Source organism: Salvelinus alpinus, chromosome 4 (assembly GCF_045679555.1).
Source record: "Salvelinus alpinus chromosome 4, SLU_Salpinus.1, whole genome shotgun sequence".
In the NCBI taxonomy this organism is placed as follows: domain Eukaryota; kingdom Metazoa; phylum Chordata; class Actinopteri; order Salmoniformes; family Salmonidae; genus Salvelinus; species Salvelinus alpinus.
The window spans coordinates 33,163,904-33,227,414 of record NC_092089.1 but is presented as its reverse complement, the minus strand read 5'-3'; the positions used below and the strand labels follow the sequence as shown (position 1 = coordinate 33,227,414).

Sequence of the window (63,511 nt, the reverse complement as noted above, 5' to 3'; positions counted from 1 at the left end):
AACAATAGCGAGGTTATATACGGGGGCATTTGTACAGTGTCAATGTGCGGGGTCACCGGTTAGTCGAGGTAATATGTACATGTAGAGTTAAAGTGACTATGCATAGATAAACAGAATAGCAGAAGCTTAAACGTGTGTGTGTGGGGGTGTATAGGATGATATAGGTTATAAAATACAATCATTTTGTCCGTCTTTATTTACTTAAGTCATTAGGCATTTTATAAATAACATGTTTAAGGCCTGAATGGACCAGTCATGTGCATCATCACACAGATCAGAGGTCTGATAGCATACACACAGTTTAAAACAGGAGAGATGTTTGATGTAGGGGGAAGTCACAAGGATGTCTATCATGGCTGAATGTGTCACTAAATTCAAGATGATGACCATTCTTTCCACTCTTCAGAGGAACCTCAACTCAGCTGACAGTGAAATAACTACATCAAGCTCACAATGATATAGACAAAAGTATGTTCCAGGATCAACAATGTTTCTTCACTGATCACTGTGTGGAGTGGTGATGGTGATATAGCCCAAACCTGTTTTCTCTGATTGTCACTGTAACCTAATTAGCATCATCCTTCATGCATTTACATGAAAGGATTAGAGGTAGCCCACCACTTCATTTATTGGTTTAAACAGAGTGCATGCACTCTAGGTATGTTTGATCTTGGGATGAGGGTACAATAGGATTATCTAGAGGTGGAAGAGGCAGATGTGAAAATACAGTTTCTTCTCCACAAATATTTTGCAACAGACTTGATGAATATTTTCATCATTCAATTGCCATTGATTGCTGTCTCCCATCCTGAGGGGGTGTAGCTTCCCTCCACTCTGACACCCCACCCTCATCGAACCCCAGCCCAGAAAATACCAGCGGAAAGGAGCATTACAATACATCTATCTGACACGTTATCTTATGGGTTTACATTATTTAGTGATCTTATAGATTCCAGTAATTCCTCATGAATAATAAAAAGACTGTTTACATACTTAAATCATTGGTATTTGTAATGACTTGGGCCCCAAGGTTTCCTAATCATGTCACGTGGTCTGGGTAAACTCAGCTGCACTGACAGTACAGCTGACATATATATACACTGCTCAAAAAAATAAAGGGAACACTTAAACAACACAATGTAACTCCAAGTCAATCACACTTCTGGGAAATCAAACTGTCCACTTAGGAAGCAACACTGATTGACAATACATTTCACATGCTGTTGTGCAAATGGAATAGACAACAGGTGGAAATTATAGGCAATTAGCAAGACACCCCCAATAAAGGAGTGGTTCTGCAGGTGGTGACCACAGACCACTTCTCAGTTCCTATGCTTCCTGGCTGATGTTTTGGTCACTTTTGAATGCTGGCGGTGCTTTCACTCTAGTGGTAGCATGAGACGGAGTCTACAACCCACACAAGTGGCTCAGGTAGTGCAGCTCATCCAGGATGGCACATCAATGCGAGCTGTGGCAAGAAGGTTTGCTGTGTCTGTCAGCGTAGTGTCCAGAGCATGGAGGCGCTACCAGGAGACAGGCCAGTACATCAGGAGACGTGGAGGAGACCGTAGGAGGGCAACAACCCAGCAGCAGGATCGCTACCTCTGCCTTTGTGCAAGAAGGAGCAGGAGGAGCACTGCCAGAGCCCTGTAAAATGACATCCAGCAGGCCACAAATGTGCATGTGTCTGCTCAAATGGTCAGAAACAGACTCCATGAGGGTGGTATGAGGGCCCGACGTCCACAGGTGGGGGTTGTGCTTACAGCCCAACACCGTGCAGGACGTTTGGCATTTGCCAGAGAACACCAAGATTGGCAAATTCGCCACTGGCACCCTGTGCTCTTCACAGATGAAAGCAGGTTCACACTGAGCACATGTGACAGACGTGACAGTCTGGAGACGCCGTGGAGAACGTTCTGCTGCCTGCAACATCCTCCAGCATGACTGGTTTGGCGGTGGGTCAGTCATGGTGTGGGGTGGCATTTCTTTGGGGGGCCGCACAGCCCTCCATGGGCTCGCCAGAGGTAGCCTGACTGCCATTAGGTACCGAGATGAGATCCTCAGACCCCTTGTGAGACCATATGCTGGTGCGGTTGGCCCTGGGTTCCTCCTAATGCAAGACAATGCTAGACCTCATGTGGCTGGAGTGTGTCAGCAGTTCCTGCAAGAGGAAGGCATTGATGCTATGGACTGGCCCGCCCGTTCCCCAGACCTGAATCCAATTGAGCACATCTGGGACATCATGTCTCGCTCGATCCACCAACGCCACATTGCACCACAGACTGTCCAGGAGTTGGCGGATGCTTTAGTCCAGGTCTGGGAGAAGACCCCTCAGGAGACCATCCGCCACCTCATCAGGAACATGCCCAGGCGTTGTAGGGAGGTCATACAGGCACGTGGAGGCCACACACGCTACTGAGCCTCATTTTGACTTGTTTTAAGGACATTACATCAAAGTTGGATCAGCCTGTAGTGTGGTTTTCCACTTAAATTTTGAGTGTGACTCCAAATCCAGACCTCCATGGGTTGATAAATTTGATTTCCATTGATCATTTTTGTGTGATTTTGTTGTCAGCACATTCAACTATGTAAAGAAAAAAGTATTTCATAAGAATAGTTCATTCATTCAGATCTAGGATGTGTTATTTTAGTGTTCCCTTAATTTTTTTGAGCAGTGTATATAAGTCCCTCTTCCTTTTCTGTCATTGCCCAATCCTGTTACTGTGATCTGAAGAACTAGCTTTCCTTTTCTGTGGAACTTGGAGTTCTTTCCCACTTACCTACTTCTCCAGGGAATGTTAGGGACGTTTTTATAAGCCTGCTGTGGGCTGTGTTGGTGGTTTGTTTGCTGAGTCGCAGTGTGAGTGTGTTCTCACTCCTCTTTGCCTCCCCTCCCCCTTCCTTGATTCTAGAATCTACAACCCTTACCTACCTTAAGTGTGCTATGCAGACACACCCGGCTATCCTGCATCAACCAATCACAGACAAGGGAGAGTCACCCAGGAGGTGTACTTCCTGTATTTGGTGAGAGAGGAATGGAGCAGGAGAGAGAGAGATAGTGAGTCAGCGAGCTTCATCTCGGGATCAACAGTAACTGATCACGTCAGTGTTGGAGGAAGGAGAACAGATTGATTTGTGGGATAAAGTCTGTGGGCTTTTGTTTAGTTTGTCCAGATTCTTCTGTTCATTAACAGCGGCTGTGAAGACAAGACAGAGAGAAAAAGAGGAGGGGAAGATAAGTGTCAATCTGTTCAGACTTGTTTGGGAATTTGAGCAAGGAAGGAGGGAAGAGGAGGGGTGAAACAGCAAGAGAGAAGGAGAGAGAGAGAGAGAGAAGAGCAGAGGGGAGAGGCTGACAGACAGATTGAGAAGAAAACTGATGCTGAGAGAGACAGAGGGTCAGGATTGGATTAAAGTTGAAATAGAACTCACCCCCCCCCCCCAGCAGATCTGGAGAGGAAGGATTGCTTGTGTTGTGCAATCCTTGTTGGTTCACACTACTGAACTAACTGAGAGCTGCAGAGAGGAGGGAGACTGGACATCTCTAGCGTACTAAACTCAGGTGAGTCCCTCAGATCTCTTTACTGTGTTTCTCTACTGATTTACCAGTCATTCTACAGTTCTAAAATTGATTCGTGGCTAATTTGTCTAGTGGTTTATGTGTTACATTTGTTTTCATTGTGTGTAAGTGAGTCCTGTTTTAGGGTTAGTTGGTGTGTTGAGCGATGTTATGTGGACTGTGCTGCGTTCAATAAATCAGTGTTCCCAGGTGTCACATAATCTGCGGGGCTGTAACTGTCCTTATCTACAACACTTTGCTGTTGGCTCTGTTGTTGTATAGATACTTGGCGCTCCAAGCTTAAGGGAAAATATAGTTTTTGAGTAGATTTTCCCTTTAAATTAACTCAAGCAGTTAGCAGTAGAACCCATTGAGTTCAAGTGTATTGAATTACAGGGTTGGCTATTGTGAGTTGGCTATTAAGTGTTGTCTGACTAAAGGTTGTGATGCTGTGGTCTCAAACTGATCGCATAAACACATTGTTGCCTGTGATTCTTATCATCATAACACCCACAGTTATAACACATTGGACTTGTGTTGTATTATAGTTACAGTATTTTCACCTTTTTGTAATGACATTTTTTTTTAAACTTCCAATTTGAATTAATGAATAGTGAAGCATTGGTCAGGGCTGGTAAAGACACTAGGCCACTATTCAGCTTCAGTGTTCAGGGGCCACAATAGGCCTAACACGGAACCCAAACCGGCAGCGCGCGTGCGCCATCGTGCATACATTTATTTTGTCCCCCTACACCAAACGCAATCACGACACGTAGGTAAAAATATCAAAACAAACTCTGAACCAATGACATTAATTTGGGGACAGGTCGAAAAGCATTAAACATGTATGGCAATTTAGCTAATTAGCTTACACTTGCTAGCTAATTTGTCCTATTTAGCTAGCTTGCGGTTGCTAGCTAATTTGTCCTGGGATATAAACATTGAGTTGTTATTTTACCTGAAATGCACAAGGTCCTCTAATCCGACAATTAATCCACACATAAAATGGCCAACCGAATCGTTTCTAGTCATCTCTCCTCCTTCCAGGCTTTTTTCATCTTTGAACTTATATGGTGATCCATCTACACTTTCATAGTATTACCACGACAACCGGCAAAACAGTTAGTCTTTCAATCACCCACGTGGGTATAACCAATGAGGAGATGGCACGTGGGTACCTGCTTCTATAAACCAATGAGGAGATGGGAGAGGCAGGACTTTCAGCCCGATCTGCATCAGAAATAGAAAGGAGTTGTATTTTAGCCCTTGGCATCGCAGACGCTCGTTTGCGAGCGCGAGCAGTGTGGGTGCAATAATTGAATAACATGGATTTCTAAATGTATTTTGCGCCGCTCGCGCACGCGACGTGTCCGGTCTGGTCAGCATGTAATGCTGTTGTTAACCTTCCATTTTCATTGATCTCAATATTATTTTATCTCCATTTCGTGATTGAAAGTGTTGCTACTTCAAGTGATTCTATTGGTTGTGGCAGTATCCTTGCAGAATGTCCAGATTGTGATGAATTATAAGTTAATGAGAGAATATTACCATCTTTCAGGTTCTGAAAAAAGTATGTTACCATGGGGACCAAACGCCCCAGTCTGACTCCCTTTGACACATTTGATCCATCCAATCAAAGCGCTTCCTACTTGAACCCTCAGCCAATCAGCCAGATCTGCCGTGAAACAAGTCCCAGACCTGGAACTATGGCCCGGACAAACAGAGAGAGGGAGAGGATCCGAGAGGAGGAATGGAGGAGAGAAAGAGAAATGGAGAGATTTAAGGAGAAGACAAGAAATAGAAGAAAAGAGATGGAACCCGGACCAAGAGAGAGGAACAGAGAGAAGGACTGTTCCCCCATATCCAGAAGGAGGGAGGAGGAAAGGGAATGGAGAGAGAGAGAAAGGGGGAGAGCGGGAGAGAAACATGCCAATGGAAGACCTACTTCAAATCTGGAGATCAGGAACGACAGAGACAGAGAAAATGAGAGAAAGAAAGGAGACACGTTTCCTACAATTATAAAACATAGCAAAGAGAGAGACAGAAGAATGAGTGCATTTGTGGAGGAAGATGTGGGGAAAGAAGGAACGAGACAATTGGAGAGACAGAAGGGAACAGAGATGAACGACTGGGAGAGAGAACGAGAGACAGCAGCAAAGATACAGCGGTATCGAGATGCAGAGAGGGACTTCCAAAGGTACAGAGAGAGGGAGAGGGAGAGAATCAGGGCACAGGAGGACGGGGAGAAAAATGGAGGGAGGCCCATGGAGGATAAGACATTGAGACGGAGGGAGAGAGCGAGGGAAGCGGAGCCAGATTTCAGAGAGAGGAGAAGAGAGAGGGACTCAAAGGGCAATGACCTATGGAGCAAAAGAGAAAGGTATATGGATGGAGAGCGAGAGAGGCCAAAACTCTGGCAGGGAGAAAGGGAAGTTAGAGGAAAAGAAGGAGATTCACAGAACTATTCGGATAGAGAGGGCAGGGATGGAAGGAGGGAAGGAAATACAGAGGGACAGAGGGACACCAGGAGTGAGGGAGACAGTGGTGGAGAGAAGTGGAAAGAGAGAGTGAGAGATGACAACAGAAGAGAACTGAAACATCTGCACAGTAAAAGTGAGGGGGACACTGAGGGGAACGCATCATGGGATAGAGTGAGAGAGAAAGAGAAAGATAGACAGAAATGGAGAGGGGGGGAGATGTACAGAGAGAGGGATGGAAGGAAAGATGCTTATAGACAGAGAGTGAGGGACGGGGGCAGGGACATTGATGGAGAGAGGGACATGGACAGATACAGAGAGAGGAACAGGAGAAAAGCGAGGGAAGTGGAGAGAGAGAGGGATGGGGTGAGAGAAGGGGGCAGGCAAGAGAACGGACCAAGGGAAAGGAGGGATCCGGAGAAAGATGGGGAGAAAACACAGCCCAATGTAACAGGAGAGAGAGGGAAGCGGATGGACGGAGAGAGATTCAGAGAGAGGGAGAGATATTCCAAGGGGAAGGATGAAGAGAGGAGGTGCAGGGAGAAGAGGGACAGAGAGACAGATCCCAAAAGGGAGGGAGGAGCAGACGGAGCTAGCCGATCGCCGAGTGAGACAGCCCCAAGGGTGCCACCACGAGCCCAGAGCAGCGGAGAATGGAGCAGTGACACAGAGAGGGAAAGAAAATGGAGAAGAGGAAGAGAAAGTAATGAAGAGAAGGAGTCAGAGGGAGAGAAGGATGTGGACAGGGGGCAGAGAGAGTGTAGTGAAAGAGAGAGACCAGATAGAGTGAGGGGGAGAGAAGGAGAGGAGGAGACGATACCAAAGCGCCCTGAGCAGCGGAGGATGTGGTTAGAACCACAGAAGGTCAGATATAACAAAGAATCCTCTTTAGAGGATGAGGTTAGAGAGCGAGAAAGAGATAGGCACACTAACAGATGGAGAGATAGAAGTGAAGAAGAGGACAGACCCGTGGAACAAAGGACAGGCAGAGAAAAAGAGAGGAAGACAGAGGGAGAAGGACAAGAGGATAGGTCGGTGGAACAAAGAATGTCCATAGACGAAGAGAGAGAAACTGAGAGGGAGGGAGGGAGGGAGAGGTATTTGGAGAGAGGGTTAAATGTAGATGAAGATGATGAGACAGAAGCCTGGAGGAGTTATAGCAGAGGAGAGGAACACCAGACTTACAGCGATGGAGAGAGAGAGGAACTCTGGCAGAGGGACAGGGAGACGGAGATAGAGAATGTGACAGATAACACAGAGGTTGACAGAGAGGAGGAAGAAGAAAGTGATAGATATGTAGAGTGGGAAGGACAGAGAGATATAATCCCTTCCTCTGAGGACGGCTTTATCACTGTGTGCAGTGGTGGAGAAGAGGAGTTTGAGGACTGCAAAGAATTCTTGGAGGTTGGGTTCACTAATCATGTTACCAGGCAACCTGTTAGCTTTCAGGGGAGCGAGGGAGAGATGGAGAGAGGTGGAAGGAGAAGACATGAAAGAGAGAGAGAAAGAACAGAAGAGCAGACAGAGCAAAAAGATGATGCATTGGAGGGAGAGGTGAATGACGGAAAGGGGAAGAAGCAACCCACCTATGTATTCTGTGTGATTGGACAAACACTGTCCAGGTCAAAACCCAATCAGACAGCAGTCCTGGGTGACATGGAATCAGAGCGGACCAATCAAAATCCTGGATATGGTCATAGGGACAGTGGTGACATCACACACCTCCCTCATGAGAACCCTTCCAGAGATGGAGACCAAGGGGCAGAGGATGAGAGAAAAATAGTGAGGGATGAAACCCACGTGCCAAAGGGGGAGAGAACAGACACAGAAGAGAGCTCCATAGTGGACGTCAGTCACACCACCCTAGAACGAGAGAGCGGAGAACGACTGAAGGTCATGGAGGAGAACCCATACGCTGAGATAGAGCGGAGAAACTCTGAGACCGAAAATCTCCTCAAAGAGTGGAGAGAAAGACATAAAGAGTACACAGAAACAAGAGAGAGGGACCCAACAGACAGTAGGAGGACAGAACCAGAGATAGGTCCATCTTCACATACCAGTGGAGAGTACCACCACCATGGGATCCCTGTAGTTGACCAAGCCACCTCTGACCAGAATAACCCTGGAGTGATGAGCCCAGAGGAAGCTGTGGCCATCCAAATCTGTATAAGGGGAGCCTGGAGCACAGAAGAGGAGGTCAAGCGCCACTCCCAGGCCTCACACATGAAGTGGGCCAAGAACCTATTGAGCGAGATCCTTGGCAGTTCGGAGGAACACGCCCGTGGCAACCCCCAGCCAGAGTCACAGGGAGGTCAAGAGGTCAGCCAGACTGCGAGAGGGACCGAGAGGGTAGAAGAGGAGCTAGAGGAAGAAAAGGATGAGACGCTAGAGGGGGGAGGAGCCTCAACCGTCTACGCCACGGTTCAGAAGAGGACGAAGCGTGGGAGGAAGTCGGTGGAGGCGAGGCTGGCTGAACGGGAGGCAGAGCCAGGGAAAGTGGAGGATGAGAGAGGTACAGGGGAGAAACTAACAGACATGCATGCTGAGGCTTTCACAGCTATGCTTGGTGATGGCAAACCCATAGACATGCATGCTGCCCTGACCCTATACAATACTCATGGTGACACACCTACAGACAGACAGGGAGAGGAGGTGGAGGGTAACAATGTGTGTACGGTCAGACAAACAGACAGTCATATACATATCCAGGTAGAGATGGTGACAGAGGTTGAGGGTGAGATAGAGAAAGGGGTTGAAGTTGGGGACGAGGTTCATATACTGGATGCAGAGAAAGAAGTGAATGCCCAGAAAGAGGAAGATCTGTTTCTCTCTGTGAGCAACACCCTGTACAAACCAACCAGCTGCCCCAGCCTTATATACAACCCTGATTCAGAACAACCTATCACCCCCATAGAGGAAAAGACGGAGGAAGAAGGGGAGAAAGAGAGGACTGTGGGAGAGGGGGAAGAGAATAGTGTGGTAGAGGGGAAGCAGGAAAGGAGGATAGAAGATGGGACCGAGGACAGGGGGAAAGTGGGAGAGGCGACTGAGGAGAGGAAAGTGGAAAGGGAGGAGGAGAAGAGGGTAGGAGGGGAAGAAGAGAGGATGAGGGAGGGCAAGGAAGAGAGTAAAAAAACAGGAGGAGGGGGGGTGAAGAGCACTTGTAGTTTCCAAGATTTGGGCACCGATGTTCGGTTTTGGAGGCGGGGGTTCCACAAGACAACAGAAAGAAGAAACGAGGAAGAAGAAGGAAGAGAAGATGCGAGGGATCGCAGAACAAGAATATTCCAGGCGTCAGGTGAGACAGACAGAAAGAGAAGGAGGAATACATCAAGAGAAAAGCAGCTCAACACCTAACACAGATTAACATTAGAATATCCTAATTATGATCTTAATACTCAACTCCTAACACAGATTAACATTAGAATATCCTAATTATGATCTTAATACTCAACTCATTTCATGATCATCTCAATCATGTCAACCTAACCAAACCTTTTAGAACGCCAGACAGAAGAGTTCAACCTTTTTAATTTGAAGACAGTTATACAAATGTTCATTCTTAGTTATTGATACTCACATGAAAAAATACTGTAGTATACTATGGTATAAATACTATATTATAAACCAGGTAGTTCGAGCTCTGAATGCGGATTGTCTGAAAGACGTGGTATACCAGACTATCTAACACTGGTATGACAAAAAATTACTTTTTACTGTTCTATTTACGTTGGTAACCAGTTTATAATAGCAATAAGGTACCTCAGGGGTTTGTGGTATATGGCCAATATACCACGGCTAAGGGCTGTATCCAGGCACTCCTCGATGCGTCCTGCATAAGAACAGCCCTTAGCTATGGTATATTAGCCATATACCACACCCCATTGGGCCTTTTTGCTTAAGTATTCACTGTAGGGTTTTTGCAGACTTTACTGTAGTGTTTTTGCAGAATACTGGAATATTTACTGTAGTATACTGTAGTATTTACAATTAACTATAGTATAAATACTGTAGTAAAAGAACTGTAGTATATACAAAAGTAATTAATGTAGGGTTTTTGCGAATTGTAATATGCTGTAGTATTTACTGGAGTGTTTTTGCTGACTAGTGTTTTTGTGGACATTACTGTAGTATTTACCATAGTATTCTACAGTATACTACAACATTCTATAGTAAGTATTGTAATATTCTATAGTAAACTAGTATTTTTTCATGTGGGATCTCACAAAAATCTTAATGAGATCCAACCTCTGATGCTAACTAACCCAACCTTACAACTGTGGACTTTTGTTCTGCTGTTTAAATTTCCTTATAATCTTGGTGTGAATTTCATCATCAGTTCATTGAAGTGATTTTATGCGGAGACTTACAAGAAACTGCCATCAGCTGAGTCACTGAAATGGGGGAAGGGGGCGGGGGAAAGGGAGGAGGACAGTGTAGGTGGGGACAGTGTGGCAATCCCAGAATCTCGCAATAAATAGGCAGGGTTAGACTGTCTGGAACCAGAACTCATTCCTCCTCCATGACTCTTCTATCCATTCTATCCCAGCTCTGTCTTCAGTTCAGTTTAGAGCACAGCCAGGGGAGTTTTGCAAACAACCCAACCCAAAAAAGTTCTGCCTGTTCTGTAGGCCATATTGGGCTGAGCTGTTCTCAGCCACAGCATATTACATTATTGGGTTATGTTGCTCTATCTCTCTGGACTACACTGGAACCAATATGTTCTGCTTCCAGATGAGGAGGTGAGCGTCAACTGGGGAGACGTGGACCTGAGGTGAGTAGAAGATAGCAGGGGGAGGGAGGGGGCATATGTCATGTTAGTGCACTGGGCTACCACAGTGACAGTTTCATTACATGGTCATATTTTATTTTATGTATAGAGTACAGTTAGATTTGTTGCCTGCCATTTAACCCTAACACTAGGCTGTGTTAGGTAGTGCCCGAGTTAAAATTGTCACGAACTGGCTCAAAGTCTGTAACAAAAAGGGAGACAACGTGAAGATTAGAGATAACAAAAATATATTTATTAACTGAGGTAACGTAAATACAATTAACAATGGTATGTGTAATCAGTAGTGTAAGTGAGTGGTTGCGTGCATAAATGTGATAATGAGTGGTGTTGAAAGGTGCCAAAGCAAAAAAACAAAACGGCCACAAAAATGCCACAACCAAAATGTAACAGTGTGTCTGCATGGAGAGAGTCTCCTCAATGAACGGGGAAGAGGTGTATTTATCCCGGGACCACTCCCGGGCCCAGGTGTGTCGCTGAAAACCCTCCCAGCTCCGCCCGCCGACATCCTAATAAGGAAAACAAGAGCAAAGAGAAAGAATACGTCAGAGTGGGAGGGTCGTCACCCCCCCGGGGACCAACAAGGACCCCGGAACACCATACCAGTCACACATACAAATTGACCCAGCCTGCATCCCAAATTGACCCAGGCTGCGTCCCAAATACATGGGGGTACTTGTTCACACTTCCATCTGCCCCAGCCAACCTCATCCTCCCCAGACCTCAACAACCTTTGTGCACAGGAAGCAACCTTTAAGAGGTAAGAAGAAAACGAGACCAGAAGAGAACAGACAGGAGCGACAGAACAGGACAATACCAAACAAAATAAACAATGGTCGGTCACGCAGACATTCAGGAACAAGGAGCACGAGAGAGCGCGTCAGCAACAAGCTCCAAGGAAAAGACCGTCTCAGGCTCCTTCTCATTCAATTTTGGCTACAACCGTAAGTTTCTAACAAGACCAAATGTGTCCGGGGCACGACCGAAAGAGGAGCGACCCCTGGGTAAATATGGGTCACCTTCCCAGAGCAAACTCCCCTGAGAGCTTTCCTTCCCTAACCAACTCTAGCCGCTCTTGTTGCAGCTTGATTTTAGCACTCTCCAAATCCTTTTAAAATTCCAATTCCTTTTCATACTTTACCCGATCATACTAGCTGTAACAGAAGCAATTCTTTCTGCTGTTCAAAAAGAAGACTACTAGGGCTAGCAGATGGAGCGGCCATTGAAACGAACCGGGGAGACGGTGAGTCCTCAGCAGAGGAGCCTCAGTGTTAACTTCAAGAATACCACTCTCCATCAGATTGGCCTTCAATATCAACCTAACAGATTTTTAGACGTTTATCACTAATTTCAACCTTGTAGTGTTCACCAATCTTCAATAGCTGTTCTTTAGTACATAATTATAACAGTTCCTCTGATGGAAAGCGAATGAACTCGTCTACATTAGACGCCATAGTCACAAGTAAATAAAAAATCTCGCTCTTCCCCTCTGCTGAGCACACCAGACCGGACCACAAGAAGAGAAATGACAATCACACTGGGCACCACAGAAGAGAGATGAGATATATATGGTGCTTCCCCAAAACCTACAATAACTCAACCCTAGTATTCATGCGGGTAACTATGCACTCTAGCCCGCTGGCAAGGACAAAATAACAATAACATTTATTTTTATAATTAAACACCCAGCACACTGGCAGATTCCCCCAAGCCACGAGTGTGCCCCCGAGACAAGTGCTCAGTCCACAGACTGACACAAATAACAAACAAAATAACCATGCCCAACGTATTCCAAAGTGAAACACGTCACTAAGCCTAACAGGTGGAGAAAAAAGGCTATAGCTCCGGGTAGTAAGTGTCACTACCCTACCCAAATCTCCCACTGAGGTACACAGCCGACTGTACTCACCTCCTCGGACCGATGTCCCAACAGCAAGTAGAGCAAGAGTCTCCAGCCTGGGCAGGGGCCTGGAAACTAACCAAAGTACTCTCTCCAATGCAGCACACAACCAACTATCCACCGCAGTGGCAAGTTTACCAAACAAACAAAGGCAACCAATACTGGGCACCAAACATTACAACTCAAAAGCTGTAATCAAAAGATGCAAACAAAGCCCCTACAGAGTTTTCAAACATGAACTCCACGTTTTCTCCCAAACACAATACCTTCCAGATCCCGGACGAGCACCCACTTGTCACAAACCAGCTCAAAGTCCGTAACAAAAAGGAGACAACGTGGAAATTAGGAATAACAAAAATATATTTATTAACTGAGGTAACATAATTACAATTAACAATGGTGTGTGTAGTCAGTAATCAGTAGTGTAAGTGAGTGGTTGCGTGCATAAATGTGATAATGAGGGGTGTTGAAAGGTGCCAAAACAAACCGTCCACAACCAAAATCTAACCGTGTGTCTGCATGGAGAGAGTCTCCTCAATGAATGGGGAAGAGGTGTATTTATCCCGGGACACACCCGGGCCCAGTTCTGTCCCACGTCGCTGACGACCCTCTCAGCTCCGCCCGCCGACATCCTAATAAGGAAAACAAGAGCAAAGAGAAAGAATACGGCAGACAGAGTGGGAGGGTCGTCACAAAATATACCACACTACTTCTGTAGATGAAGTGTGAACGATTCCCTCTCCTGACTCCTGTCTCTCCCTCTGTCCAGGAATGTCACGGATACCATCAGAATGGATAGGAGGAACTCCAAATTTTACAGTGAGTATCTCTGCTCTACCTCTACTGCTCTACCTCTACCTCTACTGCTCTACCTCTACTGCTCTGCCTCTACCTCTACTGCGCTACGTCTACTGCTCTACCTCTACTGCTCTGCCTCTACCTCTACTGCGCTACGTCTACTGCTCTACCTCTACTGCTCTACCTCTACTGCTCTGCCTCTACTGCTCTGCCTCTACCTCTACTGCGCTACGTCTACTGCTCTACCTCTACTGCTCCTCCTCTACCTCTACTGCGCTACGTCTACTGCTCTGCCTCTACTGCTCTACCTCTACTGCTCTACCTCTACTGCTCTACCTCTACTGCTTTACCTCTATTGCTCTACCTCTACTGCTCTACCTCTATTGCTCTACTGCTCTACCGCTATTGCTCTAACTCTACTGCTCTACCTCTACTGCTCTACCTCTACTGCTCTACCTCTATTGCTCTACCTCTATTGCTCTACCTCTACTGCTCTACCTCTATTGCTCTACCTCTACTGCTCTACCTATACTGCTCTACCTCTACTGCTCTACCGCTATTGCTCTAACTCTACTGCTCTACCTCTACTGCTCTACCTCTATTGCTCTACCTCTATTGCTCTACCGCTATTGCTCTACCTCTATTGCTCTACCTCTACTGCTCTACCTCTACTGCTCTACCTCTACTGCTCTACCTCTACTGCTCTACCTCTACTGCTCTACCTCTACCTCTACTGCGCTACGTCTACTGCTCTACCTCTACTGCTCTACCGCTATTGCTCTAACTCTACTGCTCTACCTCTACTGCTCTACCTCTATTGCTCTACCGCTATTGCTCTACCTCTATTGCTCTACCTCTACTGCTCTACCTCTACTGCACTACCTCTACTGATCTACCTCTACTGATCTACCTCTACTGCTCTACCTCTACTGCTCTACCTCTACCTCTACTGCGCTACGTCTACTGCTCTACCTCTACTGCTCTGCCTCTATTGCTCTACCTCTACTGCTCTACCTCTATTGCTCTACCTCTACTGCTCTACCTCTATTGCTCTACCTCTACTGCTCTACCTATACTGCTCTACCGCTATTGCTCTACCTCTATTGCTCTACCTCTACTGCTCTACCTCTACTGCTCTACCTCTATTGCTCTACCTCTATTGCTCTACCTCTACTGATCTACCTCTACTGCTCTACCTCTACCTCTACTGCTCTACCTCTACTGCTCTACCTCTACCTCTACTGCTCTACCTCTACTGCTCTACCTCTATTGCTCTACCTCTACTGCTCTACCTCTACTGCTCTGCCTCTACCTCTACTGCGCTACGTCTACTGCTCTACCTCTACTGCTCTGCCTCTACCTCTACTGCGCTACGTCTACTGCTCTACCTCTACTGCTCTACCTCTACTGCTCTGCCTCTACCTCTACTGCGCTACGTCTACTGCTCTACCTCTACTGCTCCTCCTCTACCGCGCTACGTCTACTGCTCTACCTCTACTGCTCTACCTCTACTGCCCTACCTCTACTGCTCTACCTCTATTGCTCTACCTCTATTGCTCTACTGCTCTACCTCTACTGCTCTACCTCTACTGCTCTACCTCTATTGCTCTACCTCTACTGCTCTACCTCTATTGCTCTACCTCTACTGCTCTACCGCTATTGCTCTACCGCTATTGCTCTACCTCTACTGCTCTACCTCTATTGCTTTACCTCTACTGCTCTACCTCTATTGCTCTACCTCTATTGCTCTACCTCTACTGATCTACCTCTACTGCTCTACCTCTACCTCTACTGCTCTACCTCTACTGCTCTACCTCTACTGCTCTACCTCTATTGCTCTACCTCTACTGCTCTGCCTCTACCTCTACTGCGCTACGTCTACTGCTCTACCTCTACTGCTTTACCTCTACTGCTCTACCTCTACTGCTCTGCCTCTACCTCTACTGCGCTACGTCTACTGCTCTACCTCTACTGCTCCTCCTGTACCTCTACTGCGCTACGTCTACTGCTCTGCCTCTACTGCTCTACCTCTACTGCTCTACCTCTACTGCTCTACCTCCATTGCTTTACCTCTATTGCTCTACCTCTACTGCTCTACCTCTACTGCTCTACCTCTATTGCTCTACCTCTATTGTTCTACCTCTATTGCTCTACCTCTACTGCTCTACCTCTACTGCTCTACCTCTATTGCTCTACCCCTACTGCTCTATCTCTATTGCTCTACCTCTACTGCTCTACCTCTATTGCTCTACCTCTACTGCTCTACCTCTATTGCTCTACCTCTACTGCTCTACCATATATTGCTCTACCTCTATTGCTCTACCTCTACTGATCTACATCTACCTCTACTGCTCTACCTCTACTTCTACTGCTCTACCTCTACTGCTCTACCTCTATTTTTCTACCTCTACTGCTCTGCCTCTACTGCTCTACCTCTACTGCTCTACCTCTACTGCTCTGCCTCTACTGCTCTACCTCTACTGCTCTGCCTCTACTGCTCTACCTCTACTTCTACTGCTCTACCTCTACTGCTCTACCTCTATTTTTCTACCTCTACTGCTCTACCTCTACTGCTCTACCTCTACTGATCTACCTCTACTGCTCTGTCTCTGCTGCTATACCTCTACTGCACTACCTCTACTGCTCTGCCTCTCTTTTCTCTCCTTCATCCCTGAGGCACTCACATCCACTTTCACACATCCACTTCTCTGAAATGTATTTTATATGTAATAATATGATAATAATGTTAGTTCAATAGCACCTTTTATGCTACAATGAGCAGAGAGAGCTAGTCTTGTGTTTATGGCTATGTAGGTATGGAATCTGTGAAGGTATTCTAGGTTGACTACGCTCCTTGTAATTTGAAATGAAAAAGTCAGTAAAATCAAACAAGATACTTCCACAGACAGATATCATCTTCCAGTAAGGGTGCTGTTAAACAAGATACTTCCACAGACAGATATCATCTGCCAGTAAGGGTTCTGTCAAACAAGATACTTCCACAGACAGATATCATCTGCCAGTAAGGGTGCTGTTAAACAAGATACTTCCACAGACAGATATCATCTGCCAGTAAGGGTGCTGTTAAACAAGATACTTCCACAGACAGATATCATCTGCCAGTGAGGGTGCTGTTAAACAAGATACTTCCAAAGACAGATATCATCTGCCAGTAAGGGTACTGTTAAACAAGATACTTCCACAGACAGATATCATCTGCCAGTAAGGGTGCTGTTAAACAAGATACTTCCACAGACAGATATCATCTGCCAGTAAGGGTGCTGTTAAATAAGATACTTCCACAGACAGATATCATCTGCCAGTAAGGGTACTGTTAAACAAGATACTTCCACAGACCGATATCATCTGCCAGTAAGGGTGCTGTTAAACAAGATACTTCCACAGACAGATATCATCTGCCAGTAAGGGTGCTGTTAAACAAGATACTTCCACAGACAGATATCATCTGCCAGTAAGGGTGCTGTTAAACAAGATACTTCCACAGACAGATATCATCTGCCAGTAAGGGTTCTGTCAAACAAGATACTTCCACAGACAGATATCATCTGCCAGTAAGGGTGCTGTTAAACAAGATACTTCCACAGACAGATATCATCTGCCAGTAAGGGTGCTGTTAAACAAGATACTTCCACAGACAGATATCATCTGCCAGTAAAGGTGCTGTTAAACAAACATGTCCACAGACAGATTGAATCTGAGACTAGATATGACTGTATAGCAGTGTACTGTGAGTCCCAAGACAGACTTCTTCCTGTGAATGGCTTACTCATGTATACAGTGTGTGCTTGATCCCTTTCTGTATTTTCCCAGATTGTTTTCCAGCTCAAACATGTTGTAGGTTTATTCCATGGAACCTATAAACTGTAGGATTTCATTTTCAGTTCTGCTTTCCGACCCAATCATTTAAACATACCAAAATGGCAGCAGGTTTGCAGATCTATGAGTCATGGTGAAATTGTATGAAATGGGGTGTGTGTGTGTGTGTGTGTGTGTGTGTGTGTGTGTGTGTGTGTGTGTGTGTGTGTGTGTGTGTGTGTGTGTGTGTGTGTGTGTGTGTGTGTGTGTGTGTGTGTGTGTGCGTGCGTGCGTGCGTGCGCTCCAGGGCCACAGTCAGGTTTGTGCAGGTATTCATATCTCTTAACGCCAATTAAAACCAACTGTTGCTGCTACAGCATAGCATTCCAAGAAGTGTAAAATGCAATCCATACACTCTGGCTAACCCACTTCTCTGTCTCTCTATACCTCTACCTTTTCATCTATACCTATTCTGTCCCTGTCTAACTTCTCTCTCTCTTACTCTACTCATCTCTCTCGTCACATCTCTTTGCCTCCTCTCCACCTCTACTCCTTTCCCTCCTTTCCTCCCTTCCTCCTCTCCCTCACCCCCTCTCAGATTCCCAGCTCTACCAGGAGTACAGTGAGACAGCTCAGAACAGGGAGATCCTCAGTCAGTCTTGCTCTGACGCCCTCTCCATCTACGAGGAGCTCCCTGTCCACCTGTCCCCCGTACCCTCCTCCCTGGCCCCCTCGCTCCCTCCGGCCCGCAGGCCCTTACCCCGTCTCCCCCCAGTCATCCACCCCCACTCTCTGTCCCACTCTGGCTCTACCTCCAGTGGCACCAGTGCCAAGTTCCTGCCCGTACCACAGCCGCCCCAGGCCCCCCCGGCCAGGACTTCCTCTTCCCGCCTCTCCATCTCCCTCACCCAGTCCCCCAGCTTGTGGCAGGAGATCCCTGAGGTCAGGAACAGTGCTGAGTTTGGGGAGCTGACTGACAACCAGAGACGCCTGCAGGAGGTAAACAAAAACAAACAGTTGACCCTTCAACCAGTGATGTCGATGATGACATTTGCCAGGGGCCTAGTAGCTAATGTAGATTTTTTTGAGCCTGGATCTATGGGTCCTCTGGGTATTTGGAACAGTGCCTGTAATCCCCCCTCTCCTCTTCCTTTCTTCTTCCTGTCAGGTGCAGTTTGAGGTTGTAACTTCAGAAGCGTCGTACTGTCGTAGTCTGGATATTGTGGTGGATCACTTTGTCAAGTCTAAGCAGCTCGGGGAGCTGTTGACTACTCAGGACAGGAGCTGGCTGTTCTCCAGGCTGGCTGATGTCCGAGCCATCAGCCACAGGTGAGAGGACTGGGACTTATTTGTTTGCTCCTCAAACTAGCAAACCCACAGGCTGAATGTCACAGGGCCTCTCTATGCCCCTCTTTATCTTTTTTCTGTCAACGTTTACCTCATAGTCCTTCTCTGTATTTGTTGTTCTTGTAGTTTTCTGTCGAAGCTGGAAGAGAGGGTAGAATCTGATATGATGCACTTCACCGTGTGTGACATCATCGCTCGCCACTGTCAACGCTTCAAGAAGGTCTACGTGCCCTACCTCACCAACCAATCATATCAGGATGCCACTTACCAGAGACTCATGTGAGTCCTCCCCCAGGGTTCACTGACTGGCCAGACTCTTTCTGACACTCTTTGTATTACTGCACGTTTATACGTGTTTACGTTGACTTACAAACAGCACCTTCTTTCTCTCTCTCTGTCTGCCCTGCAGGGATGAGAACCATGGGTTCAGGCGGGTAGTGGAGAAGTTGGAACGCGGTCCAGTGTGTCAGCGTCTTCCTCTTCGCTCCTTCCTCATCCTCCCCTTCCAGAGGATCACACGAATCAAACTCCTTGTGCAGGTGTGTTTGTGTGTTTGTGTGACTGTGTGTATGTTTTAAGTGCACAATCTAAGTATGTGACTCCTTATAATCCTCTCTTCGACTCGGTCTCACTCTCCCCTTCTCAATCTCGCTCATCCTCCCCATTTTTCTCTGTATTTTTGCCTCAGAACATTGTGAAGAGAACAGCCCAAGGCACAGAGGAGGAGGTCCAGGCCATCAAAGCTATGAAGCTACTGGAGAGGGTATATTACACCCCCCCTCCTCCTTCTGGTTGTGCACTGTTACATGATATAGCCAAGAGATAACTGTTAACCATCTCTCTTCTCTCCCTCTCTCCCTCGGTCCTTCAGTTGATCCAGGAGAGCAATGACAGTATTACTCAAATGAAGAGCATTGAGTCGCTGGTCTCTCTCAGTGCCAGAGTGGACTTTGAATGCAGGGTGTGTAATAAACTACATCTCCCATGATCCCCTGCTTTACATGCTGTCCCTTGAACATATCAGTGTTGAACTGATCACAATAACAAGTCACAATACAAGTACAGCAGCAAGCTTTAACCGAGTTGAACCTATGTGTGTGTGTTGTAGACTCTCCCCCTGGTCAGTCAGTCTCGTAGGCTGGTGAGAGAGGGACCGGTGACTGAGATTATGGATTTCTCTCTGAAGGAGACAGAGAGGAGTGTCTACCTTCACCTTTTCAATGACTACCTGCTGCTGTCGCTGAACAAAGAGTGAGTCCCCTCAGACAAACACACTCACACAACCAAAGCAAACCAAGCATTAGGAAATCTAGACTGATATCACTTTTTATTGACAAGTTTTTCAATGTTCTCATCATTGGGCATTATTAACTCTCTACTCCTCTCCTCTCCTTCTCCCTCGTTCTAGAGGGGGCAGGTTCACGGTGATAGACCATGCTCCAGTGTCAGAACTGAGAGCTGAGAACTGTCGGGTCAAACTGCACTCTCTAGAGAAGAACCTTTTCCGCCTCCACCTTAACAAGAAAGCCCTGCTACTTAGCACCGACACACAGTAAGACAGAGAGGGTTGTGTGTGTGTGTGGGTGTGTGCCTGTGTGTGTGTTACAAAGAATGAGAGTAGTTTAATCCACAGGTGTGTGTGATTGTGTGTAAAAAGTGTGTTTTCTTGTGATCTTTCAGAGGTGATAAACTGCGTTGGATCTCAGCTGTCTCCAGGCCCCATCCTGTTATTGACTACTCTACAGCACAAGGTGGGTTGAAAGTTGCTATATTGCCATCCAGCCTAGCATGGCCAGACAATGGGGACATCTTGACCATGCTGTATTTGACCTCTGACCCCTCTCCCACAGACTTCACACAGATGCAGTGCATCCGAGCCTTCGTTGCCCACCAACCAGATGAGCTGTCCCTGGAGAAGGCTGAGGTCATTCTCGTCCACCAGCAGAGCAGCGACGGTAAGGAGGACAGAACCACCCACTTCCTGATTGGTTGTGGGAATACACAACATCTCCATACCTCAGTGTTATTGAGTGCTAAAAATGTGTTGCTTTTTTAGTTGCTTTTTGTTAAAACTCTTTCCCTTCTCTCCCTCCTCTTTCCTCTCCCCCTCCCTGTTTCCCCTCTCGCTCTCTCTCTCCCTCTATCTGTCATTCCTCAGGTTGGGTGGAGGGGACCAGGCTGTCAGACAGACACAGAGGATGGACTCCTGAGTCCCACTTGGAAACCATAGCCAGCCTCAGGGTCCGACAGCGCAACCTGTTGGACGCTCTAAAAATTACCACAGCCACGGCTGCAGTTTGACAAACCAACCACTGCCTGACTACGCTGGGGGAATCCTAGTCACTGTGTTACTGGGGACATATGGATTTGGACAGTGGATGAAACATAGTGTTTCAGACTGGAGTTGTCCCTCCCGGCCTCACCCTGCTTATTGGGGATGAATGGCAAGGGGATGAATGGCGTTAGAGGGGGTGCCTTAGAGATAGGCACTGGACTGACATGAATACCTTTAACACTTACAGGAGTGTCTATGTAAATGATTGGAGGGGTTTGGAGGTGCCTGGGAGTGTCTAGGGTAGCCTTGTAAATCAAACCCTGGCAATGAATGTCGATGGACTGTTACAGGATCATTTGGAAATCAGCCATCTAAGAACATCAGTGGATTGAGGACCTGTAGCCCCGGAGAAGTACAGAAGTTTCTCCATAACTACTTTACTTGGGGACTTTAAAAAGACATGGTATGGGGCCTCCCGAGTGGCGCAGTGGTCTAAGACACTGCATCGCAGTGCTAGAGGCTTCACGACAGACCTGGGTTCGATCCCAGGCTGTGTTGCAGCCGGCCGCGACCGGGAGACCCATGAGGCGGCACACAATTGGCCCAGTGTCCTCCGGGTTAGGGGAGGGTTTTATCTGGCCGGGATGTCCTTGTCCCATCGCGCTCTAGTGCCTCCTTGTGGCAGGTCGGGCGCATGCACGCTGACTTTGGTCGCCAATTGTGCGGTGTTTCCTCCGACACATTGGTGTGGCTGGCTTCTGGGTTAAGCCAGCAGTGTGTCAAGAAGCAGTTTCGGAAGACACATGGCTCTCGACCTTCGCCTCTCCCGAGTTCGTACAGGAGTTGCAGCGATGGGACAAGACTGTAACTACCAATGGGATATCATGAAAAAGGGGTAAAAAATACAACAACAAAAATAAGACATGGTATGATACACCATGGCAGTGTTTTGCAATAGAGGTTTTTGTCTTTGAACAAAATGTTTCTATATATTCAGGGCAATGTATTATTTGTGTATATTACAAAGATTTTATAAATGACTTTTAAAAATAGGTGCAATTATCAAAATAAGCTGTTCTGTCTGTGTTGAGGAAACTGAGAAGTATGCTTTGGAAATAAATGGCCTATGTGAAATACTTTTTCATTTTCTGACTTTTGTTTTTGATAACAAATAGTGAACAGCAGGAGAACTTGGCTACGCCATAGACTTTAGGCCTAAAATCAATAGCAGACCCTGGTCAAAGTACTTAGATAGACTGAACACAACTACGTTTACAGCCCTGACTTAAAGCGTACTTTTTACAGGACAAATGGTATGCAACGTCTGGCACGTATGCAACGTCTGGCACGTAGAGGAAACAGCTCCTGGCCCAGTTTTCCAACAATTTAATTGGTTGACTACAACGTAATTCAAGCAAAAACCGAGTCGGGGGGCGGGACCATTACTCCAATGAGGGCATTGTAAACAAACATAAAGGCCGCCCCCTAACTCTGCCCGAGTGGTTAAAAACTTTGTCCGTCAGCGCAAAGGACGTTCATTGGTCTAAATAACTCAAATTGGGCGTTACTGTATTTGTTGTTGTTTCTGGTGCAAGAAGAAGTAGCTAGCTTGTTAGAACAGTCAGCTATTTAAGAATATATTTCGTTTAAATAATTTCATCCAAAATAACTGTTCGTCGTGCTCATTATATGATAGCGTTGGTTACGTGAAGAGTCGGTGGGAAAGATCGGTGTGGAATTTTCACTTGTATTTGTTTTTATTACGTGTTTCCAAAGAAGGTGAGTGTCTGACTGTTTAATATTCATTGTCTTCGCTTCGAGATCGTGCAGCATATTTCTCAATCTCGCACAATATCAGAAATAGCTAATTTGCTTTGATCGATTTGTTGGCTGGTATTGGCTCTCTTTTGGATGTCATGTGAATACGTTTTTCATTCAGCTATAAGGATTAGCCATAACATCCGCTTGCAACGTAAACTAGCTACTGGAGGCAGCTGACGTTAATAACCTTCGCCTGCTCAGCTGACCAAGCCCAAAACTGTAAATAATGACGTGGCCACCTTGCCATTGTCTGAAAAACCACAACAGTAGGATACAGTAGTTGGCTGTGATATAAACAGGGCTGTGCAGAATTCAACCTGTAGCTATTATGATCATACATTTTAGCTAACGTTACCTTGGCTATAACACGATGTTTGTAAATAAGCTGTATAGTTAATTAATGTATCCACTAGAAAGCAAGCCAGTGTGTTCACGCAATGTAGGCTATGTTGTACATTTTCATATCTAATCTCAATATTTAGTTTACCAACAAGTGCAAATATAAGACTATATATGCATATCACATTTATAAAGTTTAAATTAAAAATTAAAAAACTTTAAACATTGTAGTTCCCTCTACATACAATACATGATTTCAAATGATTGAGTTGTCAAAACAGCATACAATAGCCTATCTGACTCTCCTTGACAAGTTTGCTTTTGTGTACCTGATCCATTATGTCATCACGGTCTTGGTACCTTGATATCAAGGTACAGCTGATAACTGGTCACCATAGCAGCACCCACTCGTAGCACACGCTCCAGCAGGTATATCTCACTGGTCACCCCCAAAGCCAATTCCTCCTTTGGTCGTCTTTCCTTCCAGTTCTCTGCTGCCAACGACTGGAACGAACTGCAAAAATCTGCAAAAATCTCTGAAGACACTTATCTCCCTCACTAGCTTTAAACACCAGCTGTCAGAGCAGCTCACAGATTACTGCACATGTACATAGCCCACCTATAATTTAGCCGAAACAACTACCCCTTCCCCTACTGTATTTATTTATTTATTTTGCTCCTTTGCACCCCGTTATTTCTATTTCTACTTTGCACGTTCTTCCACTGCAAATCTACCATTCCAGTGTTTTACTTGCTATGTTGTATTTACTTCGCCACCATGGCGTTTTTTGCCTTTACCTCCCTTATCTCACCTCATTTGCTCACATTGTATATAGACTTATTTTTCTACTGTATTATTGACTATGTTTTGTTTATTCCATGTGTAACTCTGTGTTGTTGTATGTGTCGAATTGCTATGCTTTATCTTGGCCAGGTCGCAGTTGCAAATGAGAACTTGTTCTCAACTAGCCTACCTGGTTAAATAAAGGTGAAATAAAAAAAATATTGAAAAAAGTGGCTCTACATATAGTCAGCTGGTTAGGCTATATTTGACTTTTAAATTAACTATACACGTAAGAATAGATGTTGTTTGAAGAGTATCACTTAACATATTTTATCCTGCATTATTATTTGCACAACTGCGAGTAACAGCAATATACAGATACAGTGGTGTTGCAATGATAACGGTGCATCCATATATGATGTATTATCAAATGTTAACCACTGTTGACCCGTCCCTGTATGTCTCTGTAGATGGACAGTCAGTACCAGCGCTCTGTACCACTGGAGGTGAGGAGGGCAGAGGGTGAGAGGGTGCGAGCCAAGCATCCCGACAAGATACCGGTGAGTGTGAACAGAATAAATGCCAGTAGTGTTGGATAGCGTCCTCTCCTTAACTCCTTTCTCTTATGACCATTGGCCACTGATCTGACAGGACATCACACTCATATGATTGTGAATTCATTTTCAGGGCCTAAAAACCCTATCCATCCCTTTTATCAGCTGATAAGTGATCCTGGCATAGGATTAAAGGAAAGGAAGCTAGTAAGGTGTTATTAAGGTCATATAGGGTTCAATACATGGATGTTAGCCTTGCATGCCAAGTTTCTTGGCTCCAGTTGAATGGGACATGATGGTGCAGTGTGTAATTACTGACCAAGTACTGTGTTCCCTCCTAAACCAGATCATTGTGGAGAGGGCTACCAGGTCGAGAGCTCCTGACCTGGACAAGAAGAAGTACCTTGTGCCCTCTGACCTCACAGGTGAAACTGATGAGATGTCTGTCTTTCTCACAATTATTTCCTCTCTTCCAACTCATGACCTTGTTCTTATCCTCTTCCCTCTCTTCCTTCTCTCCACCTTCCTTATTTTCTCCACTATTGTGCCACTCTTCCTCTTCTTTTGAAATGAAAGTCTAGATAATGTGTTTAGTTTTGTTCTGTAAGTCCCTGTCTGACCATCTCTCTATTTTTCTCTCTCAGTGGGTCAACTGTGCTTCCTGATCCGACAGCGTGTGTCAATGAGGCCTGAGGAGGCTCTCTTCTTTTTCGTCAACAACTCCCTTCCCCCATCCAGTTCTCCTCTCTCTGCTGTCTATGAGGTAAACACACACGCACACTGACACAACCTTTTATCCTACCCCCATGACCCCCTAACGCGAGATCCAGATGCCAGGCATTTCCTCACGGTCAGTGACACAACTCCATTACATTGAGATTGTGTTGTGTGGGTTTTGCCTATGTTATAAACAATTACAATTAAAATATCATGTTTTATTCAGTGTACATACTTCAGTTATTATCAACAGTTCTGCTTTTGCCATTTTAAATCCTTATTTCCCTCCCTGTCCCTGTCCTCCCCGGTCCCTCACAGGAGCACCATGAAGAGGACCTGTTCCTATACATGACCTACAGTAACGAGAGCGTCTACGGTGCCTAAGACGGGACAAAAGGAGGAAAGAGAGAGAGAGAGACAGGAGATGGAGATGGGAGAGAGCTCTTTGTAATGTTTCACCACTTATTCTTTAAGTATTTAGGAGATGGCTGTGGGGAGGAGAGAGGGTGGGGAGGAGAGTTTGGTGGGTAGAGTTTGTATAAGTTTTGTCAGTATTTTTGGGGTGATCATATTCTGTGTCAGTATGCTCTCAACCATGGTAAGGCATTCTGAATTTGAAAAGTAACGGGGTAGTTGGAAATGGGGGAAGTGAAAAAGAGATTTCAATAAAAGAAGAGTCTTAAGGGGAAAGCTCTTTTATTTCTATCTTTCTTTCTCAGCCAGCCATCTGTATTTAATGCAAATAGTATTTTTTGTTGTAAATTAATATCATGGACTTTTGTGGAAAATAAAATCCAAAATGCATGGTTTGCTAGTTCTGCAGTTTGTCATAAAAAAAAAAACGTTTTATTCAAGCAAGACTGTGTGTATTGTCATATCACAAACTGTCCCCATCTCATCCTCTATTTTTAAAAGTTGTGAATGTAAGACATTTTGTCTTTTGCAGAAGTTCTAAGATGTTTCATTTCGATCTACTGTGTGATTCATTTTGTCAATCACATGTCCCATAAATCACAATTCAAATAAATTGCTGACACTCAGTAATGGCAGTGGGAATGACAAAACGTCTTTTATAAAAAAGAGTGAGTGAGCCAAAGAGAAATCAATGAGGAAGTGTAACTTGTAATTGAAAGGAGGGATAACTTTAGTACATTGTTTATTTTGTATTCAAGTGACACTAGCTACAGAGACTAAGGGAGATAATTTAAACAGACATATTTGGTTTGTGTGTGGGAGACTTGCTACACAAGTAACTTTCTGGAGTTTTTGCTGAACAGGCTTATAGGCTTTCCAGGGAAATAGAAAGTTAGAGACCCAGACAGAAAACGAGAGAATCATGGAGATGCAAGAAATCCCCCGAGAGGAGGAAAGAGTGGTGGAAGTGGACGAGAGTCAGAGAATGCTGGAGACCTCAGGTAAAGAAAGAGAACATCTTCATCACCAAACTTGAGCTACTGGGGTAAATTTGCACCACCTTCCTCGGAATACATCAGCATATTTTCATTTCTATTACTGTATTAGGTTCAATCCTTTTAAAAAGCGTCTTAGGCTATATGCAATTTGTTTTGTGTTCTGAGAAGATTAATTTGGTCCTAAGCTTCCACATAACCTATCTGTGTGTCTGCATGTCTATCAGTCGAGGAAGCTGAATCTACAATCTATTCCAAACTGAAGAGTCCATCTGAGGACATTTATGCTGAAGCTACTCCTGGCCAGCCCTCTGCCAGATACAGACCAGGTACAAGTGGCTACAACACTGTTATTATATTATTCATCAAATTTAATCAATGAAATATATTTTATGAATACATTTTTACATAAGCAGATGTCACAAAGTGATTTACAGACACACAGCCTAAACCCCAAATATAATTATAAGATTATTACATTATTATTATTACATATGTCTGAACTAATCCTAAATAAATAGAGGTCTAAAAATGTCCTATTAAAGTAATAAACATTATTTCTACTTTTAATAGGCAAGAGAGGAAAAAGAGGAATAGAGAAAGACTGAATGAGTGTATGTGTGTGTGAGAGAGAGAGAAGAATAGTCAGTGCAACAGTGAAAGTAGTTTTCCCAGTTCCGAATTTTGATTACCGACACATTTCCTTGGTCTAGCCTACTATTAATGTTGTGTGTGGTGTGCAACTTGCAGTTTGCATCTGCATGTCTAGACTTTTGAGGTCATTCATTGCCAGCCCTTATATGGCACATGTTACAGGTGAGGTGACGTTGTTATAACAAAAACAGAAGGTCAATGTTCCAAAATGTCCATATAACACGATTTCTATATTTCTGACATGGAAACATGAAATAAAGTGGTGAAAATGTCTAGTTTTAGGGGATAATATTATCTAGCTTGTAACATAACGAAACCCATCTGGAGAGAAAGGACCTGTTTGTCTGTCTCACAATCAAGGCTGAGACATGATAATAGCAGACCTCCAAGCAGAGGCCCAATCTATTGTTGAAAAACACAGCCAGGCTGAATGGACATCTCTCCAAGAACTTGATATCTCTCCAAGGACTTGATATCTCTCCAAGGACGTGATATCTCTCCAAGGACTTGATATCTCTCCAAGGACTTGATATCTCTCCAAGGACGTGATATCTCTCCAAGGACTTGATATCTCTCCAAGGACGTGATATCTCTCCAAGGACTTGATATCTCTCCACACAGTTATTCAGAACGCTGTCTCTACACACAGCAGAGATAGAGAGACAGAAAGTAGCAGCAGCAGCCAAATGATTTTGTGACAGACTGAGTATTATTTATTCCTGTATTGTATTACAGGAATGAATTATAAATCTAAAAAGGGCAAGTCGCTATAGAGACGGAGAGGGAGTTTTTTTTAAAGCCACAGTGCATTTAGCCTTCATAGTACTTTACAGTCGCAGTCTGTTGGTCAGGAACGACAGTAATGTATATAACATTTTGCCGTATTGTAGGAAGTGGAGGGAATGCCAAATTACCAGATGAGGCAAACACAAAGTTATCGGTTGAAGTGAAGGAACAGCAAGAGAAAGGTAAACAGGATTTCATTTGTTGCTCGTAGTGATTGCTTATACAATGTCTGATGGTGCCGGCCATATAACAAAGCCAGGGCCGTCCAAGAACGATACCTATAACGAACTATAACATCAAACAATTGAAATCGTTCTAATTCAAGTGAACAGGAGCGTTCACATTACAACTATAACTACAAAATTTGTGGATAACGAGATCTATCTATCGTTTGGGGTCACTTTCAGAGCGATGTTTACCCAGTCCCTAACAACCAATCAAAAAGGCGCTCTTGGTTCTAGCTGGGTGAGGCTGCTCAGAGAGGAGGGCACGGTAAACTTGCCTAAAGAAAATAATGTACTTTTTTACTTCATACATTTTCCCTGACACTCAAAAGTACTCGTTACATTTTGACAGGAAAATGGTCAAATTCAGGCACTTATCAAGGGAACATCCCTGGTCATCCCTACTGCCTCTGATCTGGCGGACTACCTAAACACAAACGCTTCATTTGTAAATGAATGTGTGCCTCTGGCTATCCGTAAATTTAAAAAAATGGTGCCGTCTGATTTGCATAATATAAGGGATTAGAAATTATTAATACTTTTACTTTTGATACTTAAGTATATTTTAGCAATTCCATTTACTTTTGATACTTAAGTATATTTAAAACCAAATACTTTTAGACTTTTACTCAAGTAGTATTTTACTGGGTGACTTTCACTTTTAGTTTAGTCATTTTCTATTAAGGTATCATTATTTTTACTCAAGTATGATAATTGAGTATTTTTTTCACCATAGCTGATATAGAACGACTTGGGAGAAGGATGATACATGACAAACAGCGCATATCAGTATAAGGCCATATTTTCCGATGGTACAGTACCAGTCAAAAGTTTGGACACACCTACTCATTCAAGGGTTTTTCTTTATTTTTACAATTTTCTACATTGTAGAATAATAGTGAAGACATCAACTATGAAATAACACATGGAATCATGTAGTAACCAAAAAAGGGTTAAAAAAAATCTAAATATATTTGAGATTCTTCAAAGTAGCCACCCTTTGCCTTGATGACAGCTTTGCACACTCTTGGCATTCTCTCAGCCAACTTCATGAAGTAGTCACCTGGAACGCATTTCAATTAACAGGTGTGCCTTGTTAAAAGTGAATTTGTGGAATTTCTTTCCTTCTGAATGCGTTTTAACCAATCAGTTGTGTTGTGACTAGGTAAGGCTGGTATACAGAAGATAGCCCTATTTGGTAAAAGACCAAGTCCATATCATGGCAAGAACAGCTCAAATAAGCAAAGAAGAATTACAGTCCATCATTACTTCAAGAGCTTTGAAAGTTTCTTCAAGTGCTGTCGCAAAAACCATCAAGCCCTATAATGGAGTTGGCTCTCATGAGGACCGCCACAGGAAAGGAAGACCCAGAGTTACCTCTGCTGCAGAGAATAAGTTCATTAGAGTGAATTGCACCTCAGATTGCAGCCCAAATAAATGCTTCACAGAGTTCAACAGACACATCACAACATCAACTGTTCAGAGGAGACTGCATGAATCAGGCCTTCATTGTCGAATTGCTGCAAGGAAACCACTACTAAAGGACACCAATTAGAAGAAGAGACTTGCTTGGGCCAAGAAACATGAGCAATGGACATTAGACCGATGGAAATCTGTCCTTTGGAGTCCTTTTGGAGTCCAAATTTGAGATTTTTGGTTCCAACCGCTGTGTCTTTGTGAGATGCAGAGTAGGTGAACTGATGATCTCCGCATGTGTGGTTCCCACTGTGAAGTCTTATGGTGTGGCGGTGTATTGCTGGTGACACTGTCTGTGATTTATTTATAATTCAAGGCACACTTAACCAGCATGGCTCCACAGCATTCTGCAGCGATACGCCATCCAATCTGGTTTGCGCTTAGTGGGACTATCATTTATTTTTTCAACAGGACAATGACCCAAAACACACCTCCAGGCTGTGTAAGGGCTATTTGACCAATGAGAGTGATGGAGTGTTGCATCAGATGACCTGACCTCCACAATCACCCGGCCTCAACCCAATTGAGATGGTTTGGGATTAGTTGGACCGCAGAGTGAAGGAACAGCACCCAACAAGTGCTCAGCATATGTGGGATCTCCTTCAAGACTGTTGGAAAAGCATTCCTCATGAAGCTGGTTGAGAGAATGCTAAGAATGTGCAAAGCTGTCATCAAGGCAAAGGGTAGCTACTTTTTTGATTACTTTTTTGGTTACTGCATGATGTGTTATTTCATCGTTTTGATGTCTTCACTATTATTCTACAATGTAGAAAATAGTAAAAAAATACAGAAAAACCCTTGAATAAATAGGTGTGTCCAAACTTTTGACTGGTACTGTATATGTTAATGCCAATACATCCTGACAAAATACACACTCTGACTGTCCTGCTAATGTGCCTTTCGGAACCTTGTAAACTGTTGAGAAAAGACCCATTACTGATCAAATTGGTTGCCTAATCAGGCCTAGGCTAGATTATTATTATTTCAGAATGAAACAGGCATTCAAAACTCAAGGCTTTTTAGCAGTTATTGAAATGTTATATTCATTTTTATACACAGTGTACAAAACATTAAGGAACACCTGCTCTTTCCAAATCGGGCACTAGAATTACTTAAAAAATATGAATGTTTACATTACTTATTTTATTGATTTCCCACCATTTTATAAGTCAAAGACAGCCATCTAGAGATTCCTAGGATTATGTCAACATCCTTTGTCGAATAAACTTGTATTTGCCTCCCTCTGGTGGTTGGCTGCATCATTACATCCATTTATATCACTTCACTGCAACGTTAGGTCAAAGGGGCCGTCCTTAGAAAAACAGTTATCCGTCTTGACTGCTTCATGGCACAGACATGGCAAAGCAATTGCTGAATTTGTCTTGAGCAGGCGGATCTAAATACATAACTTTCATAGCTCTACAATAAAGATTGCGACCTACACACTTCCTTAAACTTAAAATAAATAAATAAGTAAGTTTGTGAGGAAGTCAAACATTTTATGTCGGAGGCAGATACATTGCATGTGTTCAGAATGACAAAATCGAGCCCTTTACATGGCCCTTCTCCCCTTGTCTATAGGAGGGATGCAAGCTGTTTAAATGGCCCAAATTCACACATTCACCTAATAAAGAAGGTGAAATATTTTGGGTAGATGTTCCTAAAGCAGATTATAACTATATATGGAAATATTATAAAGTATAAAAAGGCTTATTCATTCACAAAAAATAAATAAATCATATTATCATATTTGTATTATACTTGTATTGTGTATTAGATCATATGGGTTGAGAAGTGTTATTTTCTCAGACATAAATAAACAATTCCAGGTGAAAGCCAAAGGTCATGGCTTTCTAGGGAGGGAAACACTACTACATTAATAAAATATTGACCTCTTGCTAGATTGATGACTAAAACACAGCGAAACAGTGAAAAATGTCTGTCAGCTTTTAAGCCTTGAGACAATTGAGACATGGATTGTGCCATTCAGAGGGTGAATGGGCAAGACAAAATATTTAAGTGCCTTTGAACGGGGTATGGTAGTAGGTGCCAGGGGCCCTGGTTTGAGTGTGTCTAGAACTGCAACGCTGCTGGATTTTTTACACTCAACCGTTTCCTGTGTGTGTCAAGAATGGTCCAGCACCCAAAGGACATCCAGCCAACTTGACACAACTGTGGGAAGCGTTGGAGTCAACATGGGCCAGCATCCCAGTGGAACGCTTTCAACACCTAGTAGAGTCCACGTCTCGACAAATTCAGGCTGTTCTAAGGGGAAAAGGGGGGTCAAAATCAATATTAGGAAGGTGTTCCTAATGTTTTGTACACTCAGTGTATAATGTTATTGTCAGCATTATAGTTATCGTCTTTGGTGTGGATGGCCCTTAAGACTATTCTTTCCTTGTCTAGACCTGCAGGTCCTGGGGAACGTTGGTCTGTACCGTGCAGTGTGTTTACTACTGTCTGTCATCTGTCTGGTTCTACTGCTCGTCATCATCATCCTCTGTGTCAAATGTGAGTATCATAGACATTCTATTCTAGAATAGTGATTTAGAAACAGGCAAGACTCATTTGTATTTTGATAGAATATCTAGCATGTTGGTTTAGATAGCCTTCTATGCAAGAAAGAACTAAACAAATGTGTAATAGGATTCCATTCTCTTTTTTTCTTCATTATTCTCTAGTTCCATCCCAGCCTCAGGACTGTCATGGAACTGAAAAAGGGATTGAGGCTAAAGAGGAGAGGTTCCAGTCCACTGAGGTGTGCAGCCTGCAGACATGCCAAGCACAATACTTCCAACAACAGAGCCAGGGTGAGTCCACCACTGTAGTGTGTTAGTCTAATGTAACCATTAAACTATATCACTCTACATTTTGTCAATGTATCGATCTAATGCTTTGAGATGTATTGTACCACTACAATGTTTTCTCTTTGACTTCATACCATGCTAATAATAATTATTGAACCTACATGTATTAATTGAACTACATGTTGTACTTGAAGAGTAATTTCCTCCTTTCCTCCAGTCCCTGCCTGCCACATGTGTGATGAAGGCTGGCTGCACTTTGAGAGCTCCTGCTACTTCCTCTCCAGAGACAGAATGAACTGGGACGAGAGCAGGGACGAGTGTAAGAAGAGAGGGGCAGATCTGGCCATCATAACAAACAAACCAGTGCAGGTGGTTCTACTACAATTGTTACTCCTCTCTACCTCTTGTTTCTCTTCTTTGTATATCAGTGACCATGCAATGATGATAGCAAAGCAACAGTGATTGTATGACAATCACACATAAAATTTGGATTGACTAAGGTTACTAATAGTCCAATAAAACGGTGTAAAAACAAATAATTCTCCTAGACCTTTCTAACGAAGAAGGGAAACCTGATGTACTGGATCGGCCTGAGACAGAGAACCAGGAACTGGGTTTGGGTCAACAACACTGCACTGGGACAGAGGTGAGACAACCGATGATGATGTTTATTGTACTTCAAGACGACAAACAAACTTTGTTTTCCAGAAATTAAAACAATTGAAATGTTTTAGTATGGACAGTACTGAGCTGTTCCCTTTCCTCTCATTGGTAGTTACTGGTCAGGATCCAACAGACAAGGGGATTGTGGGTTACTGACAGGAAAGGAACCTCCTGAGAGAAGCTGGAGCTCCGCATCATGTGACCAGTACAGCTTCTACATCTGCCAGAGGGTGCGCTAAAGAACAGACTTCACCATCTGCCAGAGGGGGCGCTAAAGGACAGACTTCACCATCTGCCAGCAGTCACCAACCCTGGTCCTGGAGAGCTATACGATGTACAGGCTTTTGTTCCAGCCCAGCAGTAAGACACATGATTTAGCTAGTCAACGAATCACCTTGATTAGCTGAATCATTTAAGTGTTGTACACCATGTAGGTCAGCAGGGTTGGTGGCCACTGCCATATTCCAACTAAGAAACCTGTCAATACGGATTCTCTTTAGACTTCCATCTATCATTCACTCCTATTCCATAGCCTTTTATTCCATGATTACACATCTCTATCAACTGCCTTTTAAACCATTATTATACACTGTATGACCTAAGTCTATATTATCATTCATTAGACATCTAGGTATGACCATTGATGGTAAAAATAATCCCATTACAGTTAGTTATGCCTTGTGAAGAACAATCAAGTCGGCCTGCCAGTTTCAGTTAGAATTTGCACTAATGTTAAAGATGAACACTCTATATTGCACTTATTTGCTTGTTTTGCTGAGATGTTTTCTATATGTTTTCTTAATGCCTTTGAATGTGATAATGACCGACATGATTGTGTGCATTAACCAATCATTAGGTTTTAAGTATTGATTCACAATCCTGAAAGAAACAAAAGTTGAATATAATTTGTCCCTGTAATAAATAATCAGTTATTATACTGTCTTGTCAAACCTTTCATAAAAAGTGTTCATGTGCTTTACTTGGAATGATAAAGTAACTTACATGGTCCAAGAAAATTGAAAATGAATCTAGTCTACATTTCAACCCAGTCATACCCATGTACAAATATTTTGTTTTTGACATGTAATACTGCATATACAGTTGAAGTCGGAAGTTTACATACACCTTAGCCAAATACATTTAAACTCAGTTTTTCACAATTCCTGACATTTAATCCTAGTATAACATCCCTGTATTAGGTCAGTTAGGATCACCACTTTATTTTAAGAATGTGACATGTCAGAATAATAGTAGAGTGAATGATTTATTTCAGCTTTAATTTCTTTCATCACATTCCCAGTGGGTCAGAAGCTAACATACACTCAATTAGTATTTGGTAGCATTGCCTTTAAATTGTTTAACTTGGGTCAAACGTTTGTAGGCCGCCTTGCTCGCACACGCTTTTTCAGTTCACAAATTTTCGATGGGATTGAGGTCGGCTTTGTGATGGCCACTCCAATACCTTGACTTTGTTGTCCTTAAGCCATTTTGCCACAACTTTGGAAGTATGCTTGGTGTCATTGTCCATTTGCAAGACCCATTTGCGACCAAGCTTTAACTTCCTGACTGATGTCTTGAGATGTTACTTCAATATATCCACATCATTTTCCTTCTTCATGATGCCGTCTATTTTGTGAAGTGCACCAGTCCCTCTTGCAGCAAAGCACCCCCACAACATGATGCTGCCACCCCGTGCTTCACGGTTGGGATGGTGTTCTTCAGCTTGCAAGCGTCCCCCTTTTTCCTCGAAACATAACGATGGTCATTATGGCCAAACAGTATTATTTTTGTTTCATCAGACCAGAGGACATTTCTCCAAAAAGTACGATCTTTGTCCCCATGTGCAGTTGCAAACCGTAGTCTGGCTTCTTTATGGCGGTTTTGGAGGAGTGGCTTCTTCCTTGCTGAGCGGCCTTTCAGGTTATGTCGATATAAGACTCGTTTACTGTGGATATAGATACTTTGTACCTGTTTCCTCCAGCATCTTCACCAGGTCCTTTGCTATTGTTCTGGGATTGATTCGCACTTTTCGCACCAAAGTACGTTCATCTCTAGGAGATAGAACGCGTCTCCTTCCTGAGCGGTATGACGGCTGCGTGGTCCCATGGTGTTTATACTTGCGGACTATTGTTTGTACAGATGAACGCGATACCTTCAGGCGTTTGGAAATTGCTCCCAAGGATGAACCAGACTTGTGGAGGTCTACAATTTCTTTCTGAGGTCTTGGCTGATTTCTTTTGATTTTCCCGTGATGTCAAGCAAAGAGGCACTGAGTTTGAAGGTAGGCCTTGAAATACATCCACAGGTCCACCTCCAGTTGACTCAAATTATGTCAATTAGCCTATCAGAAGCTTCGAAAGCCATGACATCATTTTCTGGAATTTCCCAAGCTGTTTGAAGGCCCAGTCAACTTAGTGTATGTAAACTTCTGACCCATTGGAAATGTGAAACAGTGAATTATAAGTGAAATAATCTGTCTGTAAACAATTGTTGGAAAAATTACTTGTGTCATGCACAAAGTAGATGTCCTAACCGACTTGCCCAAACTATAGTTTGTTAACAAGAAATGTGTGGAGTGGTTGAAAAACAAGTTTTAATGACTCCAACCTAAGTGTATGTAAACTTCCGACTTCAACTGTATATAGTACCAGTCAAAAGTTTGGACACATCTACTCATTCAAGGGTTTTTCTTTATTTTGACTATTTTCTACATTGTAGAATAGTAGAGAAGACATCAACACTATGAAATAACACGTATGGAATCATGTAGTAACCTAAAAAGTGTTTAACAAATCAAAATATATTTTAGATTCTTCAGAGTAGCCACCCTTTGCCTTGATGACAGCTTTGCACACTATTGGCATTCTCTCAACCAGCTTCACTTGGAATGCTTTTCCAACTGTCTTAAAGGAGTTCCCACATGAGTGCTTCCGGCGCCGACAGAGATGGCCGCCTCGCTTCGCATTCCTAGGAAACTATGCAGTATTTAAATTTTTTATGTGTTATTTATTACATTGTTACCCTAGGAAATATTAGGTTTTATTACATACAGTCGGGAGGAACTATAAGATATAAGAGCAACGTCAACTCACCAACATTACGACCAGGAATACGACTTTCCCGAAGCGGATCCTTTGTTTGGTCCACCACCCAGGACAATGGATCGGATCCCAGCCGGCGACCCAAAACAACGGCGCCGCAGAAGGGGCAGACAGAGTGGTCTTCTGGTCAGGCTCCGTAGATGGGCACATCGTGCACCGCTCCCGAGCATACTACTCGCCAATGTCCAGTCTCTTGACAACAAGGTAGACGAAATCCGAGCAAGGGTTGCCTTCCAGAGAGACATCAGAGATTGTATCGTTCTTTGTTTCACGGAAACATGGCTCACTCGGGATACGTCATCAGAGTCGGTACAGCCACCCGGCTTCTTCACGCATCGCGCCGACAGAAACAAACATCTCTCTGGAAAGAAGAAGGGCGGGAGGTGTATGCCTTATGATTAACGAGACGTGGTGTGATCATAAAATAATACAGGAACTCAAGTCCTTTTGTTCACCTGACCTAGATTTCCTTACAATCAAATGCTGACCGCATTATCTACCAAGATAATTCTCTTCGATCATAATCACAGTCGTGTATATCCTGCCCCAATCAGACACATCGACGGCCCTGAAATAACTTAATTTGACTCTATGTAAACTGGAAACCACATATCCTGAGGCTGCATTTATTGTAGCTGGGGATTTTAACAAGGCTAACCTGAAAACAAGGCTCCCTAAATGTTATCGAATGCGCAACCCGGGCTGGCAAAACCCTGGATCATTGTTATTCTAACTTCCGCGAAGCATATAAAGCCCTCCCCCGCCCTCCTTTCGGAAAATCTGACCACGACTCCATTTTGATGCTCCCAGCCTATAGACAGAAACTAAAACAGGAAGCGCCCGTGCTCAGGTCTGTTCAACGCTAGTCCGAACAATCGGATTACACGCTTCAAGATTGCTTCGATCACGTGGACTGGGATATGTTCCGCATAGCGTCGGACAATAACATTGATGTATACGCTGATTCGGTGAGCGAGTTTATTAGCAAGTGCATCGGCGACTATTAAAACCTTCCCCAACCAGAAACCGTGGATTGATGGCAGCATTCACACAAAACTGAAAGCGCGAACCACTGCTTTTAATCAGGACAAGGCGACCGGAAACATGACCGAATACAAACAGTGTGGCTATTCCCTCAGCAAGGAAATCAAACAAGCTAAGCACCAGTATAGAGACAAAGTAGAGTCGCAATTCAACGGCTCAGACACGAGAGGAATGTGGCAGGGTCTACAGTCAATCACGGACTACAAAATGAAAACCAGCCCCGTCTCGGACCCCGATGTCTTGCTCCCAGACAAATTAAACAACTTCTTTGCTCACTTTGAGGACAATACAGTGCCACCGACACGGCCCGCTACCAAAACCTGCAGACTCTCTTTCACCGCAGCCAACGTGAGTAAAACATTTAAACGTGTTAACCCTCGCAAGGCTGCCGGCCCAGACGGCATCCCTAGCTGCGTCCTCAGAGCATGCGCAAACCAGCTGGCTGATGTGTTTAAGGACATATTCAATCAATCCCTATCCCAGTCTGCTGTTCCCACATGCTTCAAGAGGGCCACCATTGTTCCTGTTCCCGTAGCACTCACCTCCGTCATCATGAAGTGCTTTGAGAGACTAGTCAAGGATCATATCATCTCCACCCTACCTGACACCCTAGACCCACTTCAGTTTGCTTACCGCCCCAATAGGTCCACAGACGACGCAATCGCAATCACACTGCACACTGCCCTAAACCATCTGGACAAGAGGAATACCTATGTAAGAATGCTGTTCATCGACTACAGCTCAGCATTTAACACCATAGTACCCTCCAAACTCGTCATTAAGCTCGAGACCCTGGGTCTCGACTCCGCCCTGTGCAACTGGGTCCTGGACTTTCTGACGGGCCGCCCCCAGGTGGTGAGGGTAGGAAACAACATCTCCACCCCGCTGATCCTCAACACTGGGGCCCCACAAGAGTGCGTTCTCAGCCCTCTCCTGTACTCCCTGTTCACCCATGACTGCGTGGCCATGCACGCCTCCAACTCAATCATCAAGTTTGCAGATGACACTACAGTGGTAGGCTTGATTACCAACAACGACGAGACGGCCTACAGGGAGGAGGTGAGGGCCCTCGAAGTGTGGTGTCAGGAAAATAACCTCACACTCAATGTCAACAAAACAAAGGAGATGATCGTGGACTTCAGGAAACAGCAGAGGGAGTAGCCCTCTATCCACATTGACGGGACAGTAGTGAAGAAGGTGGAAGGTTTTAAGTTCCTCGGCGTACACATCAAGGACAAACTGAAATGGTCCACCCACACAGACAGCGTTGTGAAAGCGGCACAACAGCGCCTCTTAAACCTCAGGAGGCTGAAGAAATTCGGCTTGTCACCAAAAACACTCACAAACTTTTACAGATGCACAATCGAGAGCATCCTGTCGGGCTGCATCACCGCCTGGTACGGCAACTGCTCCGCCCACAACCGTAAGGCTCTCCAGAGGGTAGTGAGGTCTGCACAACGCATCACCGGGGGCAAATTACCTGCCCTCCAGGACACCTACACCCCCCGATGTCACAGAAAGGCCAAAAAGATCATCAAGGACAACAACCACCCGAGCCACTGCCTGTTCACCCCCCTATCATCCAGAAGGCGAGGTCAGTACAGGTGCATCAAAGCGGGGACCGAGAGACTGAAAAACAGCTTCTATCTCAAGGCCATCGGACTGTTAAACAGCCATCACTAACATTGAGTGGCTGCTGCCAACATACTGACTCATCTCTAGCTACTTTAATAATGAAAAATTGATGTAATAAATGTATCACTAGCCACTTTAAACAATGCCACTTTATATAATGTTTACATACCTTACAATACTCATCTCATATGTATATACTGTACTCTATACCATCTACTGCATCTTGCCTATGCTGTTTGGCCATCGCTTATTCATATATTTTTATGTACATATTCTTATTCATTCCTTTACACTTGTGTGTATAAGGTAGTTGTTGTGAAATTGTTAGGTTATATTACTTGTTAGATATTACTGCATGGTCGGAACTAGAAGCACAAGCATTTCGCTGCACTCGCTTTAACATCTGCTAACCATGTGTATGTGACAAATACATTTGATTTGATTTGACATATGCTGAGCACTTGTTGGCTGCTTTTCCTTCACTCTGCGGTCCAACTCATCCCAAACCATCTCAATTGCATTAAGGTCGGGTGATTGTGGAGGCCAGGTCATCTGATGCAGCACTCCATCACTCTCCTTCTTGGTCAAATATCCCTTACACAGCCTGGAGGTGTGTTGGGTCATTGTCCTGTTGAAAAACAAATGATAGTCCCACTAAGCGCAAACCAGATGGAATGGCATATCGCTGCAGAATGCTGTGGTAGCCATGCTGGTTAAGTGTTCTTTGAATTCTAAATAAATCACAGACTGTGTCACCAGCAAAGCACCCCCACACCATCACACCTCCTCCTCCATGCTTCACGGTGGGAACCACACATGCGGAGTTCATCCATTTACCTACTCTGCGTTTCACAAAGACACGGCGGTTGAAACCAATAATCTCAAATTTGGACTCATCAGATCAAGGACAGATTTCTTCCAGTCTAATGTCCATTGTTAGTTTTTCTTGGCCAAAGCAAGTCTCTTCTTCTTATTGGTGTCCTTTAGTGGTGATTTCTTGGCAGCAATTCGACCATCGAGGCCTGATTCAGGCAGTCTCCTCTGAACAGTTGATGTTGAGATGTGTCTGTTACTTGAACTCTGTGAAGCATTTATTTGGGCTGCAATTTCTGTGGCTGGTAACTCTAATTAACTTATTCTCTTCAGCAGAGGTAACTCTTGGTCTTCCTTTCTGGTGGTGGTCCTCATGAGAGGCAGTTTCATCATAGTGCATGATGGTTTTTGCGATTGCATTTGAAGAAGCTTTCAAAGTTCTTGAAATTTTCCGGATTGACTAACCTTCATGTCTTAAACTAATGATGGATTGTCGTTTCTCTTTGCTTATTTGAGCTGTTCTTGCCATAATATGGACTCTGTCTTTTACCAAATAAGTCTATCTTCTGTAAACCACCCCTACCTTGTCACAACACAACTGACTGGCTCATACACATTAAGAAGGAAAGAAATTCCACAAATACATTTTTAACAAGGCACACCTGTTAATTGAAATGCTTTCCAGGTGACTAACACATGAAGCTGGTTGAGAGAATGCCAAGAGTGTGCAAAGCTGTCAACAAGGCAAAGGGGGAATACTTTGAGTAATTTCAAATAATAATTTCAAACAGATATTTTGATTTGTTTAACACTTTTTTGTTTACTACGTGATTCCATATGTGTTATTTCATATTTGTGATGTCTTCACTATTATTATACAGTGTAGAAAATAGTAAAAATAAAGAAAAACCCTTGAATGAGTAGGTGTGTCCAAACTTTTGACTGGTATTGTACATGCACCCATTTTTTTAGAAGGGGCAAGAAGTACGCGAGGCCCGGCCCGGAGCTGCCGGAGTCGCCCTCCTGGAGTCGCCCTCCTGTCCGGCGCTGCCGGAGTCGCCCTCCTGTCCGGCGCTGCCGGAGTCGCCCTCCTGTCCGGCTTTAGTTATATTTGCTTTCTTTATTATTTGGTTAGGTCAGGGTGTGACAAGTGTGGTTTGTTTAGTTTTTGTATTGTCTAGGTTTTTGTCTTGTCTAGGGTTTTTGGTTTTCTATGGAGATTTTGTATTGTCTAGGGGTATGTAGGTTTATGGTGGCCTGAATCGTTCCCAATCAGAGACAGCTGTTTATCGTTGTCTCTGATTGGGGAGCCTATTTAGGTTGCCATTTTCCATGTTGGTTTTGTGGGTAGTTGTCCATGTTTAGTTGCCTGGATGCACTACGTTGGCGTCACGTGTCGTTTGGATATTTATTGTTTTTGTTGGTGACATTGTTAAATAAAGAAGTATGTACGCTCAAAACGCTGCGCCTTGGTCCACTCCTTTAAACGGCCGTGACACTTTCCTGCAATCTGGAGCCATAATTATTATGCCTCTTTACCTGTTCAATTGTCATTTTAATTAATGATGCACATTGATTCTTTAAGAACTTTTATGCTTTAGGAGTTTAGCACAACTGCTATACTGGTACACTACATGACCAAAAATATGTGGTCACCTGCTCGTCGAACATCTCATTCCAAAATCAGGGGCATTAATATAGAGTTCGTCCCCCCTTTGCTGCTATAACAGTCTCCACTCTTCTGGGAAGGTTTTCCACTAGCCGGAACATTGCTGCAGGGACTTCCATTCAGCCACAAGAGCTTTAGTGAGGTCGTGCACTGATGTTGGGCAATTAGGCCTGGCTCACAGTTGGCGTTCCAATTCATCCCAAAGGTGTTCGATGGGGTTGAGGTCAGGGTTCTGTGCAGGCCAGTCAAGTTCTTCCACACCGATCTCGACAAAACATTTATGTATGAACCTCGCTTTGTGCACGGGGCATTGTCATGCTGAAACAGGAAAGGGCCTTCCCCAAATTGTTGCCATAAAGTTGGAAGCACAGAATCATCTAGAATGTCATTGTATGCTGTAACGTTAAGATTTCCCTTCGCTGGAACTAAGGGGCCTAGCCCGAACCATGAAAAACAGCCCCAGACCATTATTGATCCTCCACCAAACTTTACAGTTGGCACTTTGCATTTGAGCAAGTAGCGTTCTCCTGGCATCCGCTAAACCCAGATTCGTCAATCGGACTGCCAGATGGTGACGCGTAATTCATCACTCCAGAAAACGCGCTTCCACTTCTCCAGAGTCCAATGGCAGCGAGCTTTACACCAGTCCAACTGATGTTTGTCATTGTGTATGGTGATCTTAGGCTTGTGTGTGGCTGCTTGGCCATGGAAACCCATTTCATGATGCTCCCGACAAACAGTTATTGTGATGATGTTGCTTCCAGAAGCCGTTTGGAACTCGGTAGTGAGTGTTGCAACCGAGGACAGACGATTTTTACACGCTACGTGCTTCAGCACTCAGCGGTCCTGTTCTGTGAGCTTGTGTGGCCTACCACTTCGCAGCTGAGCCATTGTTGCTCCTAGACGTTCCCACTTCACAAAAACACCACTTGCAATTGACCGGGCAGCTCTAGCAGGGCAGACATTTGATGAACTGACTTGTTAGAAAAGATGGCATCCTCTGACGGTGCCACGTTGAATGTCACTGAGCTCTTAAGTATGTTCCCTTCTACTGCCAATTTGTGTCTATGGAGATTGTATGGCTATGTGCTCGATTTTATAAACCTGTCAGCAACAAGTGTGGCTGAAAATAGACGAATCCACTAATTTGAAGTAGTGCCATATACTTTTGGCCATGTGGTGTGTATTGTATCGTAAGACAAGAATTAAAACAATTTTTGTATTTTCTAAAGTCTAGCAACCTTGCCAGCTGGCATGCCTGCTAAGCTAGTTAGACAAGCCATTCTAACTTAATTGATAGCCTGAAATGACAAGGTAGCTAGTTACGAGGTTGTGAGATTGGGAACCCATCTACCTGGCTAGCTAAAACAAACTTTATAAAATTGCTAGGTGGCTAGTATGACAGAGAAACCTATTGTGACCACTGCACTCAGAACAGGTTCCGGTAGCAAAATGTAATAGAATTCTTAAATTGTTTATCTGGTCCGCACTCAAAAAAGAGATTCAAGGTTAATTTTGAGTATTTATTTCATTCAAGGGTGGGTAGATAGACAAACATTTCAGCCTTCGTCAGTGTCATCAGCATCCCCTCTGAAGGTGCACTTCATTAATGCTTGTTTTATTTATTCATCAAGAAGGAATCAACATAGCTTGATCAAATTAATTTACAAACAGTCCTGCCCATCACTGGCAGCTAAAATCAGATGAAACGCTGTGTGTCACTCGACACTCTCTCCTCCTTCACTCATGATACTGTCTTCACACATATCTTTGCTCAGTGGTTCACCTAGGAAGGAACCACTTACTAGGAAGAATATGGGGGAGGGGGCACTGATTGGGATGCTGTATACACTCTCATCATGGTTTTAAGCTATTTTTATGGAGTATGTAGGAGAGACTATATGTGTGTGCCTGAGTGTGTTTGCATGTGTGTGTCAAAATGTGTGTGTGCCCCGTATGGGTATGACGCCTCTGCATTCATGCTTGCATCACACGTATACTATATAATAACAATATAATGATCTGTTTTGCTGTCTTAAACCTCAGATCTATCTTACTTCCTGGTCATCCTCAGGCTCTTCCTGTTCCACATCTAAACCCAGAGCGCTGTGGCGAATCATCTGCCAGCATGCCAGGGACTTCCTGTTTCCATCTATCTCACCCCTGTGTTTGGGTCTGATCAGAGGGCTTCCAGGTCCTTTTGACATGTCAGTGTTCTCCGCCTCCTCCCGCTCCTTGCTCTGGTCCTCATCCTTAGAGAAGGCTTGGATGTAGCGACGCATCTTTTGCACCAGTGGGTCGTTGCGATCCTCAACCCTGCAATGGAGACATTAAGAGAGCCATTATAATATAAAGCCTGTATATTTTTTTTTATTTTTTTTTTATTTCACCTTTATTTAACCAGGTAGGCTAGTTGAGAACAAGTTCTCATTTGCAACTGCGACCTGGCCAAGATAAAGCATAGCAGTGTGAACAGACAACACAGAGTTACACATGGAGTAAACAATAAACAAGTCAATAACATGGTAGAAAAAAAAGAGAATCTATATACAATGTGTGCAAAAGGCATGAGGTAGGCAATAAATCGAATAATTACAATTTAGCAGATTAACACTGGAGTGATAAATCATCAGATGATCATGTGCAAGAAGAGATACTGGTGTGCAAAAGAGCAGAAAAGTAAATAAATAAAAGCAGTATGGGGGGTGAGGTAGGTAAATTGGGTGGGTAGTTTACAGATGGACTATGTACAGCTGCAGCGATCGGTTAGCTGCTCGGATAGCAGATTTTTAAAGTTGTTGAGGGAGATAAAAGTCTCCAACTTCAGAGATTTTTGCAATTCGTTCCAGTCGCAGGCAGCAGAGAACTGGAAGGAAAGGCGTCCAAATGAGGTTTTGGCTTTAGGGATGATCAGTGAGATACACCTGCTGGAGCGCGTGTTGCGGGTGGGTGTAGCCATCGTGACCAGTGAACTGAGATAAGGCGGCACTTTACCTAGCATAGCCTTGTAGATGACCTGGAGCCAGTGGGTCTGACGACGAACATGTAGCGAGGGCCAGCCGACTAGGGCATACAGGTCGCAGTGGTGGGTCGTATAAGGTGCTTTAGTAACAAAACGAATGGCACTGTGATAAACTGCATCCAGTTTGCTGAGTAGAGTATTGGAAGCTATTTTGTAGATGACATCGCCGAAGTCGAGGATCGGTAGGATAGTCAGTTTTACTAGGGTAAGTTTGGCGGCGTGAGTGAAGGAGGCTTTGTTGCGGAATAGAAAGCCGATTCTTGCTTTGATTTTGGATTGGAGATGTTTGATATGAGTCTGGAAGGAGAGTTTGCAGTCTAGCCAGACACCTAGGTACTTATAGATGTCCACATATTCTAGGTCGGAACCGTCCAGGGTGGTGATGCTAGTCGGGCGTGCGGGTGCAGGCAGCGAACGGTTGAAAAGCATGCATTTGGTTTTACTAGCGTTTAAGAGCAGTTGGAGGCCACGGAAGGAGTGTTGTATGGCATTGAAGCTCGTTTGGAGGTTAGATAGCACAGTGTCCACGGAAGGGCCGGAAGTATATAGAATGGTGTCGTCTGCGTAGAGGTGGATCAGGGAATCGCCCGCAGCAAGAGCAACATCATTGATGTATACAGAGAAAAGAGTCGGCCCGAGAATTGAACCCTGTGGTACCCCCATAGAGACTGCCAGAGGACCGGACAACATGCCCTCCGATTTGACACACTGAACTCTGTCTGCAAAGTAGTTGGTGAACCAGGCAAGGCAGTCATTAGAAAAACCGAGGCTACTGAGTCTGCCGATAAGAATATGGTGATTGACAGAGTCGAAAGCCTTGGCCAGGTCGATGAAGACGGCTGCACAGTAATGTCTTTTATCGATGGCGGTTATGATATCGTTTAGTACCTTGAGCGTGGCTGAGGTGCACCCATGACCGGCTCGGAAACCGGATTGCACAGCGGAGAAGGTACGGTGGGATTCGAGATGGTCAGTGATCTGTTTGTTGACTTGGCTTTCGAAGACCTTAGATAGGCAGGGCAGGATGGATATAGGTCTGTAACAGTTTGGGTCCAGGGTGTCTCCCCCTTTGAAGAGGGGGATGACCGCGGCAGCTTTCCAATCCTTGGGGATCTCAGATGATACGAAGGAGAGGTTGAACAGGCTGGTGATAGGGGGTGCGACAATGGCGGCGGACAGTTTCAGAAATAGGGGGTCCAGATTGTCAAGCCCAGCTGATTTGTATGGGTCCAGGTTTTCCAGCTCTTTCAGAACATCTGCTATCTGGATTTGGGTAAAGGAGAGGCTGGGGAGGCTTGGGCGAGTAGCAGCGGGGGGGGCGGGGCTGTTGGCCAAGGTTGGAGTCGCCAGGAGGAAGGCATGGCCAGCCATTGAGAAATGCTTGTTGAAGTCTTCGATTATCACGGATTTATCGGTGGTGACCGTGTTACCTAGCCTCAGTGCAGTGGGCAGCTGGGAGGAGGTGCTCTTGTTCTCCATGGACTTTACAGTATCCCAGAACTTTTTGGAGTTAGAGCTACAGGATGCAAATTTCTGCTTGAAAAAGCTGGCCTTTGCTTTCCTGACTGACTGCGTGTATTGGTTCCTGACTTCCCTGAACAGTTGCATATCGCGGGGGCTCTTCGATGCTATTGCAGTTCGCCACAGGATGTTTTTGTGCTGGTCGAGGGCAGTCAGGTCTGGAGTGAACCAAGGGCTATATCTGTTCTTGGTTCTGCATTTTTTGAACGGAGCATGCTTGTCTAATATGGTGAGGAAGTAACATTTAAAGAATGACCAGGCATCCTCAACTGACGGGATGAGGTCAATATCCTTCCAGGGTACCCGGGCCAGGTCGATTAGAAAGGCCTGCTCGCAGAAGTGTTTTAGGGAGCGTTTGACAGTGATGAGGGGTGGTCGTTTGACCGCGGACCCGTGGCGGATACAGGCAATGAGGCAGTGATCACTGAGATCTTGATTGAAGACAGCAGAGGTGTATTTGGAGGGCAGGTTGGTCAGGATAATGTCTATTAGGGTGCCCATGTTTACGGATTTAGGGTTGTACCTGGTGGGTTCCTTGATGATTTGTGTGAGATTGAGGGCATCAAGCTTGGATTGTAGGACTGCCGGGGTGTTAAGCATATCCCAGTTTAGGTCACCTAACAGAACAAACTCTGAAGCTAGATGGGGAGCGATCAATTCACAGATGGTGTCCAGGGCACAGCTGGGAGCTGAGGGGGGTCGGTAGCAGGCGGCAACAGTGAGAGACTTATTTCTGGAGAGATTAATTTTTAAAATTAGAAGTTCGAACTGTTTGGGCATAGACCTGGAAAGTATGACAGAACTTTGCAGGCTATCTCTGCAGTAGATTGCAACTCCTCCCCCTTTGGCAGTTCTATCTTGACGGAAAGTGTTATAGTTGGGTATGGAAATCTCAGAATTTTTGGTGGCCTTCCTAAGCCAGGATTCGGACACGGCAAGGACATCAGGGTTGGCAGAGTGTGCTAAAGCGGTGAGTAAGGCAAACTTAGGGAGGAGGCTTCTGATGTTGACATGCATGAGGCCAAGGCTTTTTCGATCACAGAAGTCAACAAATGAGGGTGACTGGGGACATGCAGGGCCTGGGTTTACCTCCACATCACCCGAGGAACAGAGGAGTAGTAGGATGAGGGTGCGGCTAAAGGCTATCAAAACTGGTCGCCTAGAGCGTTGGGGACAAAGAATAAAAGGAGCAGATTTATGGGCGTGGTAGAATAGATTCTGGGCATAATGTGCAGACAGGGGTATGGTGGGGCGTGGGTACAGCGGAGGCAAGCCCAGGCACTGGGTGATGATAAGAGAGGTTGTATCTCTGGACATGCTGGTCTCAATGGGTGAGGTCACCGCATGTGTGGGGGGTGGGACCAAGGAGGTATCAGAGGTACGGAGAGTGGAACTACAGGGTCCATTGCAAACCAAAACAATGATAATGATAACTAGCCTGAACAACAGTATGCAAGGCATATTGATATTTGAGAGAGACATACAATAAGGCATAAAGTGATTGCAGGTCTTGATTGGGAGAGCTAGCTAAAACAACAGGTAAGATAACAGCAGCAATAACAGGGTGCTAGTCTAACACAGCAACAACAGGTAAAAATGGCGACGACTAGGCAGAGAGGGTCGGATTAACTACACACAGATCCTGAGTTAAAGCACAGAGCCGACAGATAAAACACAAATAAACAGAATGGAGTACCGTGAATTAATGGACAGTCAAGCATGCATCAGCTATGTAGCCAAGTGATCATAGTGTCCAGGGGGCAGCCGTAGATGGAGCAGGGAGGCCTCCACTAAGCTAGCACGCGGCGTTTAAAGTTAGTAGCCCGGGGGGTGGTCTGCTCAGACGGAGGGGGTCTGCTCAGACGTGGTCGTGTCGACAGAGAATCCAAGCCAGATGGCGATGGCGAAAGAGAGGTTGTGAATTGTAGAATTGTGTTTGCTAACTGGTGCTAGCTTCGTGGCAGTGGCGCTAGCTGCGCTAGCTACAAGCTAGCTGTGAGGATCAGAAGTAGTGGCTCAGGGATTACGGCAGGAATCCGGCGTTGTTGTCGAGAGACAGTCCGATGCTGGTAAATTGGTGAGTAATATCCAGGCTAATAACAGGGCTGGTGTCTGTGCAGAAGGTAAAAGCTACTAGCAGCGGCAAAAAAATGGCTAAATTAGCTTGTAGCTGGTATTGTAGCCCAAGAATTCGCTGGTAGACCTCTTCAGCTAGCCGGCAGATGGGCCTAGCTCGAGGCTAGCTCAAGGCTAACTGGTGCTTGCTTCGGGACAGAGGTGTTAGCCAGTAGTAGCCACTCGGTTGCAGCTAGCTAGCTGTGATGATACGGTGTAATTGTCCAGAGCTTGCGTCAGGAATCCGGTGATGTGGTAGAGAAAAAGCAGTCCTATATGCTCTGGGTTGATATCGCGCTTGCAGACTGGCAGGTATTGGCCCGGTATTGAAGCTGGCTGTGTCTGAGTTGAGGGTGAAGACCGCAGCAGTGGCTAACTGACTGCTAGTTATCTGGCTAGCTTCTGATTGGGGTTACGGTTCTAAAGTATAAAAAAATAGCAGGTCCGTACCACATTGGGTGAGGCGGAATGTAGGAATGTATATTCAGTTCCTAGATGGAAAGTGAAATTAAAATATATACGAAATGTATACGAAAAATACGAAGACTATTTACACGGGACAGGACAAGACAAAGACACGCCCGACTGCTACGCCATCTTGGATCATCAAGAGATCCCCATATGATGGGGATGGGGAAACACTGTTAACACCACCACACCTAAGACAGAGAGTACAGTAATAGGCCAGTTAGATGAAGTGTTGTTGTCTTACCGGAGGTACCACCGCTCCCCCAGGCCGTAGAGCAGACCACACACCCCCAGGCGGGGCCACAGGCAGCGGGGCAACCTCCTCTCCAACATCAGGGTAGTGGCCACCACCTACACACAGTGAGCAGGGACAAAGGACATAAGGATCATTAGAATGGCACTGATTGGGATGCTGTATACACTTTCATCATGGTTGTAAGCTATTTTTATGGAGTATGTAAAAATTTGATTTGATGTAGGAGAGACTATGTGTGTGTGCCTGAGTGTGTATGTGCATGTGTGTGTGTCAAAATGTGTGTGTGTGTGTGTGTGTGGCACACCTGTGTCCTCCAGAGCTCGTCCCTCTCCTGGGCAACTCTCCATTGTGTATCACTCATCATGGCTGTGAGTAGGTTGAGCAGCAGTATGTAGGAGACCACAGAGAAGGTGCAGTGCAGCACATGGACAATAGGGGGCGTTGTGATGGTGTGGTCCACTGGCAGGTCTATCAGACCCACACTCAGCTCAAACTGGGAGAACAGAGTGATGGGGAAGGAGCGGTACGCAGGTAGAGAGTCTGGGTCCTGAGTCATGTACACCATCCACAGGGCTGGGAGGGAGGGAGGGAGGGAGGGAGGGAGGGAGGGAGGGAGGGAGGGAGGGAGGGAGGGAGGGAGGGAGGGAGGGAGGATAACCGGCAAATAAAAATAGTAATTATATTTGGTTTAATACATTTGTACTATTAATATGGTTTTTGAGTTTCTCTTTACCAGAATGTACTTACAGGTGGAAAACCCTATGAGCACGATGAAGCTCAGCCACATGAACCTGGTCAGGTCTCCAAATATAATCTAGGAGGAAATGAGACAAAACACCACAACAGTTTAATATGGGAATCAAAACAGAAAAAACATACGTTCTACAGTAACGTCACGCCAATGCTTGTGTGTGTGTGTGTGTGTGCGTGCATGCACATGTGTGTGTCTGCTTCCCTTACATACCTTCTGTATCATGATGACGTAAGGCCCCAACATCTGAAAGCCTCGGGCGAAGAACATGACGTTGCTCCAGCCAAGCACCAGACACACAGCCATGACAACTGCCTCCCCCTGCACCCCACTGACCCTGAACACACACAGCAGCACCACCAGGAACGCATAGAAAATACTGGGGAGGAAACACAGATTATTACACAGGTTATAAATGCTACATAGACATGACATAACACAACAACATCACTAGGCAGGTAATAAAGGCTAGATAGGCACCAAGGTTGACTTACAGAATGACATGGAAGGGTCCCCCCAGGGCCGTCTGTCCAAAGTACTGCTTGGCCCCCACTCTCAGCATATCTGGGATCTTAGGGATTGGGAATAACACAGATTATATTGACAGCCAATAATGTGATCTAATCTACAGTGTAAATATAAGTGACATGTAAAACTATTGGGTGATGTATGTTTTACCTCCAGTAGCAGAATAACCAGGGCACCCAGGACACTGATCATCTCTCCTGCCAGACGCAAGTTGTCCCCATAGGTCACATAACTCTCCTACAGGGACAGGGACAGAGAACAGGGCACGTGGATCACAAAGGGTTCATATGAACACCTCTGATTGAGGTTTGCACACAGGCTGTCATATGAAGACGCCTTCATGTCTCCCCCACCTTCAGAGTTTTCTGCACGCGGATGGTTTTGTCCATGTCAGATACAGTGTAATTCTCTGGAGCGTCCTTTAGAGGGCGATACACACAACACAGTGTGAAGGTCCCAATGTACAGGAGGTACAGCAGCAGCAACAACCTGTACACAACACAATAATAACATTACAACATTAAACATAAACAAATGACAGCATCTCAAACACAACATCAGAACATGATCCACTGTATGTGTTGTTACCTAAAGTAGTGTTTTCCATAGAGGTTCCACTTGAGACTGACCAATTGCCTAACAGGAGTCACTTCCAGTATCCTCCTTGCCTGAAGTAGGAGATCATCATCAGTTTCCCTGTACTGTATATTACAATGTATCATGTTTGTGTACTGTACTGTACCTCTCTCCTCTGGCTGCCCACGATGAGCTCAAGCACAGAGCAGTCGTCGTCGGCGACCAAGGAGTCGATCTCTGTGAGGTCATAGAGGTTAGAGGTCAAGGGTCCCAGGTTCCACTGGTTGATTCGCCTCCGATTGACCAGGTGCTGGAATGCCTGGGAGGGAGAGATGTTGTTTTATTTTTATTTTTTACTTTCTATCCCTCTATCCATGCTCACCACAAGGTTGCCCTCCTTGGCAGCCAGTTTGAAGGGCGTTAAGCCATGGTAGTTGGGCACCATGTCCAGTGGCACAGCCTGGTCCAGCTCAACGTCACGTGCCAACAGCAGATCCAACGCCAGGCATGCTATAGTCTTATTGGGCTGCAGGACCAGGATGTGGAGCACTGTGTTACCTAGGGGGGAGAGAGGGAGATATTAAACTGCTGAAAAAGGGAGAATAGAGAGGGGAGGGGCAGAACGAGGAGAAGAAAGAGGAATGTTTCATACCAATGGAGTCCTGGGCCCTGGTGCTGGCTCCTGCGTTGATCACCATGGAGATGATGTCCTGATTCCCCACACAGGCCGCAAATGCCAGAATGTGCTCACCTAAAGTAAAGCCCACGGAATCAAATAACCACATTTCCCAAAATGCACTGCTCTACTCCTTACAGACCACAAACAATCATCTTACCATAGTAGAGAAGCCCTCCTCTTCTCTTCCTGAAGTACAGGCCTGTGACTCTGGGCGTGGCCACATCCGCCCCTCGACCAATCAGACTGCGGACCAGGTTAACGTTCTGATTCACCACGGCAATGTGGAGAGGTGTCATGCCTGATTGAGAGTGAGTAAGAGAGAGAATATATTATTGCGTGAATAAATATCTGTGTGAGTTTTATGATATTATAGTGTGTGTTTGTTCATTGTGTGTGAGAGTATATGTACCAAGGAAGAGGTCAGAGGTCATGGGTTCATTGATGAGTTCAGGTGCTCCGTCCATCAGAGCTACGGCAGCATCCATGTTATCATTCAGAACTGCCACATGCAGCGCGGTCTCCCCCAGAGCACCTCTCTCAAAGATGTTAGTGGATGCACAGTCCAGAAGTTTCTTAATGCAACCTGCACTGTTCTCTTTGGCCGCAAAGAAGAGAGGGATGTCATTTGTCCTATGGGAGAGAGAGTGTGTTTGCAAGTTTGAATTCAAATGCTGCATTCATAACATGTCGTAATTATCAGCATATGACTGGGAAAAATCCACTTGAATGCTCCTCCAGCTGGTAATTACTAGTGGGAAACTGTCTATCATCTCTGAGCGCAGACTTCTCCCACATGCTGAGCTCTGATGTCACATTCCACTGAGCACAGACATCAGTTCAACGTCTAATTTTGATTTACATTTGGTTGAGTTGTCAGCTATTGTGAATTCAACAGGAAATCAACAAAAAATGTGGCCTTGTCATTGTATTTAGGTTAAAATGCCCTTATGTTGATGACTTTTTCCAAATCCAATAAGTTTTCCATGTTGATTCAAAATAGATCACATAGATTTCTTGGGTTGAAATGAAGTGGAAACAACGTTGATTTGCCAAGTGGGATACTAAGGAAATTACCTCGATAGCAGTATTTTTGGCAGTTAAGTGCAACAACAAAACATAATAAAAAAATACAAACGATTAATAACCTCTTTGGGCTAGGGGGCAGTATTTTGACGTTTGGATGACAAGCGTGCCCAAAGTAAACTGCCTATTACTCAGGCCCAGAAGCTAGGATATGCATATAATTGGTCGATTTGGATAGAAAACACTCTAAAGTTTCTAAAACTGTTAAAATAATGTCTGTGAGTATAACAGAACTGATATGGCAGGCGAAAACCCGAGGACAAACCATCCAGAAAAAATACATTTTCAGCCCAAGATTGATTCCTATGGATGTCATTTTTTAAATGAAGGGAATACCTCCCAGATTGTAGTTCCTAGGGCTTCCACTAGATGTCAACAGTCTTTAGAAAGAATTTCAGGCTTGTTTTTGGAAAAATGAGCTAGAATTTGTAGTTTTTCTAAGTTGCTCCCATTTTGGCTGTAGTGTTTGTTACGCGTTCTGGTGAATGCGCGTACTTTGTTGTTTATCTCCGGTAATGACAATAACGATTCTCCGTCTTAAATTTGATCGTTTATTTATGTATTAGGGTACCCGAGGTTTGATTATAAACGTTGTTTGACTTGTTTGGAGAAGTTTATTGGTAACGTTTGGGATTCATTGTGTATGCATTTTGAAGGAGGGAAACCGGTGGATTATTGAATGAAGCGCGCCAGCTAAACTGAGTTTTTGAGGGTATAAAGACGGACTTTATCGAACAAAATGACCATTTGTGATGTAGCTGGGACCTTTTGGAGTGCCAACAGAAGATCTTCAAAGGTAAGTGATTTATTTTATCGCTATTTCTGACTTTTGTGGCGCATGTGCCTGGTTGGAAAATGTTTTTAATGCATTTGTGTGCTGAGCGCTGTCCTCAGATAATCGCATGGTGTGCTTTCGTCGTAAAGCCTTTTTGAAATCTGACACAGCGGCTGGATTAACAAGTTAAGCTTTTAACTGATGTATGACACTTGTATTTTCATGACTGTTAAATATTACTTTTTCTGTAATTTGAATTTCGCGCTCTGCAATTTCACCGGAAGTTGTCGAGATGGGACGCTAGCATCCCACTGATCTGCAAGAATGAATATGGTTTTGGATCACTACAATTTGTTTATGAGCATGATAGCTGTACTTTTAGTTTATGGTTGACGCAGCTTGTTTGCCATTACAGGCTGACTACACCGCTCGCATCGCGTGTGCGAGTGTTGCAAAATAAATTTAGAAATCTATATTATTCAATTATTGCACCCACACACTGCTTGCGCGCACCATCGAGCGTCTGCATTGCCATGGGCTAAAATAGAAGTCAGTTCTATTTGTGACGCAGATCGCGCTGCAAGTCCTGCCTCTCCCATCTCCTCATTGGTTTATAGAAGCAGGTACCCACATGCCATCTCCTCATTGGGTATACCCACGTAGGTGACTGAAAGACGAAATAGGTTGGTGACGGTAACATAATTTATGAAAGTTGCCAATCGCAATACAGTCGTGGCCAAAAGTTTTGAGAATGACACAAATATTAATTTTCACAAAGTCTGCTGCCTCAGTTTGTATGATGGCAATTTGCATATACTCCATAATGTTATGAAGAGTGATCAGATGAATTGCAAATAATTGCAAAGTCCCTCTTTGCCATGCAAATGAACTGAATCCCTCCAAAACATTTCCACTGCATTTCAGCCCTGCCACAAAAGGACCAGCTGACATCATGTCAGTGATTCTGTCGTTAACACAGGTGTGAGTGTTGACGAGGACAAGGCTGGAGATCACGCTGTCATGCTGATTGAGTTCAAATAACAGACTGGAAGCTTCAAAAGGAGGGTGGTGCTTGGAATCATTGTTCTTCCTCTGTCAATCATGGTTACCTGCAAGGAAACATGTGCCGTCATCATTGTTTTGCACAAAAAGGGCTTCACAGGCAAGAATATTGCTGCCAGTAAGATTGCACCTAAATCAACCATTTATCGGATCATCAAGAACTTCAAGGAGAGCAGTTCAATTGTTGTGAAGAAGGCTTCAGGCCCACTCCAGCCAAGGGAGTGGGCTCACTCACAATTTTGCCTAAGAACTCAGCCATGAATAAAGAATGGTACCAACACATCCTCCGAGAGCAACTTCCCCCAACCATCCAGGAACAGTTTGGTGACGAACAATGCCTTTTCCAGCCTGATGGAGCACCTTGCCACAAGACAAAAGTGATAACTAAGTGCTCGGGGAACAAAACATTGATATTTTGGGTCCATGGCCAGGAAACTCCCCAGACCTTAATCCCATTGAGAACTTGTGGTCAATCCTCAAGAGGCGGGTGGACAAACAAAAACCCACAAACTCTGACAAACTCCAAGCTTTGATTATGGAAGAATGGGCTGCCATCAGCCAGGATGTGGCCCAGAAGTTAATTGACAGCATGCCAGAGCGGATTGCAGAGGTCTTGAAAAAGAAGGGTCAAATATTGACTCTTTGCATCAACTTCATGTAATTATCAATAAAAGCCTTTGACACTTATGAAATGCTTGTAATTATACTTCAGTATTCCATAGTAACATCTGACAAAAATACCTAAAGATACTGAAGCAGCAAACTTTGTGACAATTAATATTTGTGTCATTCTCAAAACTTTTGGCCACGACTGTATAAAGTCAAGAGAAGAAAAGGCCTGGTAGGAGAGATGACTAGAAACGATTCGGTTGACCGTTTTATGTGTGGATTAATTGGTGGAGTAGATTGCATTTCAGATAAAATAACAACTCAATGTTTATATTCCTGGACAAATTAGCTAGCAACAGCAAGCTAGCTAAATAGGACAAATTAGCTAGCAACAGAAAGCTAGCTAAATAGGACAAATTAGCTAGAAAGTGCAGGCTAGCTAGCTAAATTGCCATAAATGTTTAATGCTATTCGACCTGTCCCCAGATTAATATAATTGGTTCAGAGTTTGTTTTGAAATTTGAACCTGCGTGTCGTGATTGCGTTTGGTGTGGGGGGACAAAATACATTTATGCACGATGGCGCACGCGCGCAGCCGGTTTGGGTTTAGCCAATCAGCGTTCAAAGCATGTGAACACACACAACTCGTTGCTTCCAGGTTACAATTAGTATTTTCAGAGTTTCCCACTTGTAATAATATAATATCAACCAATACCTGACAGTCGCTGTTATTTTTTACCAATAGGAAACTCACCTTTTGTTCTGCAGCAAAAAAGTTTCATCCAGCATCTCTTTCCACCCCTTCCTGTTCTGGAGGCGGAACCTAAGCTGGCTCCACCAATGGTTGAGCTCACCTGGAGCAGATCTTGCCAAGGGCGGTGCCATCCTCTCATATGGTTAGTCAATTTGAAATGGCTGGAAGGAGAGAGAGGTGCATGTGTGTGAGAGAAATTGAGTGTCAGAAACAGAGATGTTCTACCATCAGATTTAACTCAGAAAGAAATACATCCTTCTCCTTATGTACTAGGGACTCAAATCAAATCTAGAATGTGTGAGCTGTCAGCAAACTAACTGACAGATCATTCAGGTCTGCACCATTCCACAGACCAGAGCTGAACCTGAATCAGAGGTCCATATTTCCCCATTAATCCAGGCAAAGGAAGATGTCCACAATAACGTAGTTTTTCTCTATTCTATCCTATTCTAAACAGTTCTGTAAAATGTAAAAGGTTAAAACTTATTGTTCCACAAAAAGAGTGCCTTTTGCATCCCTTCGATATTTCAAGTAGAAATTGTGCACCAATATTGCATTTTAAGACCCTGATATATTAAATGAAGTGCCCTTGACATTTAAAAAATATTTGTTACATTTTATTCGTTTTAGCAGACGCTCTCATCCAGAGCGAATTAAAGTAGTCAGTGCGTACATTTTGTACTGAATTCCCCCCGTGGGAATCAAACCCACAGCAACCCTGACGTTGCAAGCGCCATGTACTACCAACTGAGCAACACACGAAATTAACTGATACACTTCGAGAAAACAACCGCTCACATATCCAAGATTGTGTCCCAAATGTCACCCCATAGCCTATGTAATACACGACTCCTGACCAGAGCCCTATGGCCCTGGTCTAAAGTGGTGCTCTTTAACAGGGAATAGGGTGCCATCTGGGACATAGCCTTAGAAAGGCCATTCTCTCCTTCTCTTATCGCTTTAATACATACCATATGGAGAATTCAATATATCAGATTTTTTTGATGAATAAAGACTTGCTAAAGTACCCAAATTCAGTATTTTGACATGTCCCTCTGTGCACCCTATGTGACTTCTAGGAAGATTGCTACCCACTTAACCCAAACATTTCTCTTAAGTTTAAGTCATTTTTGAAAATGATTGTCCCTCATTTTAAGGTCAACCCTGTTGTGTGAACTGAACTCTCAATTCAAAATGGGTAAACTGTTCCTTTTAAAATATTTTTTTCTAAAGAAGCATTTAACATCTAATAGTCAAATCATAGTGTAAAAGCAGGTGAGCTGGTTCTACTCTTTTTGGCCATTTTATGTTGTTTTGTGGTGGAATACTAAGCGGGTCAAGCTCAACACGCCAACACTATTACCCATAGATAGACAGGCTAGAATTTTTTTAACAATTACACTTTTATTGTGAAGCTTGTATTCAATTGCCACTCCCTGTTGCAAACAACAAGCTTCAATTCTGCCTGTTACAAGGGGATTCATGGCTGATTTAAGATGAAATCGTCAACCCTGTTACTTTATTTGGCACTTTTTATAGTATTTTTTATTTTATTTTATCACTTGAGATGGCAAAAAAAACTATTATGACAGAATGTTAACATTTTGCGAAATCACTTTTTTAAAATGAAGTTATACTTCTCAAAAGGCCCTGAATTGGTGGAGTGACCCACTTACCTTTTACAGAAGAAAACGGTTAGTCCTTTACTCCTAATTGACAGTCAGGTACTATGGGATTCACAGGTGGTGATCTTTATATATGGAGAGGAGGTCAAGAGGAGGGGAGGAGGTCAAGAGTAGGATAGATGTCAGAGAGAGGAGGGAGGAGAGAGGGAGGGGCCAAATGGTGGAAAGGAGTAGTAGTCATAACTTGAGCATTATCTTTAGGGAAGATCCATACTTTTATTGGAATCATTTACTGCAGTATACCAAGGCTGCTTGACATTTTGCTAAAACGTTTTGAACGCTAAAGACTGCTCTGGCCTTGCGCTTGACCGTCACACTCAGTTTACCTGGCAGATGTCCTGAGTCTGGTCCATGGTCCATAGATCTCCCCCATGGCTGATTTTCAGCCCCTGCATCACCCCCATGTAAAAAATGTCAACATCATGACAGTCAACACTTTTTGGTCTTTATTCTCAGTGAACCGTTCAGATAACCGGTTCGAAAGTCATCTACCTTTCAAATGTCTCACTACTGGTGTGTAATCAAAAACCTCATATTGAGTTGAGCTTGTCTACCTGGACATATATTTGCTGTTTCAGCTGTATGATCGTATAGACACCTTACCTGTCAGGTCTATGGAAACTACTTTTGACTGGCTGTGATCTAGTTAAATCTACACTGAAAAAAATACATGTTCTTAAATGGTTCTTCTTTAGCTCTTAAGGTTCCTTGGAGAACTCTTGTCCTATAAAGAACCTTTGAGTTAAGTGTGGGGTTCTTGACATGGCATCTACAGTTCTTCAGAATTCTAAAAGGTTCTTGAAATGTATGGAAACCTGCAGATGTGTCAGGTTTCCATACATTTAAAAAAAAAATGTTTTTTTCAAAATGTATGTTTTTTATGTACATTGATTGATTAATTCATCTTATGCTACTCAAATATAAATAACATACATTTTTTCTAAACTATTCCAATCTGTTACTTGGACTTATTGCACCCGTTACTGAAAGGGTTGTTTCAGTTTAGATGTTTAAGGCAGTCTCATATCTTAGTCTTCCCAACCCTAGCACTGGCAGTCATTCTGAATGCAGGTTGTGGGTGACTAAAATATTCCAATTGTTGTATATCACCACTCTGGCTGGATTTCAATAGGAATTACACATCACTTTGCAAGTCAGCATAAAGTGAATTTCAGGCCACTGAATTAAGGTAAAACTAGGCCCTCAAAATAAGGCCTTTTGAAATAGATAATGTATTTTCTTCAACAATGACAACATATTCACTTAGAATCTCACTTGGTGAAGGCCACAGAACTGAAAATGATTGAATGCAACAACCACGTCTCGGTCACTAGCAAACACAGTCATGGGTGGTACTGGTAAGTAGTGATGTTACGTTTAAAACTGGAGCTCTGAGGCATGCATCAAAATCGCTAAGCAGCTACCTTCAAAGCGGTGTGCCGATGCTTGTATCACTTTATCAGAAGTACTTCATCAAAGACACCCGAAGCTTTGTTTGGTCACGTGTTTTTTCAAACCTCGCAAAATGCGAGATCCCACTGATTTCTCGGTGGTTTGGGCTCTTTCGTTGATTCCAAGCTGCTTTCAAACGCTGACTTCTGCTGGACACCGTACTTGCACCTGATCGGTAGCTTAGCAAGTAGAGTAGGGAACTATGGAACATTCATAGATGTGAGGGTATGAGGTTGAATCTTGTTGTAGGCACACTACTTAGAAAATAGTTTTATTTGAAACCACACTTTCTGTGCTGTTGTTCAAATAATTTGTTTTGTTTAATATAGTTTAAGCTTCTGTCTTAACCTCACTAGGGTATGTGGGATGCTAGCGTCCCACCTCGTCAACAGCCAGTGAAACTGCAGGGCGCCAAATTCAAAACAACAGAAATCCCATAATTAAAATTCCTCAAACATACAAGTATTTTACACCATTTTAAAGATACACTTGTTGTAAATCCAGCAACAGTGTCCGATTTCAAAAAGGCTTTATGACGAAAGCACACCAAACGATTATGTTAGGTCAGAGCCAAGTCACAGAAAAATACAGCCATTTTTCCAGCCAAAGAGAGGAGTCACAAAAAGCAGAAATAGAGATTAAATTAATCACTAACCTTTGATGATCTTCATCAGATTACACTCATAGGACTTCATGTTACACAATACATGTATGTTTTGTTCGGTAAAGTTCATATTTATATCCAAAAATCTGAGTTTACATTGGCGCGTTATGTTCAGTAGTTCCAAAACATCCAGTGATTTTGCAGAGAGCCACATCAATTTACAGAAATACTCATAATAAACATTGCTAAAAGATACAACTGTTATGCATGGAATTTTAGATCCACTTCTCCTTAATGCAACCGCTGTGTCAGAGTTCCCAAAAACTTTACGGAAAAAGCACACCATGCAATAATCTGAGTACAGCGCTCAGAGACCAAAACAACCCAAACAGATATCCGCCATGTTGTGTAGTCAACAGAAGTCAGAAATAGCATTATAAATATTCACTTACCTTTGATGATCTTCATTAGAATGCACTCCCAGGAATCCCAGTTCCACAATAAATGTTTGTTTCGTTCGATAATGTCCATCATTTATGTCCAAATACCTCTTTTTTGTTTGCGCGTTTAGCCCAATCACTAGGGATTGCGCGATCACTAGGTGCAGACGAAAAGTCAAAGAGTTCCGTTACAGTCCGTAGAAACATGTCAAACGATGTATAGAATCAATCTTTAGGATGTTTTTAACATAAATCTTCAATAATGTTCCAACCGGAGAATTCCTTTGTCTTTAGAATTGCAATGGAACGCAAGCTAACTATTACGTGAACGCGCGTGGTCAGCTCTTGCCTCTCTGGCAGACCTCTGACTCAATCCCCTCTCATTTGCCCCCACTTCACAGTAGAAGCCTCAAACAAGATTATAAAGACTGTTGACATCTAGTGGAAGCCTCGGGGAGTGCAATATGACCCCATAGACACTGTGTATTCCATAGGCAATGAGTTGAAAAACTACAAAACTCAGATTTCCCACTTCCTGGTTGGATTTTTTCTCAGGTTTTTGCCTGCCATATGAGTTCTGTTATACTCACAGACATCATTCACACAGTTTTAGAAACTTCAGAGTTTTTTTCTATCCAAATCCACTAATTACATGCATATTCTAGCTTTTATGGCTTAGTAGCAGGCAGTTTAATTTGGGCACACTTTTCATCCAAAATTCCCAATGCTGCCCCCTACCCTAGTGAAGTTAAGCATCCTAAATAAAGCAGATTCAGTTTTTGAAAACAGGGAAGCATGATGTAAGATGCAGACCTGGTATTCCAACTGATTATAGGCTACTCACGGCAAGGACTTACCGCTAGGGTGGCTACTTTGAAGAGAATGCCATGAGTGTGCAAAGCTGTCGTCAAGTCAAAGGGTGGCTACTTTGAAGAATCTCAAATTTAAAATATATTTTGATATGTTTAACAGTATATTGGTTTCTACATGGTTCCATATGTGTTATTTCATCGTTTTGATGTCAAGTGTTTCTACAATGTAGAAAATAGTAAAAATAAAGAAAAACACGAATGAGTAGGTGTATCCAAACTTTTGACTGGTACTGTAAATAATGCCGACATTTTGTGATGTTTTTGGTCGTTTTGGACTTCGGTGAGTTTTTTTTCAGCTGTTCGGGCACACCAAAAAATGTCTGAAGGCAAGCTGAAGTTCGGAGCCGAAGTTTACGCCCTTTCATTGGTGATTGGTCAACAGTAGGGATTCTTCAATAAAGTCTTTGTTGTCGTTCAACATGAACCTTTAGCTCCCACTTCCCCATTGTGTGATAGTTATTTGTAATGGCTGTCAATGGTTTTACATTTGTTCTTAACTGACTTGCCTAGTTAAATAAAGGTTAAATAAAAAATAAACAAATAAAATAAAACATGCCTACATGCCCCCCAAAATATATTTTATATTCTAAAATACTTTGAATGATAAAGAAACATTTTCATAGTAAAAAATAGTTTAGTGTAGGTGGGTAAAAAAATAAATACAAAAAACCCCCGATCAGCCAAACATTAACCACCACAAATTAACCATAGGGAACCAGGAATATGACAGAATCGAGAAAACATAAATATACTGTAGAGTGAAACAACCTTATCTGAGGGCTGAGAGCATTTGATGTAAAATAGGAATTAGAACAAGTAGTGAATAATCGACAATACACCGTTACAATCAGTGGTGTTAAGTAAAAATACATATAATAAGTACTACTTAAGTCATTCTTGGGGGTGTCTGTACTTTACTTAACTATTTATATTTTTGACAACTTTTACTTTTACTTAACCACATTCCTAAAGAAAAGAATGTACTTTCTACTCCATACATTTTCCTTGACACCCAAAAGTACTCGTTACATTTTGAATGCTTAGCAGGACAGGAAAATGGTCCAATTCATTCACTTATCAAGAGAACATCCCTGCCTCTGATCTGGCGGACTCACTAAAAACACATGCTTTGTTTGTAAATGCTGTCTGAGTCTTGGAGTGTGCCCCTAGCTATCCGTAATTTATTTTTTATTTTTTATGATGCCGTCTGGTTTGCTTAATATAAGGAATTTGAAATGATTTATACTCTAACTTTTGATACTTAAGTATATTTAAAACAAAATACTTGTAGACTTTTTCTCAAGTACTATTTTACTAGGTGACTTTCACTTTTACTTGAGTAATTTTCTATGAAGGTATTTTGACTTTTACTCAAGTTTGACGATTGAGTACTTTTTCCACTACTGGTTACAATGCAGAAGAGTCACGCTGATTGAATAGAATGAGACAAAGACAGCAAGAGTTGCATGGCTTGAGTTATTGCAGTGGCTATTTTAGCATGTAAATCTTGGTGGGATAAAACAAATGTAAAGTGAGATGCATGCCAGAAAAGCCACTACACAACACAACACTAAACAATACATTAATTGCACTATAACGGTGACAAACGGTGCCCACAAATGCTGTCCCAACATCTTACCACTGTTACACCTGGCTATCAGCGGAGCCTTGTCTGGCAGCGAAACAGTTCATTCAGCTTCATTTACTGCCTTTTTAAAAAACATAGCTGATATGGCTGACTGGCTTAAACAAATGTGGTTTCTAATGACAATTGAGATGTACAAACTAAGGCATAAGAGGACAACAAGCGGATAAGAGGCAATCTGTAATTTCTATTAAGAGATTAATGAGCGGGCTAGGACGGACGTAGTCAGTATAACTATTTGTTTAGCACTTTTGAAATGTACAGCGACAGAATTCAGAACATGGGCCGTTCTTATAGTGTTCTCCCTGTACACCAAGTCAGAACCGTAGGATAAATATATGGGGCATATAAGCAGAAAATGAAAGCTCTTTCAAATTCGATGAATACATTTCTATAAAACAGGTTATAGGCTAGATGTGCACCACCAAGTCAGAACAGCAGGCAAAATTAAGAGGGGTAAATCGACCAAATTGTTAGGGTGAGGCACATGAGCTACTAACAGCTCCTTACACAACATACATTTAGTATTACTTTCATAGCTACAGTATACATATCTCCCTGGCATATTACATAATTTATGCAGCAGCGTACAATATATTTTTGGATTCACCTTGGTGTGCTGTGCTCACTTCAACAGGAAGGTGGCGCGGCGGTCCTTCGTGGGCAAATTTGTCATCAAAGTCTGCCATTCTCTGGATTTATGGTGCTTTCAAAACAACTGTGAACTTGGAAAAAAACAAGGTTGAATTATGATGACGTCATTGATCTTCAGGTCATAGCTCTAGAAAGAGGCCGGATTTACAATTCCGAGTTGGATGACCGTTCAAAATGTATTTTCCCAGTCAGAGCTTGTTTATTGCTGACTTCCCAGATGTCTTGAACTCACTGAAGTCAAGTTTTTGCAGTTCCGAGTTAACAGTTGTTTTGTGTGCGGCACAAATCATGCTTCATTGACAGCATGGCTGATGTTGAATGTTTATTATTTTAAACTTGGAAAAGAGCCCTTTAAGCCCAGATTTGGGACCACACAGCCACTGTCACTGATTCCTTCCAAACCACTCATTGTTGAATTTGAGATTTCCAACTTGTTGTGTAATGTTTATGTCCAATGGCCGATGAGCACCGATACGTTTTATGTATAATTTCTCTTCATTATT

The 63,511-nt window shown here is 43.8% G+C and overlaps 4 protein-coding genes across 6 annotated transcripts; 3 read left to right on the top strand and 1 right to left on the bottom strand.

Annotated features, from left to right (window-relative positions):
• Nucleotides 1–2,793: 2,793 nt before the first annotated feature.
• Nucleotides 2,794–22,100, top strand: arhgef5 (Rho guanine nucleotide exchange factor (GEF) 5). 2 transcript variants are annotated; one of them, XM_071396640.1, is made up of 15 exons: nucleotides 2,794–3,562; nucleotides 5,118–9,334; nucleotides 10,771–10,810; nucleotides 13,495–13,544; nucleotides 17,938–18,338; nucleotides 18,508–18,668; nucleotides 18,813–18,965; nucleotides 19,096–19,225; nucleotides 19,375–19,449; nucleotides 19,558–19,647; nucleotides 19,795–19,937; nucleotides 20,095–20,238; nucleotides 20,367–20,437; nucleotides 20,537–20,641; nucleotides 20,845–22,100. In XM_071396640.1, exons 2-15 carry the CDS (start codon nucleotides 5,140–5,142, stop codon nucleotides 20,985–20,987), a joined length of 5,901 nt encoding a protein of 1,966 aa, XP_071252741.1. In that variant the 5' UTR covers nucleotides 2,794–3,562; nucleotides 5,118–5,139; the 3' UTR covers nucleotides 20,988–22,100. The 2 variants fall into 2 exon arrangements, with proteins under 2 accessions (XP_071252741.1, XP_071252742.1); XM_071396641.1 differs by having other exon boundaries at nucleotides 2,804–3,562; nucleotides 5,118–8,548.
• Nucleotides 22,101–22,490: 390 nt separating this feature from the next.
• Nucleotides 22,491–25,985, top strand: LOC139573321 (gamma-aminobutyric acid receptor-associated protein-like 1). Its single transcript, XM_071396638.1, has 5 exons — nucleotides 22,491–22,740; nucleotides 24,376–24,465; nucleotides 24,806–24,884; nucleotides 25,104–25,222; nucleotides 25,495–25,985. The coding sequence occupies exons 2-5, from the start codon at nucleotides 24,376–24,378 to the stop codon at nucleotides 25,558–25,560; spliced, it is 354 nt and encodes a 117-aa protein (XP_071252739.1). The 5' UTR covers nucleotides 22,491–22,740; the 3' UTR covers nucleotides 25,561–25,985.
• A 295-nt stretch (nucleotides 25,986–26,280) lies between these two features.
• LOC139573320 (CD209 antigen-like protein E) lies at nucleotides 26,281–34,132 on the top strand. Of its 2 annotated transcripts, XM_071396636.1 has the most exons (8): nucleotides 26,328–26,591; nucleotides 26,813–26,914; nucleotides 28,130–28,207; nucleotides 32,132–32,236; nucleotides 32,407–32,535; nucleotides 32,750–32,901; nucleotides 33,081–33,178; nucleotides 33,308–34,132. In XM_071396636.1, exons 1-8 carry the CDS (start codon nucleotides 26,513–26,515, stop codon nucleotides 33,432–33,434), a joined length of 870 nt encoding a protein of 289 aa, XP_071252737.1. In that variant the 5' UTR covers nucleotides 26,328–26,512; the 3' UTR covers nucleotides 33,435–34,132. The 2 variants fall into 2 exon arrangements, with proteins under 2 accessions (XP_071252738.1, XP_071252737.1); XM_071396637.1 differs by lacking the exon at nucleotides 28,130–28,207 and having other exon boundaries at nucleotides 26,281–26,591.
• Nucleotides 34,133–42,966: 8,834 nt separating this feature from the next.
• Nucleotides 42,967–57,387, bottom strand: trpv6 (transient receptor potential cation channel, subfamily V, member 6). The gene is made up of 16 exons (XM_071396635.1): nucleotides 57,333–57,387; nucleotides 55,657–55,817; nucleotides 51,783–52,003; nucleotides 51,531–51,671; nucleotides 51,347–51,445; nucleotides 51,077–51,252; nucleotides 50,861–51,013; nucleotides 50,707–50,786; nucleotides 50,472–50,607; nucleotides 50,269–50,355; nucleotides 50,085–50,161; nucleotides 49,804–49,969; nucleotides 49,587–49,653; nucleotides 49,144–49,412; nucleotides 48,828–48,934; nucleotides 42,967–43,773 (listed from the first exon to the last, which is right to left on the bottom strand). The coding sequence occupies exons 2-16, from the start codon at nucleotides 55,785–55,787 to the stop codon at nucleotides 43,506–43,508; spliced, it is 2,178 nt and encodes a 725-aa protein (XP_071252736.1). The 5' UTR covers nucleotides 55,788–55,817; nucleotides 57,333–57,387; the 3' UTR covers nucleotides 42,967–43,505.
• Between the last annotated feature and the right edge of the window lie 6,124 nt (nucleotides 57,388–63,511).

What these genes read in the sequence shown, in the direction of transcription:
- trpv6 (XM_071396635.1), bottom strand. Translation starts at nt 55,787, where the DNA reads ATGGCACCGCCCTTGGCAAGATCTGCTCCAGGTGAGCTCAACCATTGG. An exon ending in TTTTTGCTGCAGAACAAAAG is followed by an intron (nt 52,004 to 55,656) that starts GTGAGTTTCCTA and finishes TCTCTCCCATAG; the next exon opens with GACAAATGACATCCCTCTCT. An exon ending in TGGGCAGCCAGAGGAGAGAG is followed by an intron (nt 50,787 to 50,860) that starts GTACAGTACAGT and finishes CTCCTACTTCAG; the next exon opens with GCAAGGAGGATACTGGAAGT.
- LOC139573321 (XM_071396638.1), top strand. Translation starts at nt 24,376, where the DNA reads ATGGACAGTCAGTACCAGCGCTCTGTACCACTGGAGGTGAGGAGGGCA. An exon ending in AGCATCCCGACAAGATACCG is followed by an intron (nt 24,466 to 24,805) that starts GTGAGTGTGAAC and finishes CTCCTAAACCAG; the next exon opens with ATCATTGTGGAGAGGGCTAC. An exon ending in TGTGCCCTCTGACCTCACAG is followed by an intron (nt 24,885 to 25,103) that starts GTGAAACTGATG and finishes TTTCTCTCTCAG; the next exon opens with TGGGTCAACTGTGCTTCCTG.
- LOC139573320 (XM_071396636.1), top strand. Translation starts at nt 26,513, where the DNA reads ATGGAGATGCAAGAAATCCCCCGAGAGGAGGAAAGAGTGGTGGAAGTG. An exon ending in CATCATCCTCTGTGTCAAAT is followed by an intron (nt 32,237 to 32,406) that starts GTGAGTATCATA and finishes ATTATTCTCTAG; the next exon opens with TTCCATCCCAGCCTCAGGAC. An exon ending in CTTCCAACAACAGAGCCAGG is followed by an intron (nt 32,536 to 32,749) that starts GTGAGTCCACCA and finishes CCTTTCCTCCAG; the next exon opens with TCCCTGCCTGCCACATGTGT.
- arhgef5 (XM_071396640.1), top strand. Translation starts at nt 5,140, where the DNA reads ATGGGGACCAAACGCCCCAGTCTGACTCCCTTTGACACATTTGATCCA. An exon ending in GTCCGAGCCATCAGCCACAG is followed by an intron (nt 18,669 to 18,812) that starts GTGAGAGGACTG and finishes TTGTTCTTGTAG; the next exon opens with TTTTCTGTCGAAGCTGGAAG. An exon ending in CTGCTGTCGCTGAACAAAGA is followed by an intron (nt 19,938 to 20,094) that starts GTGAGTCCCCTC and finishes CCCTCGTTCTAG; the next exon opens with AGGGGGCAGGTTCACGGTGA.